Source organism: Sebastes umbrosus, chromosome 13 (genome assembly GCF_015220745.1).
Source record: "Sebastes umbrosus isolate fSebUmb1 chromosome 13, fSebUmb1.pri, whole genome shotgun sequence".
NCBI classification, from domain to species: Eukaryota; Metazoa; Chordata; class Actinopteri; order Perciformes; family Sebastidae; genus Sebastes; species Sebastes umbrosus.
This window is the reverse complement of record NC_051281.1, coordinates 7,132,911-7,196,993: the sequence shown is the minus strand read 5'-3', so window position 1 is coordinate 7,196,993 and position 64,083 is coordinate 7,132,911. Positions and strand designations below refer to the sequence as shown.

Here is a 64,083-nt window from a genome sequence, read left to right as displayed (position 1 = left end):
GAAAGCACCAAAGAAATTAATTTGAGAAACTCAACAGTAATGTCTCTTTCCAGAAATTATAACCCGGTTACTCAAGATAATCCACAGACCTGGTAGTGAGCAGGTTCATGTGGGAACTATTTTCTTTTTACAGACCTAAACCTTTTTGTTGCTTAAACCTAACCAATTGTTTCACACCGTTAACTATGTGGCATTTCATTCCTGCAAGCGTGATGATATACATATATATGAAATGTATTTTGGGTTCAGAAACATCGCCATTCAAAGTATTCGTGGTTTGCAGAAAAGTCCAACGGCAACATTTTTTCTGGCGACTGGGTTGCCAGCAACCAGTCCACACTCCGTACTTGTACTACGGCCGATATCTCCAACGCACTGCGACTCACACCAAAACAATCTAGATTGATAAATATGTAAATGTAAAAATGTGAAATTTACTCTCTTTATTTAATCCATCCTAGTATTAGGAGCAGTGAGCAGCTACTGTATAGCACCCATGGAGTAGTTTGGGCGTCCGGTGCCTTGCTCAGTGGCACCCCGACAGTGCCCAGGAGGTGAACTGGCACCTCTCCAACTACCAGTCTACAGTCCGTACTTTGTCCATGTGTGGACTGGAACTGCCAAGTCAAGTTAGCTACTACTGCCCCCTAAAAAGCACTACAGGTAAGAGGAAGAATATGTATTTTTTATTTTGGGGTGAACTGTCCCTTTAAGACAGCATTCAAATCCAGATATTTTTGTATTTTTGACAATCAACTATTGTGCTGACCATGAAGGGCTACATCAATGCTGCTTAAAAGGTTTTGTGTCTGCTTTTTGCTTGCATGTTTGTCAGTGCATTAGATGTAGTGCTAGTCACAAAAATAGGGTCTTTATTGTACACGTTCCTCTCCTGCTCCTGCAGAAGCTTTAAAAAAAAATCTACAGATTGTTTTTAATCTTGTCTGTTTTTTGTGCTAAATGCATTTTTTCCTCTGTGATATTTTTTCCTGTCTTTCTCTCTTTCTTTATTTCCCTTCTTCCTCCATTTTTCCTCCCTCCCCGCTGTTAACTGATGATAAATGTTTAATGTTTTCAACAACTAACTGTTGAGCTGCTCTTTGATATTCCAGATGTCAATTAATTGGACAAATTGTTTTTTTTACGATTCACTTGAAAAAAACAATAACCACACACAGTATAACATTGTAGCGAGTATAATATTTGTTTCAAAGTGTCATAAAACTCAGTTTTCGTGGCCTTCAAAAATAGTATGTATGTGTGAAACACATTCTCATCCCAACTCATCACATACCGCCACTTTGTCACGTCCCTTGGCATCACGTCACGTCCCTTGGTATCACTTGAGGATTTAGCAACAAAACCACTATGGTGTTCAAGACTGGTGTTTTGTTTACTAAGTTACGTTAATGACGTTTGTCACGTGTTTTGTAGTGACGGTTGTCATGTCACACTGTTATGTTGTTTCTGTACGTGTTTGACTTAGTTTACGTACTTATTTTAAGCCCAACCATGACGTTTTCCCTGAACCTAACTAAGTGGTTTTCTTGCCTAATCCTAAATCCGTGGGTTTGTTGCCCCCCTGCTGGTACTGCACGTTAATACAGGCGTGTAATATGACACTGACACACTGTCCTCTGGTGGACAGGTGGGTCTATTACACGCTTTGGCGAGATATCGGGTTGCAGTGCTGTATAAAATCTCGACTTTCTTGGTATAAAATTACCCGGATCTTCCGCCTCCATGGCCCCATAGAGCAAGCGCACTACGGTTTCCTTTAACCCCGCCTCCCCACCGCTTGGTCTCGGCTCGCTCACATGAGCGACAGTTCGTTATAACTCTGGATTCGGCCATTAGTGAATTTTACAACTTTTAGGACGTAATGATGTGTTGAGTGGGTAGTTGAATTTATACCTAAAAAAAAAAATAATCACCTATTTACAGACGTCTCTTTATGAATGTATATGGGGGTAAAAAGTCTTTTTGGGCCCAATGGCATGCAGGACGGACCCGAAAGTTGTAATTACACTGTTTGGCCACTATGGCAAATTGGCTAGAGTTATCCATAGTGATGCGTCGGCAATGTCTTATTTTATATGCAACATTTGAGTGTGGCTTTAGAGTTGTGGGAAGGCACCTTTGATGGGCTGAGTAATGGAAAGTAATGATTACTCCTGTTGTCTGTTCAGACCTGTTATTATTCAGGTCAAACAACAGGATCTTATACAAAATTGTCCAGATATTAGTTGGAAAAAAACACTTTCACAACATTTCATAACACCCACCACTTTGCAAAGTAAGGTGCCCTAAACAACCCTTGTGTTTAAAGCCATTACAGATTCTCCATGATCTGACGATCGGTCATAATGTTATAACTGACCCTTTCATAGAGTCATGTGCTCCCAGCTTGAGTAGAGGACATAGGTTATGCTGTCCACCTGAATCGCTGTGAGCACATTTCTAAACTGTTCAGACCCTTTTAGTGACTTCTGGCAGCAGCAGAGTGTGTCTTTATCTCTCTCCTCTATAGCCATAGGCAGGAATGAGTTACTATGGTTACGGGCTTCGTTGTTGCCAGGTCATTTTATCGGGGCTTGACCGTGAACAGTTTGAGTGTCGACCCGAAAATAATTGTGCCGCCTATTATGTTTACATTGGGTACACTCACGGAAATCAAACGCCAGCCCACAGATTTATGTGTGCCGCCGGGCTCTGCGCTCTTCCAAACAAAGCCATCGGGGGATATGCATCATTTGACTAATTTGACTGTAATTATGTGTGCCTTCACTCCACGTCTAATTAGCATTGCTATTAGGGATGCTTAAACATAATGGGCAGCAGGTGAGGAGGTTTAGTGGCCTGGTTGTATGTTTGCTATGAATAATTGCCATGACTAACCGTATGCAGAGTTGTGTGTGAAACAGATCAATGCCACCTACAGGTTATGTTGTATGCAAATATGACTACCCCTTCTCATCCACTTTGTTGTCTACTTCATTTCAAAGTCACACTCCGCCTCCCTTGTGGTCTTCGTCTTGCTTAATTGCAGCCCAGCTGTGGAAAAGAAAAGCAGAGCCACCCCACTCACAAACCCACAGTCATGCAAATAAGAGCCTTGTTTAGGCGTTCACACAAAACAAATGGCGATCCCATTAGCCAGTACGCCTATACTGTCTGATGTGTGTCTTTTTTCTCGCTGTTGTTTATAGTTCCAAATTTTATTTCAGTTAAGCATTTTAAGCACGGAAAAAACATATACAACACATGTAGGACTAAGAGTTTAGATGATACCATTTACATGATAAATACAGCCTGATCTCACAGAAATATGTGAAATGACCACGGCCTCTTAACAGCGCATTACGTGGTGGTGGTAAAGTAATGTGTCGGCATCACGGAAATGCCAATGGAAAGTCAATTAGGATCCTTTGTTGTGGTGGACACACCAATTCCCAGGTTCAACAGAAATATGTTTTAATAAAACGTATTTCATAGGGATGGCATAGGGAGGAGGTTGGGGTGGACAGCTGGATGGATGGGTCCAACACGGGACTTTCAACCAGGAGACGAGTGTTTCATGACCTGTGTAAAAAAAAACCCACTAACTTAAATTCAGGCAAGAAAACCACTTAAGGTAAGGAAAAACTTCATGGTTGGGCTTAAAATAAGTAAATAAACTAAGTAAAACACGTATGGAAACAACTACGGAAAACACTTCACAAACAAAAAACATGAGACATTCGTCATGTGCCAAACATCACTAACTTAACTTACAAAACGTACAATAAAAACACCGGTCTCGACCGCCGGTCTCCTGGTTAAAAGTCCTGTGTTTGTTGGGCCTATCCAACCTCCCCTCCCGCCCGCCATAAGTGGTCTTTCTCGCTTTTTATACTACGTCACTAACTCTTACCGTAGCATTTATACAGGGATGCATTTACACTGCAGTCCATACTGGATACGTGGCGTAAAAAAGATACACGGAAATCAAGAAAGGCGTATTTATTGCACGCTAAACGCCTTGCGCATTATCGGGGCATTTATACGCCTTTCCATGCGAACGGGTTATTTTAAATTCCAACGCTACGTAAAAAAGTTGCATAACAAACGTAGTTCTTTTAACCCAAACCATGATCTTTTCTTTCCTAAATCTAATCAAGTAATTTGTTGCCTTAATCTAACAATAAATTGTTTCCACGGTGGCGGCATTTAATTTTACACATTACGTGCCATGAAAGATCTGATAATTAGTGGTTATATAAGTTGTAGAGAAGAGAGAACGAAGTAAGGCTTTGAGTAAGTGGTGTTAGCTCAGCTTCAACATTAACCTAAATAGTTATTCCTCTAGGGACTTGCAGTCCTAATTACACCCTCAATATGTGCTTCCATTTCCCTGAGCATTTTCTTTTCATTCAGTGTCTTACTGAAGAACATTGTACCAAGCTGAATAGAGCTGGTCGGTGCTTTAGCAGCATAATGCTCGAGGAACTTAGACAGTAAGCTAACACACTGAATTCATGTTTTTACCATTTTGGGCTTGAAAGACATGTTCAGAAATAATCAATCCAGCCTCAGGCTCCACGGAGGTCTAGATATCTTGAAGTTTTTAACACGGTATGTCTTCATGACTGCCTTCATTCTGGTATGGACCATTTCACAGTTGTAAGCATTACAAATGTGTCACAGTTACAATATCGGCCTAGTGTTTCAGAGATGGAGAGAAAACGTTGCTAATAGTTTAGCTTAGCCTTCTGTTACTCGTAATTAGCCGTACGACTGCTGCTCACCGCTCACGCAGAAGGCTAAAGAGAGAGAAAATGTTACTAATAGACTAGACTACATTTTTTTCCATCTTGGAAACGCTTCACCGATATTGTAAGACTCTTTTTTTTACTTACGTAACGCCACTTACAGAGTTTTTTTTAACCCAAACCGCTATCTATTCCTAAACCTAACTAAGTACTTTTGTTGCCTAAGCCTTACCAAGTCGACCTTTTCCTAAACCTAACTAAGTTGTTTATTTGCCTAAACCTAAGGAAGTCGTTTCCTGTGAAGACGGAAATTTATTTTGAAAAGACTGTATGCTTGTAACGAGCGGAAATTGAGACGTGTTGCTGGACATTCGTAGGAAAACAAACGAAAAAGGAGGAATAACTTATTTATAAGATATCATACAAACCGTTGTATGAGAACACGTTGCCTCAAGAGACTGATTGTTATATAGGACAATATGTCTTCATTAAAAGTGAGACGGTTACATTTTGAAGAAGTTCAATTTCGCAGAAAAAGCTCCTCTGTTTAAGGAAGCTTTCTATAAATGTGAGCAGCAGATAAACAAAAACATGAATATTGACTTAACATCATAAAGTAGCACATGAGGAGGTTGGGGTGATGGCGGGAGATCATCAGAGAAACAGTGATAAGTGTAAGGCTGTGCACCTGCATATGATTAGATGCTTGATTGAATCATTGTGAAGCAAATAGCTGTTGCCAATCTGCCAATACAAGTGCAACTTCTGTGCTCTGCCTGAACTAATATTACGCTTCATTTCTGTTTGTTTCATCTATTCACTTTAGGAAAGTTACTGTCTCATCGGTCCACACAGATCAGCAATTGACCTCAGTCAAGCGTTAAAACGTTTTTGCTTTATTTCAGCTTTCTGTGTTTCCACTCAGACACACTTTAAGGTATTTACATTTTGATTGTTGTCTAGCCTTGTTTCCAGACTAATGTATGTTATTTGAATGCTTTTTGGCACTAAAAGCCCAAAACAATAATACTATTTTTGTAATATGTTGTATAGCAGTGCAAACATAAAATATATTAGCAGCAGAAGAAGAGCCTTGTATAATAGTATAGATTACCCTGCTGGAACACAGTCCATTCAGTTATTGTGGCTCCGGCGTGGTGAGCCAGACAAAACTAAAGGAAGTAGCAGAGAGATAAACATCACACTTATCAAATTGTATGATTACATGTTACATGGACGACAGCCTAACAGGACAACACGGAGCCCACAATATCTATATGTAATGTCTTTGTAGGGATGGGACTATAAATGTGCAGCCCAGTCGCACAGCAGTTTGTGTAATAGTCTTGAAATTGAAGGTATTGATTTATGTACATATAGACACCACAAAAACATAAATCAATTCTTATGTAATCCACGTAATTTTAAACCGAGAAATATAAAGAAGGGTGGATGGGTATTTCAGAAAACACCAGGCTTTCACCCAGGAGACCGGTGTTCATGTCCCCTGTGAAACCATTGATTGATGACCGTTGATTTATTTGTCACCTAACTTCCGTACTTAAGTTACGGCACTTACAGTTATTTTAAGCCAAACCACAATCATTTCCTGAACCTAACTAAGTAGTTTATTGCCTAAACTTAACCAAGTCGATGTATTCCTAAACCTAAGTAGTTTTATTTCAAAAAGAGTGGATCGGAAATTGACACGTGAGTCACGTGTTGCTGGACATTCATTGGAAAAAGCACGAAAAATATGTTGTTTGAAGGACATTCAATCAGGAGACCTGTGTTTGTGTCCCAAAGTGACATTTGTGACGTGTTTTCTGTATGTTTCTGTATTTAGTTTACGTACTTATTTGAAGCCCAACCATGATGTTTTTCCTAACCCTAACTAAGTGGTTTTGTTGCCTCAACCTAACAGCAGTTACCATCATTTTTTTGCGTCGTGTAAAAATGACATGGGAAAAGAGGCGTACAAAATGACACGCGAAAAGGTTAAAATGCGTTCTTATGACACGTGGAATGTCCTTTTAATGTTTGCATGATTTTATGTCAAACTTTAGAATTCAACACATTTTTCTTTTGTCATAATCTACTTCTAGGTTATGTTTTTCCTTTGTTTCATTCTGTTTTATTCATCAGTCAGGTTTAGTGTTTCCTGTTTTATTTTGTTACTCATTCCTCCTCTTGTTTCATATCACTTCACATCCTGCCTTTGTGTGTTTTCCCGCCAGTTTTGATTGTCTGCCCCGCCTTGATTAGTTTCACCTGTACCTTATATGGATCAAAAAGCTCGGGACAGAATCATTCTTATACAAATGCTGTTTAAACAATTTGCTTATAGTAATCAAGTAGTTAATTTTGCTTAATTTTATACATGACAACATATGGAAAAACATTTTAAATCTACGTTAGACTAACTTCAGTTGAATTTTTGTTTTGTTTTTTACTTTACTCCCATTATACTTTGCCTCACGGACCGTCTGCTTTCTGGCTGGATACCTGTGGCGCTGCTGTCTCCAAGTTTAATAATCAGTATAACTCATCTGAGATTAGCTGTGTAGTTTGTGCGCCCTCACATCAACATGACAAATGTCTGAGACAAAAAACGTCTTGCGATGTAAACAGCAGCTCTGACATTAGTATTGTAGTTATTGTAATATTGCTACAATTGTGCGAAACTGATGTGTGCATGTTGAACACTTTTGTCATGTGTTTCATTTCCTCTAGTAGCCTGCAATGGAGGTGAATGGAGTTTCATTTCTGGAGCTCAAAATCATGAAGCAGGTTAATAAAGTCACTGTCAACAGCTTTCATTATTTTCTACAGTGGAAGCTTAGCACTATTATCTTTAATCCTATCACTGTAATCTTTATCATTCCTTACAGATTGACTCAAAGCGTGTTTGTTTTTTCTTAGTAGGCTTTCAAAGCCGTTAGAAACACTCATTACTTCTGCAGCGTTCCCATGCCAACTGCAACACGTTTTGCCAAGGTCAGGAAAAGATGTTAAAACAACTGTTCTGCACTAAAATAAAAGTCTCGCACATCTTATACTGCAGCTGGCAGGGATAAAAAGTACATTTAAGAAATTCTACTCAAGTACAAGTAAAATGACCCCTGTGAAGTGCATTTATATAACTGTAAAAAGCAGGTCAGTTAAAATGCACTCTGAGGAAATGTACATTTTTAAAACGGGAAAGGGTGGGCATAGGGAGGGTAAAAAAAACAAATGTATATGATGTTGATGATGTTATATATTGCTCAAATGGAAAATAAGGCTACATTGTTTATAGTGCATTTTAATTTTGACATGTGAATATTGTCCACTTTACAGCATATGAAGTCTTTGAAAATTAAATCTAATTGTTAGAAAATTGCATTTTCATTTTGACTTAAATATTGTTTGCATAAATGGAAAATTAGGTTACATTGTTTATTTTGCATTTAAATTTTCAGATTTTAATTTACTTTTGAATATTGTACTCTGTACGGCGGGGTACGACTTTGAAAATTAAATGTCACACATTTTCCGTTTTCATTTTAATATGGTCATAGAACGCCCATACAAGAATGTAAAAATGAGAATTTTTACTCAAATAACACATACATATGTTGACAATTATAATGCTATTGTGGAATTACATTTTGATTTACATGATCATTTTAATAAAGGCCCCTATGGGCTTCCATACAGCTTGGGTAATTTCTGGTATCAGTGCTCTGTAAAAACAACATTTTCCTCTTGAGATCAGCGAGCATAAGAATTATTAGAAATAAAAGGTCACAAGGTGATTGGAGGTTTGTTGCTCACATTTGTTGTGTTGTCACGACAGAGGCAGGAAGAATGTGAAAGCCCTTGAAAGACCTGGCTCAATTATCTATCAAGTGCCTTTAACAGCCTCAGCCCTTCCTCTCCCAGAACACATGACAAAGACAGAAATAGACACAATGCGCTAAGTCTCCGTAAACATGCAGATGTCTCCATTAATTAGTGGGCTCTGGTGCGTCAGCCACAGTAATTGTTAACAAGTGCATAAAATCAAGGATGGTACCTCCGCCCTGCTAGATTTTCTCCAGTCAGCTGTCAGTGCTGATATTGTGAAGCGGAAACGCCTAGGGCCCCGTTCTCATTCCCAGGGCGTCAAACACCGAGGCTTTATCACGGCAGTCTGTGTTCGATACCGACGCACAAGCCACCCTTTAGTGCCAGTATGAGACACACCGGGCTTTCCAATAACCACAATGTAAACCCATCCACGTCAATATTAAACACTCAGGGAAAGTAAGCCGGAAGTGTGGGGACATAGTTCAGACTGGTCTCATACACTGTTCATAGCTATACCTACGAAAACCAATGCTAATTCATATATATCCCACAAAATGTATTTGTTATTAAAAGTCAAACCTTTCCTAAACCTAACTTATTAGTTTTCTTGCCTAATCCTAACGAAGTCAATCATTTTTATTGCATAAACCTAAGGAAGTTGTTTCCCGTGAAGACAGAAGTTTATTTTGAAAATACTGTATGCATGTAACGAGCGGAAATTGACACGTGTTGCTGGACATTTGTTGGAAAACAAACAAAAAAAGGAGGAATAACCTTTTCATAAGATATCATACGAACCGTTGTATGAGAATACGTTGCGTAGTTTAAAGAAGGAAAAGACACGCAGGGCGGGCGGGATGCGAGGTGGATGGGTACAACAAACATAGGGATTTCATCCAGGAGACCGCTGTTCGTGTCTCGTTCATTAAGTTTCATTATCATATTACAACCAGCCGTTCGGTTTCGTCCCGTGTTCACAACAACTACAAAAACAGATTAATTTTCACTTTACAAACAAAGTAGTTTTAAGCCCAACCACGATGTTTTGTCCTCAACCCAACTAAGTGGTTTTGATGCCAAAACCTAAAGGGGCGTTTGATGCCAAGGGTAGCAAAGCGGCAGTATGTGACGAGTTGGGATGAGAACATGTAATTAGCCTGAGAGGCCACACAAACACACAGAAAAGAACTGCAGAGTGCTGAAGCACAAAATGCATAAACAGAAGTTAAATAGCCATGGAAAGCACAGTCAACACTGTTCAAGAACTGGCCTTAGGGAGCTGTGGAAACATTTTGTCTGGAGTGATTAACCTCGTTTCGCTCTCGAGCGATCTGATGTTCTGGGACTGGGTTCGGAGAACGCTGCCTGCCTGAATGCACATGCTTTGTGGAGGAGGAATAATGGGGTTGTTTTGTATGGAACAGAGCCCTGACCTCCACACAATCCAACACAACATCCAAATGTAAACAGACATGTTTTAATATCTTATGGAAAGCCTTTCCAGAAGAGTGGAGGCTGTTGTATAGCAGCATATTATTAAGACTCATGACATATTCAACAGTCAGATATGGGTGCAATGTTGTGGTGTCCGCGTACTTCTGGATTTGTAGTGTATAGGACACATCACAATGGCTTTCTTTTCCTTTTTACGTGACTCTAAATCGCCCGTATAGGTGTGAATGTGAGCTTGAATGGTCGTCTGTCTCTATGTGTCAATCCTGTGATAGACTGGTGACCAGTCCAGGGTGTACCCTGCCTTCACCCAATGTCAGCTGGAATCAGCTCCAGCCCCCCTGCGACCCTGAATAGGATAAGCGGGTTACAGATAATGGCTGGATGGATGGATGTTCAGGTCAGGATGCCATGTTAAGTGGCCAAAGAGGTACTATATGTATACACTGGATTACACATAGTACCCATTAAGAACATGCACCTGTTGCTGGTGAAGACTATAATGTGGCTCAAGCACTTCCCAGTAGATGTTCTCCACAACAGTAAAGTGAGATTAGAGCCTGGTGCTTTACTGGTACGGTCGTCCCATGCTGACCCATCACATCCCCAGCCCCTGCAACATGCTTTGATGAGATACTGTGAAGAAAATCTATAAGGGGTATTGGTGAACATTGAAGTACTGTCACCTGTGAGTCGGATGCTGACAGCAGCACAATGTTTGCGAGCCGTTAATTAGGTGGCAGCCTGAGCAGTAATCTCACACATTAAGTTTACATATTGATCCACAGTCACAGATTTGAGGCGCGTTACTGCAAAGGCCGTGAGGGTTTAGGGCTGTCCCCCTGTTACAGCTGTTGCTGTCTGTTGGGCTTCAGTTTGCCATGTTAAGATTTGTGCATATTTTTTATGTTAAATGCAGTACATGTGAGGGTTTCTGGACAATATTTGTCATTGTTTTGTGTTGTTAATTGATTTCCAATAACAATTATATACATACATTTGCATAAAATAAGCATATTTGCCCACTCCCATGTTGGTAAGAGTATCAAATACTTGACAAATCTCCCTTTAAGGTACATTTTGAACAGATAACAAATGTGCCATTAATCGCGATTAACTATGGACAATCATGCGATTAATAGAGATTATATATTTTAATTGATTGACCGCCCTAGACGAGCATACAACCTGAAAACATAACGCCTCCGGTCACAGCTGTTAGAGGCATGAAAAAAAAATTGCTGTAAAAAACACAAGGAGCCTTGATTATGACCCGACTAAGAGCTGTTATATGGAAGAAATCACAGAGAAGATTAATGCTATTATATTCTCACAACAACATCAACATTGTCATCAACACATTATTGTTAATGTGATCAGATATTTCTTTTTCCTTAATAATTGAAGAGGTGTACAGTCAAAGGGGGAAATCTAATGTCCTGTTTCATTCATCAGGGTGAGAGATTAGAGGAAACAAAAGGTGCTCTGAGTCAGCTGTAAACACAGTGGCTTCATCAGCGATTCAGCCTCAAACCAATCTCTATACTGTTAATGATCCTCATGTTGGATTGATTCTCGCCAGTCTCTGTAGCAAACAGTGGTATGTCCAGGGATAATTGGTCTGAAACAAAAAAGCATCTCCAATCCAAAAGGGTGAGAGAGTTCATGTGAGCAGACTAATGAGCCCTGTCTGCACATTATGAGGTCAAGTCTGAGTTTGTGAAGCCCCTCAGTGAATATAAAAACCCTAGAAAGCCTGTCGTATTAAATATCTGAAATACAATATGGATAACAAAGAAGCAGGCAATTAATGAGGCTGGATGCACGTTTTGTAGTAGTCATGTTAGTGTGTATACCTGCGGAGACATGTAATAGAGGATGAAAAGCAGGTGTATGATCTCAGCAGCCATAACGAAGCTGTGAAGACCACCAGTTGATTGGTATAAAGATGAACACTCTGCAGCTCAATGTTGAACTGAAATGCTCCTATAAAATCAACAGGAACAATTTGGTTTAAACACAAGCAGGCTAGCATGATCTCGTTCATAGTGCAGTGGTTCTCAACCTATTTTCCTTGAAGCCCCCCCCCCACACATTTGTATCTAAGAAAAGCTGAACGTACGCTAAATTTCGGTGAAGAAAAACTGTCATGGTCATTTTTAAAGGGGTCCTTTGACCTCTGACCTCAAGATATGTGAATGAAAATGGGATCTATGGGTACCCATGAGTCTCCCCTTTACCAAACCGATAGAGCCAGAGCAACACGACCTCCTCTCTACGCCAAATAGATAGAGTGAGAGCAACACAACCTCCTCTCCACACCAGAATGGGCAGGTTAATTGCATGTAAGCCTCTGTCATCGGTGTATGAATGTTTGTGTGAATGTGTGTGTGAATGTGTGAATGCCGGCATTTAGTTTAAAGCACTTTGCGTGATCGGAGGACTAGAAAGGTGCTATATAAATGTAAGTCCATTTACCATTTACCATGTGTTCCTGAACAGATACTCAAGGGGGCTATAGATGAAGTACACAACAATATTTTTACTGAGGCCTCCTTCTGTTAACTCAATTTATGTGTTGCACTTTTACATCTCTATATTGAGTGATACATCTGAGGGTCACTGAACCTACTTAGCCTGAGGATATTTTGAACTGGCACTCCAGTAAAAAAAAGAGAATATTATCCTTGGTTCTCGTATTGATGCAGTCCATTTTGCTAATGTGCGTATACCTGCTGGCATTTATGTGAATCTGGACAGAGCTCTGCTACTAAGCCACCTCCCCTGTAGAGCACCATTTTGCCCCAGACAGGTTAAACCCTGAGCTGAGTCTGTGTCTGGTACATCCATGCGCTGGAGGTGCTTGTAGAGATATTATCCCTCACAGAGTGGTTCTAACCGGGTTCATAGGAGGTAACGTCCTCCATCTCCCATGAATATGGAGCGTGACAGTCTGGTACATTTTTTTAATTTGATTTTATTTTATTACTGTGTCATGCATAAATAATATGCCCAGCCCAAACGGGCTTACGAGACACCATTATTTAGAAAAAGACAAAGGCAGAAACCAGAGTAAAAATTACATATAATACTAAACAAATAAACCATCCTGACGTTTTTTCCAAGATTGAGAAACAAAAGTAGCCAACTTATAAGCATTAAAATTAAATAGCCATCCTATGTGTTAAGTTTCATTTACATGTTATAATCAGCTGTTTGTTCGTGTCCTGTGTTCACAATGCTCGGTGTTACAATCGTAGTAGTTTTAAGCCCAACCGTGTAGTTCTTTCCTAAACCTAACTATAATGGTTTTGTTGCATTGTTACGTTACGTTGTTATGTTGTTACATTATTTGAACGCAAACCATGATCATCCTTTTTCTAACCTTAACCAAGTAGTTGTGTTGCCTAAACCTAACTAATCGTTTCACAACGTTAACCACTTGGCATTGCGTTTCTGCAAACATGATACGAGAATGATATGAAACCTATTTTTGGATCAGAAACGTCCAATGCATTCAATCATTTCAGGGGTTTTTCACCCAGATAATTCTCCTGAACTAGGCTCTGTTTGCATTTTTTGCATTTGTTCATAACTCACTATTTGTCAGTTGTGCTTTTAACTTAATAATATGTATGATTACCATTCAGAACACACAAGAAGTCAGTGGGAGTCAATATAGCGTTTGTGAAATATCGGGCTGAGGATTGACCAATGTTCTGATCAGTGTTAGTGTTTTTGTATTGCTGTTGGGTTATTTATTTTACGGAGGGTTTCATGCTGTAAAAGTTTCTTGGTGGACAGCAGCCGGGTGCTGTGACTTGTCACCATGAGCTTGCCGATCATAGTTACAGCATGTAAACCAGAATTGTTACATATCTGTGTTATTGGTCTTCTCGTCTAACTCTTGGCAAGAAAGTAAATAAGCCTATTTCCCAAAATGTTAAACTATTATTTAAAATTACTGCCAGCCGTTTCCCAAACCTACTGCCAAATCTGCAGCTGGATTCCATTCATTTCAACACACAAAGAAAAAGCAATTTGCAGTGACTTGAAAAAATGTGATACAAGCCACCGTGACAAAGTCAGAATGTCCTTGAAAGCACATTCAAAAACAGTTTCCATATAGCAACTGCATTATCCTGTGTGAGTAATAATAACACAAAAAATTATATAAAGGCAATTAACACTTCACTTTAAAGGTTGTCAAGTTACTTTCAAGCCTTTGGCTTATCGTGAAGATATCAGACTAACACCTGCAAATCCACCAGTGTGGTCTTTTTAATGAGTTCATCTGGGTTGACACAGCTGAATGTGAGCAGCTGATCTTCAACAGTGGTGTAATGTAACAAAGTCAGAATACTTTATTACAGTATTTAAGTATTTTTTGAGAGTATTTGTGCTTTTTAGTTTGTTTTTTTTCTGTCAACTTTCACTTCTACTCCACTACATTTCCAAAATAAAATGTGTACTTTTACTCCGATACATTTCCCCTAAGCATCTTCGTTACTGGTTGCTATTGTAACCAAACAGTGGTCCTCGCAAGCAGTGCAAGTTACATCATTCACGTGATGCGCAGGTGCTCTCAAAGTGCTCTCAAAGCCGTAGTTAAGTTTTGATTTCCACTTAAATCCAGGCAGGCTGCATGTCGGATCATCATGCTACAAGCTAAACTTTGACAGCACTACTTTAAGTCTTTCAAGTTGTGAAGACCTCCTTTTTCTTCAAGTGTAATGTAGCCTCCACTTGCTTGCTTTTTTATTAACAGCATTTACTTGTACTTTTACTCTCAATACTCAAGTACATTTATCAGAAAATTACAATTCTTAAGTACAGTAAATATCAGTCAGTAATATTCTAATAGGTGACTTGAACTTCTACTGTCATATCCTGGTTAGATATGTATTTTACTCAAGTGTGGCATTCAGGTATTTCATCCACCACGTGGATTCATGTGAGAGTATGTCTAAAAGTTGACAGGCGAAAAAGTCAGCCTTGAGAAAGTACACAAAATGAAGAAATTGTTTGCTGAACATGCCTCAAATACGGCAAAATATGTGACTCTATGGGAGCACTAATGACTGAACTGACTCGTATTTGATGGCCGTGTTCTCTCGAAAAGAAGAGCAAGTAATCATCTGCAACGCCAGGATAATTGTGAGTCAGGACATATATTGTACTCACATTATGTTCCATGTTCACGGTGTTCTAGGCCATAATAACTAAATTAGAAGAAATGCCAAGGCTTATGTTATATTATAAAAGCTTCTTAGGAGGTAGAAACTCCAAGCATTTTGAGGAAGTTCAGGAGACTGTATGTGATGTACAGACAAATAATTATTATGCCCCTCAATCCGCCGATCAGTGTAATTGTTAAAATGTCAAAATGATTCAATTTTGTGATAATTTCACGAAGTGCAGTGAGACCGTGTTGGAATAGGTGGATAGATTCAGTAAAGGAAAACACTATGACAAAAAAATTCATAAAAACATGCTCGATTTTGATAATATTGTTGGATATTGGTGGTTTTAGAAGAGGTTTTAATAATTAAAAAAGATCAAATCAGTATTATAGTGCCACAGATGAGAACTCAGATAGGAACTACAGTATGAGGGGGAAAAGCTGCCTTTTATATACAGTATAAAATGTTGTTTGAATGTACTTTGGAGTTGTAGGTATTTATTGGTTGGTTAACGTTATTATTAACTAACCATAATTTGTATTCCTACATGGTGAAAGTTAACCAAACTAAACAGCAAACACTGCTCACACATTTGAAGCAAAATGGCACACTTCAAGTATATATAAAGCATATCATAAATCATGCTTTCTAAACACATTTTCTAATAATTCATAGTTTAAAGATCATGCAGATAAAGAGCTCAAGCAATGACACACAGTACGATCAATATGATTATTATTATATATGATCTTTATTATACATGTTATTTATTTAAACACCGTCTATACGAAGCCAGCATGACCCCTTCAACATGTATTTTCTCCTGGTCCGATGTTGCACAAACACCAGAGATCTTGAAAATATTGTTAGAAAATTTACACTGAGTCATAGTTAATCGAATAACACTTATTTATTATATTACACTTACTGTAAGGTGATGTAAATCTTAAACTCACAAACAACACCATATTCCACATATTTGTTTTGGAAAAATACACACCATGTAATGTACATTACTGTATTTACAATTAATCAGATAGTTCACAGTCATTTACAACGAATATAAGAAAATCAGAAAATATCACATTTCAACTGATAGCTGGCACTCATATCAAGCACGTTCATTTCCAGCAGTTGATCAAAGAAATGTGACGTATGATTTATTTATTATTTAAAAAGGATCCCCATTAGCTGATACCAATGGCACCAGTTAGTCTTCCTGGGGTCCGAAATCAAGTACATTATGATTATCATGTACATACTATATACAAAAGTCTCATCTTACACAGTAAAATCAGACGCCCTGAGATGTAGCTGTCTTTTGTCAGACCGCTGTAGTGAGGATTTCTAATGAACAATCTCCCTCCAGGGACTGAGGTCAAAGGCCGGGATTTTGCTACATTTAGTGTAACCGGACCGTCTGGGCCGGTACTGGAAGGGCTTGGCTGGTACCTCAGTGATACCGGTGTTGTCACAGATGATGCGGGCGAGTGAGGTCTGTTTCAGGGAGTACCTCTGGGCCTTAGTGAAGACTCCCTTGTTCTCCCACCAAAATCTGAAATTGACAGTTTGTTCATGTTTGAAAGTGCGACTAACACAGCCATCTCCACATCTTCAGTACATGTTTAGTTCAGTGCTTACCGGTCTCCTTGGCGGACCTTCTGGAACTGGGTGGCGATCAAGCAGGCAAACAGGGGTCCCACTCTTCCTCCAGGGACAAACGGCTCAGCCACTCCTCCCAGCCACACATCGATGTTGTCAGGTTTGCGGTAGAGAGAAATCAGTTCCTTGGCCAGCTTTCTGTTCTTCAGCACTTTTGACAGCTCTCGACGATTTCGTGGCTGTGACAGCCCACAGAACTTCCGCCATTCGTTGTAGCCTGAGAAGGGACACAAAGGGAGAAAATATAGCCATGTTTAAGATAACGTATGATCGATAATGCCTGGAAAGGCTCAGATGCAGACAAAATCAATAGAAAGACTAAATGAGAGTAGTACCAGGGAGTCCATGGTCTCTGCCTCTCTGCAGGTTGAGGGAGGCCAGGTCCAGTGCCAACTGGCTGGAGAATTGAAACAGTCTCTCCCTCAGCTCATCAGACAACATGTTATCCTGCGTGTTCAGCTTGGCCTTACTACCCACCAGGCCCCTGATGATTGGGTCCACACCACCTGAAGAATACAAGGGAAGACATTTTAAGTGTTAACTACTGCAGGCTGTTCTCATACACCGTTCATGTATAAGACCGGGGAACGTCGTGTATGGAAGCCGTCAGGGTGGATTGGTGGGTCCAAAAATACACCGCACTTTTGCCCAGGAGACCAGTACAGTTTTTACAGTTTGTTACCAATAGTCCATTGTAAGTAGACAATTGTCTGCTTGCACAGCACACTATAGCAGCCAATGCTCCTACATCAGTATTATTGCAATAAAGCCTCCAGCCATCAGTGGCAGCACTGACTGCTGAGCAGCGCTCCTGTCAGGAAGCAAGTAAGAAATGATTCACCCTACTGAAATCACCTGCATTCAGTTGGACTAAGTCATGCATTCTCTCCTGTCTGATGTTCATCTTTCCTTTAGTGATTTAATATTTTCAATTAAGATGAATACTAACAAGTTAAAGATCTTGGCCATACCTTCAAAGGTGATCCTCCACGGTGTGAAGAAGGCTTTGTGCAGCAGTGGGCTGGGGTAATCCCGGTGCTCCTGGTACTGCTCATTGAGACGAAACATGAAAGGCTGAACCATCAGGTGGGCGAATCTGTAGGCAGCCGTGGCGAACACATTGGCGATCCTGGGGTCCACGTTTTCATCATAGCCAGGGTAGGTAGACAGATGACTGGTAATGAAGTCCGGACCAACAATGTGAAGTAAGTAGTCTCTGTAAGTCAGAACCTATAAGAGACAAAAAAGTTTAGTTACCTAAACCATTCAAAGACATACCATCCATCCCTTAAATCATGAATGCAAAATTTTCCCCTCTCTAACCTGTGAATATCCTCCCATGATCTTGCGTGATTCCTGGTAGAGTGTCTCTCCGTCCCAGTGAGGGTTGAGTTTGGCCAGAGCACGTGCCAGACGGTTGTGCTCACGCATGAACAGTGTGTGAACAGCGGTCAGACCAATGTGCTCGTTGGTGCGCTCGTCACCTGGGGGACAAAGCAGACGGCTGCTTTTAATAACTGCAATTATGGATTGACTTACCTCAGCTGTGTTAACCATGACAACCACAATGTGTCATACTTGAGATCGAGTTATTGGTATTGTATTCTACATACTGTTGTACATATTATGTAAAAAACATCGTACATAAGCGTTTTTGCTGCCACTCACCAGCCACAAAGCAGGGCACCTCCACTGCATTAACGTCTTTAGTAATGCGGGCTCGGTTGGCACATATGCTGGAAGCCATGGAGGCGAAGGGCAGGAGCTCGCGGCCGTTGTCTTCGTACTGAGAGTTGACCCTCAGCAGGCCGTTATCTGAGGTGAGGTTGCGTAGGAAACGAGCTTTGACATCGTCTGCACCGTACACCTGACCTGCGTCGATGAAAGCTGTGAGAGAGTTCATCTGCTGACGGACGGTGCTTGCACCAAAGACGTGGCCTGTGTTGCCGGAACCACAAGCTGCTGATGAGCGGAAGAAAGGGATGCACTCTTCTGAGTTCTTGCCAAAGCGGGGGTCGTTCCTGGGAATCTGTTCAGATGACAAGATGCAGTTAGCATGTGTGTGTTTTAGACGTATTTATGTCTTTTTCTTGTGTAATGCAACGACACTGACCTGAATGGGGAAGCAGGGCTCTGTACGTTCACAGCTCTTCTCACAGTCAATACCCGTATTGAATGAACGGATGACAGGAGAGTGAGGAGTGAAGGTCATGTCATGGTCAGTCCACTGGCCGAATATTGTCACCATGTGAGTGAAGAGTGGATCGCTCTCCACATCAGAGTTTTCTGTTCGCATAATTCTGTTGGACACTTCCCGTACCTGAGGACAGGATGCAGACAATGAGCATATATTATCAGTTCAAAAGGTACCTTAAAGGGAAATTTGAGATGTGTCTAAAATCATAACATGGCAAACTCAAGCCCAACAGACAACAACAGCTGTCAGTGTGTCAGTGTGCTGACTTGACTATGACTTGCCCCAAATGGCATGTGATTATCATTAAGTGGGCATGTCTGTAGACGGGCGACACGTGGGTACCCATAGAACCCATTTACATTCACATATCTTGAGGTAAGAGGTCAAGGGACCCCTTTGAAAATGGCCATGACAGTTTTTCATTGCCAAAATAATACTGTATATATACTGTATATCTATATAGTACCAAAGGAAGAAGACGTCTGTTGACTCTTCGCTTAGGGTCCCAGCCTTTGGGCAGAGAGATTCTATCCTGGTACTCAGCAGGGAGCCAGCGGGTGAAAGGTGTGTTGGAGGATCCCCAGAGATTGTTGTTTCTAGACAAAGAAATAAGAATTTAATAATTGATTCAATTAATTAATCATTACTTTCTATTTGTCTCGCACACTGGCAATTACTGTCTACTCCCATTTGTAACAAAAAGACAGAGAAGTGGGAGCAAAGTCTTTGGCAAGATTAACTTTTGCCTCAGGGTAAACAAATCAAGCAGCCAGTTAGCTGTGAACATATTTGTCACTTGTTCTTTTCCTTCACCTGTCAATCTCAAAGTTGCTACTTAGCAGCTGCCTCACCTGTTGTTGCAGACGCTGCTTGCAGTGCGAAACTTGTTTAAATTCGGAGTGGTCTTGCAGGAAGGGAGACGATGTCGGGGAGTGCAGCCTGTCAGATCAGCAATGACCTGCAGATCCTCCTCAGAGATCAGATCTAATCAACAGAGACAGGAAATAGAAAAATTAACAAAGCTGTGACTTGCAGCCACCTGTATGGAAAATTAAAAGAACCTATTTCGGATACACACCTGTGGCATTGATGGAGCGTTTTTGACGTCCATGTGAAGACCTCTTGATTAGTTTAATGGCATTATCCATATAGTCAGCAGCACGCACGGCAGTACGGGTTAGCCCAACAGGCTGCTTCAACAACCGCAGGATGTCTGAAGGACTCACTGCATTCCTCCTCACACGATCAACGCTCCTGTGTTGCGTGGAGAGATCAGATTTGCATGCATGATTTTAATGCAGGCCTATTTTATACCGTCACATTTATTTTTCTATCACTGCAGAACTTGTGCAGCAGTTCAGCAGGTTTGGTCACTCACTCTCTTCTGGAGTACTCATAAGCTGAGTCGACTGTGGCCTTGGCTTCAATCACGGCTCTTTCGATGATACTTCTGCTCAATCTTGGTTCTGAAGGCACATAACATCTTTCAGTTAGTCTGCTTTCTGCTGTCGTAAACACAATCCAGTCACCTTTCGCCGTGGTTTCTTTATTTTCTCATTCTCTGTTAATATTGATGTTTTTTTAAGTAGATTACTGAAGCTACAAAGCAGGTTTCTTTCAGGTGCACAATATCAATTCAGTAATTACAGAAAAATACTATCGTATAAACTCCTGTTCATCTGTGACCTTCAGTATTTAGTTTTGATCTAAAATGACAAAACAAGCTCTATACACTTGCTTTATACACATTTATAATGACTGTATTTATTTAACTCAGTGTGATCGAGGTATTACTCACCAGCATTCACGTGGTTTTGTAAACACAGGTAAAGACCCGCAGCTATCAGGCACAAGAAGCTCTTCATCTCTGAAAAAGACAGACATATTCCTGTTAAATACACGCCAATCAACTGATGAAATACTGAATTTAAAAGAAGTCATGGTTGACTGAAGTACATCTGCTATTCGTAAGCGTGAAGAAAAGCTATACAAAAGTTAAAAAGTTAGGCAAGAAGAAGCTTGACCGCTGTACCTGGGATGTTTTGGAAGTCCCACTCTGATCTTCCAGCTGCAGTCAGGAGTCGGTGATTTAAACAGCATTGTCTTGCTGTGTATATATACAGGTTAGAGTGGCAGGAAACACCCATTTGCTACACCTGAGGCATCATTGTTTGACCAGGTTCCAAAAAATGGCATGTGGTTGAACAGGAAACTAAATATAGACATACTGGGCTGTCAGCCAAAATGGTTCCTTGATTCACATTTGAGAAGCCATCCTTACCCCCTTTACGTTAAAACGTTCTCCTCCTAGACATGCAATCACACACGTACAGCTCTTGTATTGAATTATTTCAATATTTAAATTTATTACGTGTAAAATCAGATAATGGTCAGTTGTTTTTTGTTCAGCCAGAAACATTTACAAATGTCTTCAACTATTCAATCTTAAATCTATTTTAAATGTGATATTTGGAAAGCAGGTCTTATACAAATAACCTCACCTTGCCATGAATAATAATAATAATAAGAAGAAATGCATGAATAAATATATGAATTAATACATTAATGAATAAATAAATAAAAATGTATGCTAAAAGACAGCACTCACAATATTTATCTACTTGTTGTAGATGTTTTACGAACCACATATGACAGATGGCACAATATAAATAGTGCTCACTATATCTGGTCCACCCATAAAAGTTACAGTTCATCCAAAGCTCAGAGTGCAAAGAACACACATCATTAAAGCTGCATATCAGATTTTACATTAATTTTTAATAAGTAAATTAAGACATTTTTAAAGCACTAAATGTCTTGCACAATGTTATTAAACCACATGTTTTAATGTATGACCGAAGGCCACTCAAGTTCTCTGCAGTTAGCTCTGCAGTTAGCTCTTGAGTGGTTCTGCAGGCCAGACCTAAACTCTTACTTAAAGCAGGTTTTAGCTCTTTTAGCTCCGAGCAGTTTGACCAGCCTGCTCAAGGATGTAAAGGTGAAAATGTTGACATCTTAGAGAGTAAACCTAAAACAGACTTCAGCTTTAAATGTCTTTTATTGAGGTTTTTTTTCTCTTTTCATAATGTCTTCGTGACAGGTGTGGATGTTATTTACCAATCCACTTCCTTGAACAAGAAGTAGAGCAGATTCTTCACCACTTTATTACATAATTATTGTTTCATTGGTCTGTTGAATTTGCCAGCTATAATTAGCCTAGATGCATACCAGGCAGTCTCGGTGAATCACTAAGTGGCTTTTCAAGTTTGGCATCTTTTATTTACTCATGCGTCTAGTATCTGCCAGTCCATTCCCGTCAGTCTAATAATCTATTTACCGAAAAAGACCCTGACACGCAATCTATTCCCGGCTGTTAGGCCTGCTATACTTCCTTTAGATAGTTAGAGGTTGGATACTTTTAAAGAAACTAAATCAACTTCCTTGCTATTTTCAATGGGAGTTTGTCTGTCACAGAACACGGCTAGTTTCATACACTGTTCGTAGCTATATACGACAAAAATAATATACTGTAATTCGTATATATCCCACAATATCAATTAGTTTGTAATTAGCATAATCATGAACCAGGAAATATAAAGAGCGGTAAACGCTGTGTAGGGAGGAGGTTGGGGTGGATAGGTGGCTCAAAAAGTACCGGACTTATTCCCATAACACCCGCGTTCGTGTCCTGTGTGCAGGCCTTTGATACACCGTGTGGTTTATGAGCTGTCAATCATCCTTCACTGCTGGAATGGAAAATACTTTTTCTGGCACGGCATATGACGCTTGAGCACTGCTGGGAAGTTTTTTTTTCCTTCTCGTAAACTCCATGTGTTTAGGTATGTGCAGTGATGCATTTATTAATGCTTTTGTTATCTGAAGAAAAGGAAGTTTGTTTTTATTTATTTGTTTTTGTATAGCCAGACTGAATTTCATCTTTACACACCATGTGTTTATAATTAATTACATAATCTACAAACTGATGATCTGTTGAGCAAAATGCAAAACAAATGCTTTATGTTTCTGAAAGATTATTGTTTCTCATATTAAATTTGAATCATGTTGATTAAAGGAATAGTTTAACATTCAGGGAAATATTTGTTTTCTTGCAGACAGAGAAGATCGATAACACTAAGAGGTATTAACTCCCACAGTTGTCCTTAGCTTAGCTTAGCATAAAGACTGGAAACAGGTGGAAGCAGCTAGCCTGGCTCTGTTCAAAGGTAACACAATCCACCTACCAGCGTTTCTGAAGCTAGCTGTTTCAACCGCATGCTAATTGTTCTCTATATATTCTCACATCTCACATCAGCCAAAATGGTTCCATGATTCACATTTGAGAAGCCATCCTTACCCCCTTTACGTTAAATATTTCTCCTCCTGGACATTCAATCACGCATGTACAGCTCTTGTATTGAATTATTTCATAGTTGGTGAAGGACACTGGGAACCTATCAAGCAAACTACGTGTAAAATCAGATAATGGTCTGCTGCTTTTTGCAGTTCAGTCTGAAACATTTACAAATTTCTTCAACTATTCAATCTTTAATCTATTTTAAATGTGTTACTTGGAAAGCAGGTCTTATACAAATAACCTCACCTTGCTATGAATAATGATAATAAGAAGAAGAAATACATGAATAAATACATTAATTAATACATGAATGAATAAATAGATAAATAAATCAAAATGTATGCTAAAAGACAGCACTCACAATATTTATCTACTTATTGTAGATGTTTTACGAACCACATATGACCCATGGCACAATATAAATAGTGCTCCCTATATCTGGTCCATCCATAAAAGTTACAGTTCATCCAAAGCTCAGAGTGCAAAGAACACACATCATTAAAGCTGCATATTAGATTTTGCATTGATTTTTATTAAGTAATTTAAGACATTTTTAAAGCACTAAATGTCTTGCACAATGTTATTAAACCACATGTTTTAATGTATGACCGAAGGCCACTCAAGTTCTCTGCAGTTAGCTCTTGAGAACTCTTACTTAAAGCAGGTTTTAGCTCTTATAGCTCCGAGCAGTTTGACCAGCCTGCTCAAAGATGTTGACATCTTAGAGAGTAAACCTAAAACAGACTTCAGCTTTAAATGTCTTTTATTGAGTTTTTTTCCTCCAAATGTTTGTTTTAACTAATTGTATTTTTATATTTTTTGTAATTTTAAATATTACTAGTGCAGTGCCTGTTTGGTGCGCTGAACAATTACTAATTACATGTCTATGATACACCGTGTGGTTTATGAGCTGTCAATCATCCTTCACTGCTGAAATGGAAAATATCTTTTCTGGCACGGCATATGACGCTTGAGCACTGCTTGGAAGTTTTTTTTTCCTTCTCAAAAACTCCATGTGTTTAGGTATGTGCAGTGATGCATTTATTAATGCTTTTGTTATCTGAAGAAAAGGAAGTTTGTTTTTATTTATTTGTTTTTGTATAGCCAGACTGAATTTCATCTTTACACACCATGTGTTTATAATTAATTACATAATCTACAAACTGATGATCTGTTGAGCAAAATGCAAAACAAATGCTTTATGTTTCTGAAAGATTATTGTTTCTCATATTAAATTTGAATCATGTTGATTAAAGGAATAGTTTAACATTCAGGGAAATATTTGTTTTCTTGCAGACAGAGAAGATCGATAACACTAAGAGGTATTAACTCCCACAGTTGTCCTTAGCTTAGCTTAGCATAAAGACTGGAAACAGGTGGAAGCAGCTAGCCTGGCTCTGTTCAAAGGTAACACAATCCACCTACCAGCGTTTCTGAAGCTAGCTGTTTCAACCGCATGCTAATTGTTCTCTATATATTCTCACATCTCACATCAGCCAAAATGGTTCCATGATTCACATTTGAGAAGCCATCCTTACCCCCTTTACGTTAAATATTTCTCCTCCTGGACATTCAATCACGCATGTACAGCTCTTGTATTGAATTATTTCATAGTTGGTGAAGGACACTGGGAACCTATCAAGCAAACTACGTGTAAAATCAGATAATGGTCTGCTGCTTTTTGCAGTTCAGTCTGAAACATTTACAAATTTCTTCAACTATTCAATCTTTAATCTATTTTAAATGTGTTACTTGGAAAGCAGGTCTTATACAAATAACCTCACCTTGCTATGAATAATGATAATAAGAAGAAGAAATACATGAATAAATACATTAATTAATACATGAATGAATAAATAGATAAATAAATCAAAATGTATGCTAAAAGACAGCACTCACAATATTTATCTACTTATTGTAGATGTTTTACGAACCACATATGACCCATGGCACAATATAAATAGTGCTCCCTATATCTGGTCCATCCATAAAAGTTACAGTTCATCCAAAGCTCAGAGTGCAAAGAACACACATCATTAAAGCTGCATATTAGATTTTGCATTGATTTTTATTAAGTAATTTAAGACATTTTTAAAGCACTAAATGTCTTGCACAATGTTATTAAACCACATGTTTTAATGTATGACCGAAGGCCACTCAAGTTCTCTGCAGTTAGCTCTTGAGAACTCTTACTTAAAGCAGGTTTTAGCTCTTATAGCTCCGAGCAGTTTGACCAGCCTGCTCAAAGATGTTGACATCTTAGAGAGTAAACCTAAAACAGACTTCAGCTTTAAATGTCTTTTATTGAGTTTTTTTCCTCCAAATGTTTGTTTTAACTAATTGTATTTTTATATTTTTTGTAATTTTAAATATTACTAGTGCAGTGCCTGTTTGGTGCGCTGAACAATTACTAATTACATGTCTATGATACACCGTGTGGTTTATGAGCTGTCAATCATCCTTCACTGCTGAAATGGAAAATATCTTTTCTGGCACGGCATATGACGCTTGAGCACTGCTTGGAAGTTTTTTTTTCCTTCTCAAAAACTCCATGTGTTTAGGTATGTGCAGTGATGCATTTATTAACTTTTGTTACCTGAAGAAAAGGAAGTTTGTTTTTATTTATTTATTTTTATTCCAACCTGGCAGTCACCATTAATAGCCAGACTGGATTTCATCTTACACACCATGTGTTTATAATTAATTACATAATCTACAAACTGATGATCCGTTGAGCAAAATGCAAAACAAATGCTTTATGTTTCTGAAAGATTATTGTTTCTCATATTAAATTTGAATCATGTTGATTAAAGGAATAGTTTAACATTCAGGGAAATATTTGTTTTCTTGCAGACAGAGAAGATCGATAACACTAAGAGGTATTAACTCCCACAGTTGTCCTTAGCTTAGCTTAGCATAAAGACTGGAAACAGGTGGAAGCAGCTAGCCTGGCTCTGTTCAAAGGTAACACAATCCACCTACCAGCGTTTCTGAAGCTAGCTGTTTCAACCGCATGCTAATTGTTCTCTATATATTCTCACATCTCACATCAGCCAAAATGGTTCCATGATTCACATTTGAGAAGCCATCCTTACCCCCTTTACGTTAAATATTTCTCCTCCTGGACATTCAATCACGCATGTACAGCTCTTGTATTGAATTATTTCATAGTTGGTGAAGGACACTGGGAACCTATCAAGCAAACTACGTGTAAAATCAGATAATGGTCTGCTGCTTTTTGCAGTTCAGTCTGAAACATTTACAAATTTCTTCAACTATTCAATCTTTAATCTATTTTAAATGTGTTACTTGGAAAGCAGGTCTTATACAAATAACCTCACCTTGCTATGAATAATGATAATAAGAAGAAGAAATACATGAATAAATACATTAATTAATACATGAATGAATAAATAGATAAATAAATCAAAATGTATGCTAAAAGACAGCACTCACAATATTTATCTACTTATTGTAGATGTTTTACGAACCACATATGACCCATGGCACAATATAAATAGTGCTCCCTATATCTGGTCCATCCATAAAAGTTACAGTTCATCCAAAGCTCAGAGTGCAAAGAACACACATCATTAAAGCTGCATATTAGATTTTGCATTGATTTTTATTAAGTAATTTAAGACATTTTTAAAGCACTACATGTTTTGCACAATGTTATTAAACCACATGTTTTAATGTATGACCGAAGGCCACTCAAGTTCTCTGCAGTTAGCTCTTGAGAACTCTTACTTGTAGCAGGTTTTAGCTCTTTTAGCTCCGAGCAGTTTGACCAGCCTGCTCAAGGATGTAAAGGTGAAAATGTTGACATCTTAGAGAGTAAACCTAAAACAGACTTCAGCTTTAAATGTCTTTTATTGAGTTTTTTTTCCTCCAAATGTTTGTTTTAACTAATTGTATTTTTATATTTTTTGTAAATTTTAATATTACTAGTGCAGTGCCTGTTCGGTGTGCTGAACAATTACAAATTACAGGCCTATGATACACCGTGTGGTTTATGAGCTGTCAATCATCCTTCACTGCTGAAATGGAAAATACGTTTTCTGGCACGGCATATGACGCTTGAGCACTGCTGGGAAGCTTTTTTTTCCTTCTCGAGAACTCCATGTGTTTACGTATGTGCAGTGATGCATTTATTAATGCTTTTGTTATCTGAAGAAAAAGGAAGTTTGTTTTTATTTATTTATTTATTTTTGTTTCAACCTGGCAGTCACTATTAATAGCCAGACTGGATTTCATCTTACACACCATGTGTTTATAATTAATTACGTAATCTATAAACTGATGATCCGTTGAGCAAAATGCAAAACAAATGCTTTATGTTTCTGAAAGATTATTGTTTCTCATATTAAATGTGAATCATGTTGATTAAAGGAATAGTTCAACATTCAGGGAAATATTTGTTTTGTTGCGGACAGAGAAGATCGATAACACTAAGTGGTATCAACTCCCACAGTTGTCCTTAGCTGAGCTTAGGAACTTTTACTGTTCAGCCTGTTCTCGGTCAAATACCGAGGCTTTGTCTCGGCCATCAGCGTGAAACTGCTGCACAAAGTATCTGTATGAGACACACCGGACTTTCCATTAAGATCAATCCATCCTCTGCATCCCGTTTGAACAGCAATCACTCAGAGAAAATGCGCAGGGAGTGTGATGATGTAGTTTAGAGCAAAAAGACACACATAGGCTGGGTGTGAGGGATGGTGGATGGTGGATGGGTCCAACAAACACCAACACTTTCATCCACGAGACCCCTAGTCATTTTAAGTCCAACCATGTAGTTTCTTCCTAAACCTGACTAAGTGGTTTTGTTGCCTAAACTTAGAGTGACGCCCAGGGGCGTCAGTATGTGACGAGTTGGGATGAGAACGTGTTGCACTGTTTAGTAAACTAACTGTAAGTTGGACCATGTTGTGGCTTTGTCAGACAGCAGAGAGTCTTCATAAGCTGGTAACATAACTCCTGTCAACGTATTCTTATACCACGGTTCGTATGATATCCTGTGAAAAAGTTATTCCTCCTTTTTCGTTCGTTTTCCAACAAAAATGCTGCAACACGTGTCAATTTTTGCTCGTTACATGCATACAGTATTCTCAAAAATAAACGTTGACTTCGACTTGTTTAGGATCAGGAAAAGATCGTGGTTTGGGTTCAAATGACTCCAGAAGTGACGCTACTTAAGTATGTCAGTTACGCGACAAATAAATCAACGTGTACTTCTGGTTTCACACGGGACACGAACGCGGGTGTTCTGGGAAAAAGTCTGGTATTTTTTGAGTCACCCATCAACCCCAACCTCCTCCCTACACAGCGTTTACCGCTCATTATATTTCCTGGTCCACGATTATGTTAATTACACACAAATTGATTTTGTGGGATATATACGAAATACAGTACATTACTTTTCGTATACAGCTACGAACAATGTATGAAACCAGCCTGGTTCTGGGACAGACAAACTCCCATTTAAAATAACAAGGAAGTTGATTTTGTTTCTTAAAAAGTATCTAACATCTAACTATCTATCTAAAGGAAGCATAGCAGGCCTAACAGCCGGGAATAGTTTGCGTGTCAGGGTCTCTTTCGGTATTAGACTGACGGGAATGGAGTGGCAGATAGTAGAAGCATGAGGAAATAAAAGATGCCAAACTTGAAAAGCCACTTAGTGATTCACCGATACTGCCTGGTATGCATCTAGGCTAATTGGAGCTGGCAAATTCAACAGACCAATGAAATAAGAATTATGTAATAGAGTGGTGAAGAATTTGCTCTACTTCTTGTTTTGAGGAAGTGGATTGGTAATTAACACCCACAACTGTCACAAAGACATTACGGTAAGAGACCAGAAGGTTAACATGCCCAAAAACAACTTATATCATTGAATCTGACAGTGATACAACACAAAGCGACAATGTTCACAAGAGAGAAAAATAAATCAAGGTACACTGATTTAGTAAATACTGTAGGTATAAAAGTAAAAAAAAGCCTTTATTATTGTGGCTAAATGATTCAAAACCTGTTTCATGCCTACTTTCTCAATGAATAGGCCTAATTAGCAAATAAATATATAATAAGATTTGGAGATGGTTTTGGCATTATGTGTTGTACTATTTCAGCCATGAAGGCTGTTATATAATCTCATAATCTCTGAAGATGACTACTGTGTGCTGCTGGTGGTAATTTCCATTATTGTGTTTGCGTGCAAGTGTGTCGACCTTTATTCGGACTCTGTCAGTCTGCATGTTTGTCATACCTTCATCATTGTCTTGACCTCTTTCGTCAAACTGGAAATGTGTCTCTTTTTTAATGTTTGTTTCCTCATATTTGGTCCTATCTGTCTTCATCAGCAGTAAAGAAAAACAACACGGGCTTTTTTTTTTACCTTAACCAAGTAGTTTTGTTGCCTAAATCTAACCAATCGTTTCACAACGTTAAACACTTGGCATTGCGTTTCTGCAAGCCTGATACGAGACTGATACGAAACTTATTTTTGGTTCAGAAATGTCCAATGCATCCAATCATTTCAGGGGTGTTTCACCCAGATAATTCTTCTGAACTAGGCTCTGTTTGCATTTGTGCATTTTTTCATAACTCGCTATTTGTCAGTTGTGCTTTTAACTTAATAATGTGTATGATTAGCATTCAGAACACACAAGAAGTCAGTGGGAGTCAATATAGCGCTTGGTGAAATACTGGGCTGAGGTTTGACCAATGTTCTGACCAGAGTTAGTGTTTTTGTATTGCTGTTGGGTTAATTATTTTACAGAGGGTTTCATGCTGTAACAGTTTCCTGTTCAACCACACATCATTTTTAGGAACCTGGTCAAAAAAGTATGCCTCAGGTGTGGCAAATGGGTGTTTCCTGCCACTCTAACCTGTATATATACACAGCAAGACAATGCTATTTAAAGCACCGACTCCTGACTGCAGCTGGAGGATCAGAGTGGGACTTCCAAAACATCCCAGGTACAGCGGTCAAGCTTCTTCTTGCCTAACTTTTTAACTTTTGTATAGTTTTTCTTCACGCTTACGAATAGCAGATGTACTTCATTCAACCATGCCCTCCTGTATACTCAGTATTTTATCAGTTGATTGGCGTGTATTTAACAGGAATATGTCTGTCTTTTTCAGAGATGAAGAGCTTTTTGTGCCTGATAGCAGCGGGTCTTTACCTGTGTTTACAAAACCACGTGAATGCTGGTGAGTAATACCTCGATCACACTGAGTTAAATAAATACAGTCATTATAAATGTGTATAAAAAGCCTCTTTCTACAGCTTATTTTGGCATTTTAGATCAAAACTAAATACAGAAGGTCACAGATGAACAGGAGTTTATACAATAGTTTTTTGCTGTAATTACTGAATTGATATTGTGCACCTGAAAGAAACCTGCTTTGTAGCTTCAGTAACCTACTTCAAAAAACATCAATATTAACAGAGAATGAGAAAATAAAGAAACCACGGCGAAAGGTGACTGGATTGTGTTTACGACAGCAGAAAGCAGACTAACTGAAAGATGTTATTTGCTTTCAGAACCAAGATTGAGCAGAAGTATCATCGAAAGAGCCGTGATTAAAGCCAAGGCCACAGTGGACTCAGCTTATGAGTACTCCAGAAGAGAGTGAGTGACCAAACCTGCTGAACTGCTGCACAAGTTCTGCAGTGATAGAAAAATAAATGTGACGATATAATATAGGCCTGCATTAAAATCATGCATGCAAATCTTTCCACGCAACACAGGAGCGTTGATCGTGTGAGGAGGAATGCAGTGAGTCCTTCAGACATCCTGCAGTGGTTGAAGCAGCCTGTTGGGCTAACCCGTACTGCCGTGCGTGCTGCTGACTATATGGATAATGCCATTAAACTGATCAAGAGGTCTTCACATGGACGTCAAAAACGCTCCATCAATGCCACAGGTGTGTATCCGAAAATGTTTTTTTTTAATTTTCCATACAGGTGGCTGCAAGTCACAGCTTTGTTAATTTTTCTATTTCCTGTCTCTGTTGATTAGATCTGATCTCTGAGGAGGATCTGCAGGTCATTGCTGATCTGACAGGCTGCTCTCCCCGACATCGTCTCCCTTCCTGCAAGACCACTCCTAACTTAAACAAGTTTCGCACTGCAAGCAGCGTCTGCAACAACGGGTGAGGCAGCTGCTAAGTAGCAACTTTGAGATTGACAGCTGAAGGAAAAGAACAAGTGACAAATATGTTCACAGCTAACTGGCTGCTTGATTTGTTTACCCCGAGGCCAAAGTTAATCTTGCCAAAGACTTTCCTCCCACTTCTCTGTCTGTTTGTTACAAATGGGAATATACAGTAATTGCCAGTATGCGAGACAAAGAGAATGTAATAATTAATTAAATTAATTTATTATTTCTTTCCTAGAAACAACAATCTCTGGGGATCCTCCAACACACCTTTCACCCGCTGGCTCCCTGCTGAGTACCAGGATAGAATCTCTCTGCCCAAAGGCTGGGACCCTAAGCGAAGAGTCAACAGACGTCTTCTTCCTTTGGTACTATATAGATATACAGTATATATACAGTATTATTTTGGCGAGGAAAAATTGTCATGTCCATTTTCAAAGGGGTCCCTTGACCTCTGACCTCAAGATATGTGAATATAAATGGGTTCTATGGGTACCCATGAGTCTCCCCTTTAAAGACATGCCCACTTTATGATAACCACATGCAGTTTGGGGCAAGTCATAGTCAAGTCAACACACTGACACACTGACACATTGATTGTTGCCTGTTGGGCTCGAGTTTGCCATGTTATGATTGGAGACAAATCTCAAATTTCCCTTTAAGGTACCTTTTGTATAGATAATATATGCTCATTGTCTACATCCTGTCCTCAGGTACGGGAAGTGTCCAACAGAATTATGCGAACAGAAAACTCTGATGTGGAGAGCGACCCACTCTACACTCACATGGTGACAATATTCGGCCAGTGGACTGACCACGACATGACATTCACTCCTCACTCTCCTGTCATCCAATCATTCAATATGGGTGTGAGAAGAGCTGTGAACGTACAGAGCCCTGCTTCCCCATTCAGGTCAGTGTCGTTGCATTATACAAGAAAAAGACATGAATACGTCTAAAACACACACATGCTAACTGCATCTTGTCATCTGAACAGATTCCCAGGAACGACCCCCGCTTTGGCAGGAACTCAGAAGAGTGCATCCCTTTCTTCCGCTCATCAGCAGCTTGTGGTTCCGGCAACACAGGCCACATCTTTGGTGCAAGCACCGTCCGTCAGCAGATGAACTCTCTCACAGCTTTCATCGACGCAGGTCAGGTGTACGGTGCAGACGATGTCAAAGCTCGTTTCCTACGCGACCTCACCTCAGATAAGGGCCTGCTGAGGGTCAACTCTCAGTACGAAGACAACGGCCGCGAGCTCCTGCCCTTCGCCCCCATGGCTTCCAGCATATGTGCCAACCGAGCCCGCATTACTAAAGACGTTAATGCAGTGGAGGTGCCCTGCTTTGTGGCTGGTGAGTGGCAGCAAAAACACTGATGTAGGATGTTTTTTACATAATATGTACAACAGCATGTAGAATACAATACCAATAACTCGATCTCAAGTATGACACATTGTGGTTGTCATGGTTAACACAGCTGAGGTAAGTCAACCCATAATTGCGGTTATTAAAAGCAGCCGTCTGCTTTGTCCCCCAGGTGACGAGCGCACCAACGAGCACATTGGTCTGACCGCTGTTCACACACTGTTCATGCGTGAGCACAACCGTCTGGCACGTGCTCTGGCCAAACTCAACCCTCACTGGGACGGAGAGACACTGTACCAGGAATCACGCAAGATCATGGGAGGATATGCACAGGTTAGAGAGGGGAACTTTTGCATTCATGATTTAAGGGATGGAAGGTATGTCCTTGAATGGTTTAGGTAACTATTTTTTGTCTCTTATAGGTTCTGACTTACAGAGACTACTTACTTCACATTGTTGGTCCGGACTTCATTGCCAGTCATCTGTGCACCTACCCTGGTTACGATGAAAATGTGGATCCCAGGATCGCCAATGTGTTCGCCACGGCTGCCTACAGATTCGCCCACCTGATGGTTCAGCCTTTCATGTTTCGTCTCAATGAGCAGTACCAGGAGCACCGGGATTACCCCAGCCCACTGCTGCACAAAGCCTTCTTCACACCGTGGAGGATCACCTTTGAAGGTATGGCCAAGATCGTTAACTTGTTAGTATTCATCTTAATTGGAAATATTAAATCACTAGAGGAAAGATGAACATCAGACAGGAGAGAATGCATGACTTAGTCCAACTGAGTGCAGGTGATTTCAGTAGGGTGAATCATTTCTTACTTGCTTCCTGACAGGAGCGCTGCTCAGCAGTCAGTGCTGCCACTGATGGCTGGAGGCTTTATTGCAATAATACTGATGTAGGAGCATTGGCTGCTACAGTGTGCTATGCAAGCAGACAATTGTCTACTTACAATGGACTGTTGGTACCAAACTGTAAAAACTGTACTGGTCTCCTGGGCAAAAGTGCCACATTTTTGGTCCCACCAATCCACCCTGACGGCTTCCATACGCGACGTTCCACGGTCTTATACATGAACGGTGTATGAGAACAGCCTGCAGTAGTTAACACTTAAAATGTCTTCCCTTGTATTCTTCAGGTGGTGTGGACCCAATCATCAGGGGCCTGGTGGGTAGTAAGGCCAAGCTGAACACGCAGGATAACATGTTGTCTGATGAGCTGAGGGAGAGACTGTTTCAATTCTCCAGCCAGTTGGCACTGGACCTGGCCTCCCTCAACCTGCAGAGAGGCAGAGACCATGGACTCCCTGGTACTACTCTCATTTAGTCTTTCTATTGATTTTGTCTGCATCTGAGCCTTTCCAGGCATTACCGATCATACGTTATCTTAAACATGGCTATATTTTCTCCCTTTGTGTCCCTTCTCAGGCTACAACGAATGGCGGAAGTTCTGTGGGCTGTCACAGCCACGAAATCGTCGAGAGCTGTCAAAAGTGCTGAAAAACAGAAAGCTGGCCAGGGAACTGATTTCTCTCTACCGCAAACCTGACAACATCGATGTGTGGCTGGGAGGAGTGTCTGAGCCGTTTGTCCCTGGAGGAAGAGTGGGACCCCTGTTTGCCTGCTTGATCACCACCCAGTTCCAGAAGGTCCGCCAAGGAGACCGGTAAGCACTGAACTAAACATGTACTGAAGATGTGGAGATGGCTGTGTTAGTCGCACTTTCAAACATCAACAAACTGTCAATTTCAGATTTTGGTGGGAGAACAAGGGAGTCTTCACTAAGGCCCAGAGGTACTCCCTGAAACAGACCTCACTCGCCCGCATCATCTGTGACAACACCGGTATCACTGAGGTACCAGCCCAGCCCTTCCAGTACCGGCCCAGACGGTCCGGTTACACTAAATGTAGCAAAATCCCGGCCTTTGACCTCAGTCCCTGGAGGGAGATTGTTCATTAGAAATCCTTACTACAGCGGTCTGACAAAAGACAGCTACATCTCAGGGCGTCTGATTTTACTGTGTAAGATGAGACTTTTGTATATAGTATGTACATGATAATCATAATGTACTTGATTTCGGACCCCAGGAAGGCTAACTGGTGCCATTGATCTCAGCTAATAGGGATCCTTTTTAAATAAATAAATAAATCATACGTCACATTTCTTTGATCAACTGCTGGAATTGAACGTGCTTGATATGAGTGCCAGCTATCAGTTGAAATGTGATATTTTCTTATTTTCTTATTTTTGTTGTAAATGACTGTGAACTATCTGATTAATTGTAAATACAGTAATGGTTTTGTTTGTCTTAAGAGTTTAAGATTTACATCACCTTACAGTAAGTGTAATAAATAAGTTCTATTCGAATAACTATGACTCAGTGTAAATAATATGTATAATAAAGATCATATATAATAATAATCATATTGATCGTACTGTGTGTCATTGCTTGAGCTCTTACAATTTTTATCTGCATGATCTTTAAACTATGAATTAGGAGAAAATGTGTTTAGAAAGCATGATTTATGATATGTTTTATATATACTTGAAGTGTGCCATTTTGCTTATGTGAGCTCCAAATGTGTGAGCAGTGTTTGCTGTTTAGTTTGGTTAACATTCACCATGTAGGAATAAAAATTATGGTTAGTTGATAATAATTTTAACCAACCAATAAATACCTACAACTCCAAAGTATATTTAAACAACATTTTATATATAAAGATAGCTTTTCCCCCTCATACTGTAGTTCCTCTCTGAGCTCTCATCTTCCTCTGTGGCACTATAAAGTACTGATTTGATCTTTTTTAAGTATTAAAACCTCTTCTAAAACAACCAATATCCAACAATATTATCAAAATCGAGCATGTTTTTATTTATTTTGTCATAGTGTTTTTCTTTAACAAATCTATCCACATAATGCAACACAGTCTCACTGCACTTAGTGAATATTATGAAAATTTAATTGCAGTAATAATCAAAATTTGTTTAGGCTACTTCTTAACAAATCTCCCTGGAATAGCTGCAGGGCATCAGACTGTGGCACAACTATCCTGCCTGGTGGGCAAATACAGAAATGTCAGAGCCACTCTGAATATCCTTAAAATGCATGGAGTTTCTACCTCCTTAGAAGCTTTTATAATATAACATAAGCCTTGGCATTTCTTCTAATTTAGTTATTATGGCCTAGAACACCGTGAATATGGAACATAATGTGAGTACAGATGCAGATGATTACTTGCTCTTATTTTCGAGAGAACACGGCCATCAAATACGAGTCAGTTCAGTCATTAGTGCTCCCATAGAGTCACATATTTTGCTGTATTTGAGGCCTGTTCGGCAAACAATTTCTTCATTTTAGTGTACTTTCTCAAGGCTGACTTTTTCGCCTGTAAACTTTGAGACATACTCTCACGTGAATCCACGTGGTGGATGAAGTACCTGAATGCCACACTTGAGTAAAAGTACATATCTAACCAGGATATGACTTTAGTAGAAGTTCAAGTCACCTATTAGAATATTACTGACTGATATTTACTGTACTTAAGAGCATTTAATATCAGAACATTACAATACTTAAGTATTGAAAGTAAACGTACAAATAAATACTGCTGAGAGTTATGAAGTTTATTCCTCTAAACATGTAGACCACATTAAAATTGAAGCTACATTACACTTGAAGAAAAAAAAACTTAAAAAACTTAAAGTAGTGCTGTCAAAGTTAACACGATAATAAAGTCTTAACGCAAATTTGTTTTAACGCCACTAATTTCTTTAACGCATTAACGCAATTGATCTTTCTATGGACACAACTATGGACAATCATGCAATTAATAGAAAGATCAATTGCGTTAATGCGTTAAAGAAGTTAGTGGCATTGAAACAGTATTTACTTGTACTTTTACTTTCAATACTTAAGTATTGTAATTTTTTTATATTAAATGCACTGAAGTACAGTAAATATCAGTCAGTAATATTCTAATAGGTGACTTGAACTTCTACTAAAGTCATATTCTGGTTAGATATGTACTTTTACTCAAGTGTAGCATTCAGGTATTTCATCCACCACGTGGATTCATGTGAGAGTATGTCGAAAAGTTTACAGGTGAAAAAGTCAGCCTAGATAGATTCGTTAAAGAAAGTCACCCTGACAAAAAAAATCATAAAAACATGCTCAATTTTGATAATACTGTTGGATATTGGTTGTTTTAGAAGAGGTTTTAATACTTAAAAAAGATTAAATCAGTACTTTATAGTGCCACAGAGGAAGATGAGGGCTCAGATAGGAACTACAGTATGAGGGGGAAAAGCTGCCTTTTATATATAAAATGATGTTTAAATGTACTTTGGAGTTGTAGGTATTTATTGGTTGGTTAAAGTTATTATCAACTAACTATAATTTGTATTCCTACATGGTGAAAGTTAACCAAACTAAACAGCAAACACTGCTCACACATTTGGAGCTCACATAAGCAAAATGGCACACTTCAAGTATATATAAAGCATATCATAAATCATGCTTTCTAAACACATTTTCTACTAATTCATAGTTTAAAGATCATGCAGATAAAAATTGTAAGAGCTCCAGCAATGACACACAGTACGATCAATATGATTATTATTATATATGATCTTTATTATACATATTATTTATACTGAGTCATAGTTATTCGAATAACACTTATTTATTACACTTTCTGTAAGGTGATGTAAATCTTAAACTCTTAAGACAAACAAAACCATATTCCACATATTTGTTTTTGAAAAATACACACCATGTAATGTACATTACTGTATTTACAATTAATCAAATATGTCACAGTCATTTACAACGAAAATAAGAAAATAAGAAAATATCACATTTCAACTGATAGCTAGCACTCATATCAATCACGTTCATTTCCAGCAGTTGATCTATTTCGTATGATTTATTTATTTATTTAAAAAGGATCCCCGTTAGCTGATACCAATGGCACCAGTTAGCCTTCCTGGGGTCCGAAATCAAGTACATTATGATTATCATGTACATACTATATACAAAAGTCTCATCTTACACAGTAAAATCAGACGCCCTGAGATGTAGCTGTCTTTTGTCAGACCGCTGTAGTGAGGATTTCTAATGAACAATCTCCCTCCAGGGACTGAGGTCAAAGGCCGGGATTTTGCTACATTTAGTGTAACCGGACCGTCTGGGCCGGTACTGGAAGGGCTGGGCTGGTACCTCAGTGATACCGGTGTTGTCACAGATGATGCGGGCGAGTGAGGTCTGTTTCAGGGAGTACCTCTGGGCCTTTGTGAAGACTCCCTTGTTCTCCCACCAAAATCTGAAATTGACAGTTTGTTCATGTTTGAAAGTGCGACTAACACAGCCATCTCCACATCTTCAGTACATGTTTAGTTCAGTGCTTACCGGTCTCCTTGGCGGACCTTCTGGAACTGGGTGGCGATCAAGCAGGCAAACAGGGGTCCCACTCTTCCTCCAGGGACAAACGGCTCAGCCACTCCTCCCAGCCACACATCGATGTTGTCAGGTTTGCGGTAGAGCGAAATCAGTTCCCTGGCCAGCTTTCTGTTCTTCAGCACTTTTGACAACTCTTTACGATTTCGTGGCTGTGACAGCCCACAGAACTTCCGCCATTCGTTGTAGCCTGAGAAGGGACACAAAGGGAGAAAATATAGCCATGTTTAAGATAACGTATGATCGGTAATGCCTGGAAAGGCCCAGATGCAGACAAAATCAATAGAAAGACTAAATGAGAGTAGTACCAGGGAGTCCATGGTCTCTGCCTCTCTGCAGGTTGAGGGAGGCCAGGTCCAGTGCCAACTGGCTGGAGAATTGAAACAGTCTCTCCCTCAGCTCATCAGACAACATTTTATCCTGCGTGTTCAGCTTGGCCTTACTACCCACCAGGCCCCTGATGATTGGGTCCACACCACCTGAAGAATACAAGGGATATGAACATTTTAAGTGTTAACTACTGCAGGCTGTTCTCATACACCGTTCGTGTATAAGACCGGGGAACATCATGTATGGGGCGGTCAGGGTGGATCGATGAGTCCAAAAATATACCGCACTTTTGCCCAGGAGAGTAGCTTTCGTGTCCCGTGTGAAACTAGAAGTCAATGTTGATGTATTTGTAATGTAAATTCTGTACTTAAATTAAGCATTTTTGTCACATAACGTCCATACTTAAGTTACACCACTTCCAGTGTCGTACATCCACTTTCGGTGTAGCGTAACTTAAATAAGATTTTTAAACTGAGTAGTTTTCTTGGCTAAACATAACAAAGTTGTTTCCTGTGAAGACAGAAGTTTATTTTGAAAAGACTGGAGCGGAAATTGACGCTGGACATTCGTAGGTAAAATGCACAAAAATTATGAGAATACGTTGGCTACTGCTGCGGATCCCACTGAGAATCATGACCCTACTCTAAAGTTCATCCTAGTTTTTAGCTGCTGTGTGTTCATTGTTTTTGTACAGTTTGGTACCAACAGTCCATTGTAAGTAGACAATTGTCTGCTTGCATAGCACACTGTAGCAGCCAATGCTCCTACATCAGTATTATTGCAATAAACCCTCCAGCCATCAGTGGCGGCACTGACGTAAGAAATGATTCACCCTACTGAAATCACCTGCATTCAGTTGGACTAAGTCATGCATTCTCTACTGTCTGATGTTCATCTTTCCTTTAGTGATTTAATTTTTTCAATTAAGATGAATACTAACAAGTTAAAGATCTTGGCCATACCTTCAAAGGTGATCCTCCACGGTGTGAAGAAAGCTTTGTGCAGCAGTGGGCTGGGGTAATCCCGGTGCTCCTGGTACTGCTCATTGAGACGAAACATGAAAGGCTGAACCATCAGGTGGGCGAATCTGTAGGCAGCCGTGGCGAACACATTGGCGATCCTGGGGTCCACGTTTTCATCATAGCCAGGGTAGGTGGACAGATGACTGGTAATGAAGTCCAGACCAACAATGTGACGTAAGTAGTCTCTCATAGTAATAACCTATAAGAGACAAAAAAAATAGTTACCTAAACCATTCAAAGACATACCATCCATCCCTTAAATCATGGATGCAAATTTTCCCCTCTCTAACCTGTGCATATCCTCCCATGATCTTGCGCGATTCCTGGTAGAGTGTCTCTCCGTCCCAGTGAGGGTTGAGTTTGGCCAGAGCACGTGCCAGACGGTTGTGCTCACGCATGAACAGTGTGTGAACAGCGGTCAGACCAATGTGCTCGTTGCTGCGCTCGTCACCTGGGGGACAAAGCAGACGGCTGCTTTTAATAACTGCAATTATGGGTTGACTTACCTCAGCTGTGTTAACCATGACAACCACAATGTGTCATACTTGAGATCGAGTTATTGGTATTGTATTCTACATGCTGTTGTACATATTATGTAAAAAACATCCTACATCAGTGTTTTTGCTGCCACTTACCAGCTACAAAGCAGGGCACCTCCGCTGCATTAACGTCTTTAGTAATGCGGGCTCGGTTGGCACATATGCTGGAAGCCATGGGGGCGAAGGGCAGGAGCTCGCGGCCGTTGTCTTTGTACTGCGTGTTGACCCTCAGAAGGCCCTTATCTGAGGTGAGGTCGCGTAGGAAACGAGCTTTGACATCGTCTGCACCGTACACCTGACCTGCGTCGATGAAAGCTGTGAGAGAGTTCATCTGCTGACGGACCGTGCTTGCACCAAAGACGTGGCCTGTGTTGCCGGAACCACAAGCTGCTGATGAGCGGAAGAAGGGCATGCACTTTTCTGAGTTCTTGCCAAAGCGGGGGTCGTTCCTGGGAATCTGTTCAGATGACAAGATGCAGTTAGCATGTGTGTGTTTTAGACGTATTCATGTCTTTTCCTTGTGTAATGCAACGACACTGACCTGAATGGGGAAGCAGGGCTCTGTACGTTCACAGCTCTTCTCACAGTCAATACCCGTATTGAATGAACGGATGACAGGAGAGTGAGGAGTGAAAGTCATGTCATGGTCAGTCCACTGGCCGAATATTGTCACCATGTGAGTGTAGAGTGGGTCGCTCTCCACATCAGAGTTTTCTGTTCGCATAATTCTGTTGGACACTTCCCGTACCTGAAGACAGGATGTAGACAATGAGCATATATTATTAGTTCAAAAGGTACCTTCAAGGAAGATTTGAGATGTGTCTCATATCATAATATGGCAAACTGCAGCCCAACAGGCAACAACAGCTGTCAGTGTGTCAGTGTGCTGACTTGACTATGACTTGCCCCAAACTGCATGTGATTATCATAAAGTGGGCATGTCTGTAAAGGGGAGACTCATGGGTACCCATAGAACCCATTTACATTCACATATCTTGAGGTCAGAGGTCAAGGGACCCCTTTGAAAATGGCCATGACAGTTTTTCCTCGCCAAAATAATACTGTATATATACTGTATATCTATATAGTACCAAAGGAAGAAGACGTCTGTTGACTCTTCGCTTAGGGTCCCAGCCTTTGGGCAGAGAGATTCTATCCTGGTACTCAGCAGGGAGCCAGCGGGTGAAAGGTGTGTTGGAGGATCCCCAGAGATTGTTGTTTCTAGGAAAGAAATAACAAATTAATTATTTATTCAATTAATTATTACATTGTCTTTGTCTCGCATACTGGCAATTATTGTATATTCCTATTTGTAAAATCTTTAATACTAAAATGAAGGAAGAAAAAGACAGAGAACTGGGAGCAAAGTCTTTGGCAAGATTAAATTTGGCCCCGGGGTAAACAAATCAAGCAGCCAGTTAGCTGTGAACATATTTGTCACTTGTTCTTTTCCTTCACCTGTCAATCTCAAAGTTGCTACTTAGCAGCTGCCTCACCTGTTGTTGCAGACGCTGCTTGCAGTGCGAAACTTGTTTAAGTTAGGAGTGGTCTTGCAGGAAGGGAGACGATGTCGGGGAGAGCAGCCTGTCAGATTAGCAATGACCTGCAGATCCTCCTCAGAGATCAGATCTAATCAACAGAGACAGGAAATAGAAAAATTAACAAAGCTGTGACTTGCAGCCGCCTGTATGCAAAATTAAAAGAACCTATTTCGGATACACACCTGTGGCATTGATGGAGCGTTTTTGACGTCCATGTGAAGACCTCTTGATTAGTTTAATGGCATTATCCATATAGTCAGCAGCACGCACGGCAGTACGGGTTAGCCCAACAGGCTGCTTCAACAACCGCAGGATGTCTGAAGGACTCACTGCATTCCTCCTCACACGATCAACGCTCCTGTGTTGCGTGGAGAGATCAGATTTGCATGCATGATTTGAATGCAGGCCTATATTATATCATCACATTTATTTTTTCTATCACTGCAGAACTTGTGCAGCAGTTCAGCAGGTTTGGTCACTCACTCTCTTCTGGAGTACTCATAAGCTGAGTCCACTGTGGCCTTGGCTTCAATCACGGCTCTTTCGATGATACTTCTGCTCAATCTTGGTTCTGAAAGCACATAACATCTTTCAGTTAGTCTGCTTTCTGCTGTCGTAAACACAATCCAGTCACCTTTCGCTGTGGTTTCTTTATTTTCTCACTCTCTGTTAATATTGATGTTTTTTTAAGTAGATTACTGAAGCTACAAAGCAGGTTTATTTCAGGTGCACAGTATAAATTCAGTAACTACAGCAAAATACTATCGTATAAACTCCTGTTCATCTGTGACCTTCTGTATTTAGCTTTGATCTAAAATGCCAAAATAAGCTGTAGAAAGAGGCTTTTTATACACATTTATAATGACTGTATTTATTTAACTCAGGGTGATCGAGGTATTACTCACCAGCATTCACGTGGTTTTGTAAACACAGGTAAAGACCCGCTGCTATCAGGCACAAAAAGCTCTTCATCTCTGAAAAAGACAGACATATTCCTGTTAAATACACGCCAATCAACTGATAAAATACTGAATATACAGGAGGGCATGGTTGACTGAAGTACATCTGCTATTCGTAAGCGTGAAAAGAAACTATACAAAAGTTAAAAAGTTAGGCAAGAAGAAGCTTGACTGCTGTACCTGGGATGTTTTGGAAGTCCCACTCTGATCCTCCAGCTGCAGTCAGGAGTCGTTGCCTTAAATGACATTATGTCGTCGGTATATATACATACAGGTTAGCGTGGCAGGAAACACCCATTTGCCACACCTGAGGCATCATTGTTTGACCAGGTTCCAAAGAATGAAATGTGGTTGAGCAGGAAACTAAATATACACATGCTGTGCTGTCAGCCAAAATGGTTCCATGATTCACATTTGAGAAGCCATCCTTACCCCCTTTACGTTAAAACTTTATCCTCCTGGACATGCAATCACACACGTACAGCTCTTGTATTGAATTATTTCATAGTTGGTGAAGGACACTGGGAACCTATCTAGCAAACTACGTGTAAAATCAGATAATGGTCTGCTATTTTTTGCACAACAGTTCAGCCTGAAACATTTACAAATTACTTCAACTATTCAATCTTTAATCTATTTTAAATGTGATATTTGGAAAGCAGGTCTTATACAAATAACCTCACCTTGCCATGAATAATGATAAGAAGAAGAAGAAATACATGAATTAATACATGAATGAATAAATAGATAAATAAATAAAAATGTATGCTAAAAGACAGCACTATATTTATCTACTTGTTGTAGATGTTTTACGGACCACATATGACCCATGGCACAATATAAATAGTGCTCCCTGTATCTGGTCCACCCATAAAAGTTACAGTTCATCCAAAGCTCAGAGTGCAAAGAACACACATCATTAAAGCTGCATATTAGATTTTGCATTGATTTTTTATAAGTAATTTAAGAAATTTTTAAAGCACTAAATGTCTTGCACAATGTTATTAAACCACATGTTTTAATGTATGACCGAAGGCCACTCAAGTTCTCTGCAGTTAGCTCTTGAGTAGTTCTGCAGGCCAGGACTAAACGCTTACTTATAGCAGGTTTTAGCTCTTTTAGCTCCGAGCAGTTTGACCAGCCTGCTCAAGGATGTAAAGGTGAAAATGTTGACATCTTAGAGAGTAAACCTAAAACAGACTTCAGCTTTAAATGTCTTTTATTGAGGTTTTTTTTCTTCAAATGTTTGTTTTAACTAATTGTATTTTTATATTTTTTGTAAATTTTAATATTACTAGTGCAGTGCCTGTTCGATGTGCTGAACAATTACAAATTACAGTCCTATGATACACCGTGTGGTTTATGAGCTGTCAATCATCCTTCACTGTTGAAATGGAAAATATCTTTTCTGGCACGGCATATGACGCTTGAGCACTGCTGGGAAGTTTTTTTTTTCTTCTCGAAAACTCCATGTGTTTAGGTATGTGCAGTGATGCATTTATTAATGCTTTTGTTACTTGAAGAAAAGGAAGTCTGTTTTTATTTTATTTATTTTTTTTTGCAACCTGGCAGTCACCATTAATAGCCAGACTGGATTTCATCTTCCACACCATCTGTTTATAATTAATTACATAATCTACAAACTGATGATCCGTTGAGCAAAATGCAAAACAAATGCTTTATGTGTCTGAAAGATTATTGTTTCTCATATTAAATGTAAATCATGTTGATTAAAGGAATAGTTTAACATTCAGGGAAATATTTGTTTTGTTGCGGACAGAGAAGATCGATAAAACTAAGTGGTATCAACTCCCACAGTTGTCCTTAGCTTAGCTTAGCTTAGCATAAAGACTGGAAACAGGTGGAAGCAGCTAGCCTGGCTCTGTTCAAAGGTAACACAATCCACCTACCAGCGTTTCTGAAGCTAGCTGTTTCAACCGCATGCTAATTGTTCTCTATATGTTCTCACATCTCAACTCATCTCAGCAGGTTACAACAAATGTTTTTGCACACTATTAAGTCTTATTAACACACTGCTTCAGCTGGTTTAGGCTCTCTCAGGCTGAGGTATTGTTTATAGTATTGGCTGAGTTCATCAGTTTCTCCTCAGAGTTCAGTCTGGTTATGCAATCGGTCTGGAACTTTTACTGTTCAGCCTGTTCTCAGTCAAATATCGAGGCTTTGTCTCGGCCATCAGCGTGAAACTGCTGCACAAAGTATCTGTATCTGTTTCTGTCCATTTGTGATGTCACAAATATACAATATTTAGACCATTACACAGTTTTAAATGTAAACATTCTAAATGTGTCCCAGTTTATTCCTGGTTGCAGTGTATGTTAATGACATCAGCTGACAGGAAGTAAACATGGACCCAAACTGTTGCCAGGCAACCCAATTCTGTTGCAATTCTGTTGAAATGCACTAAAACGGAGCATTTCAGACAGAGGGTAAATACAGGCATATTCAGGCAGACAGTATGTTGAAAATAAAGTTTTTTTTTAACATTACAGTATGTAAACATGTTCTAGTAGAAACACAAAATACAAGTATGAACCTGATAATGAGCAAGATATGGGAACTTTAATGCTGCTGCTGCTGCCTGCTCTTTCAGTCCCACCACCACCCCAGCATCCACCTGCAGGCTCCGACGGGGGGGAAATAAGTTTAATCATCACTCCCAATATCTCATGTAATGATAACTGCAGGGAGTGACGAACAATGCTCTGCTGTTGAAATAAACATTTCAAACGTGAGTTGTCTGACTGAACTTATATAATTGAATCTGACAGTGATAACACAAAGCTACAATGTTCACAAGGCTCGAAAAAGAAATCAAGGCACACTGATTTAGTATATAATTATATAATTATATAATAATAAATAATTAAATAATAATATATACTTATATATTATTATATAATTATATATAAGTATAAAAGTTAAAAAGCCTTCATTTTTGTAGCTACATGATTCAAAACCTGTTTCATGCCTACTTTCTCAATGAATAGGCCTAATTAGCAAATAAATATCTAATAAGATTTGGAGATGGTTTTGGCATTATGTGTTGTACTATTTCAGCCATGAAGCCCATAATCTCTGAACATGACTACTGTGTGCTGCTGGTGGTAATTTCCATTATTGCGTCTGTGTGCGTGTGTCTCGACCTATTTGGACTCTGCCAGTCAGCATGTTTGTCACACCTTCATCATTATCTTGACCTCTTTTGTTAAACTGGAAATTTGTTTCCTCATATTTGGTCCTATCTGTCTTCACCAGCAGTAGAGAAAAACAACACAATGCTTTCCCGGACACCGCTGTTTGTGTCCCGTGTGTTAAGTTTCAATTTGATGTTACAATCAGCTGTTTAACAGGGGCCGTACAAGATATACATTCTCCTTTCACATACAGATATTTTCACTGGCACATTCATTTATGTTCATTCCTACACACACACACATTTTACATTTTTTTATTTAAATATTTTCACTAACAAATTCATGCATTTTCGCTCACATATTTCTATATTTTCACTCCCACATTCATGCATTTTCATTCACATATTTATATATTTTCACTCACACATTCATGCATTCACTCTCTTATTCATATATTTAATGCGCACATTCATATATTCAAATACATTAACTATTACAAACGTAGTAATTTTAAGCCCATGAAGTTTTTTCCTAAATCTAACTACGTGTTTTTGTTTAATTCACAACATTAAAAACGTGTTTATTGCGACGGAAAAAGTGACTCTGTGGGGTCTGGCAAAGCGTCAGTATGTGGCGAGTTGGGATGAGAACGTGTTGGATGTTCTAATGCGAAATACATACATTTGAGTAGAAGTTAACAACTGTGGAATTCATTAATTTCAGTTTTGTCTGCACGTTTGGGACAGCACGGTGCAAACTGTCTGGATCAGTGCTAAACAGTCTCTCCAGTGCAGGTTGATTCTTTGTAAAATGATTCATGTTACAATCAGGAAATATGTTTCCTTGAGTGGCACATGGTAGACGCATGACGAAATAAAACATGCCAAACTAGAAAAAAGCCACGTAGTGGTTCACCGGGACTGCGTTGTATGGATCTAGGCCATTTGGAGCAGGCAAACTCAACAACCACAGACCAATTTGAGAATCATATGTAATAAAGTGGTGAAGAATTTACTCTACTCCTTGTTTGAGGAAGTGGATTGGTAAAAAAAAAACGTCCACACCTGTCACGAAAACAAAACAAACAATTATTAACAAACAGTTTATATAATTTAATCTGACAGTGATGACACAATGCAACAATGTTCACAAGAGAAAAAAATAAAGCGAGGCACACTGATTTAGTATATAAGTATAAAAGTTAAAAAAGCCTTTATTATTGTGGCTACATGATTCAAAACCTGTTTCATGCCTACTTTCTCAATGAATAGACCTAATTAGCAAATAAATATCTAATAAGATTTGGAGATGGTTTTGGCATTATGTGTTGTACTATTTCAGCCATGAAGGCTGTTATATAATCTCATAATCTCTGAACATGGCCACTGTGTGCTGCTGGTGGTAATTTCCATTATTGTGTTTGCATGCGTGTGTGTCAACCCATATGTGGACTCTGTCAGTCTGCATGTTTGTCACACCTTCATCATTATCTTGGCCTCTTTTGTTAAACTGGAAATTTGTCTCTTCTTTAAAGTTTGTTTCCTCATATTTGGTCCTATCTGTCTTCATCAGCAGTAAAGAAAAACAAAACAGTGCTTTCCCGGACACCGCTGTTTGTGTTCCGCGTGTTAAGTTTCAATTTGAGGTTACAATCAACATTAATTTATGTTCAGTCTTACACCCACATATTTTTATTTTCATATTTATATATTTTAACTCACACATTCATACATTTTACGCTAATTTTTATATATTTTCACTCACACATTCAAGTATTTTCACTCACATATTAATATATTTTCACTCACACATTCATATATTTTCACTCACATATTAATATATTTTCACTCACACATTCATATATTTTCACTCACATATTTATATATTTTCACTCACACATTCATGCATTTACTGTACTCTCTTATTCATATATTTAATGCGCACATTCATAAAATCAAATACATTTAATATTACGAATGTAGTCATTTTAAGCCCATGAAGTGTTTTTGTTTAATTCAAAACATTAAAAAAGTGTTTACTGCGACCGAAAAGTGACGCTGAGGGGTCTGACAAAAGCGTCAGTATGTGACGAGTTGGAATGAGAACGTGTTGGATGTTCTAATGCAAAATACGTACATTTGAGTAGAAGTTAACAACTGTGGAATTCATTAATTTCACTTTTCTATCAATTCATTATGAAAAATAAATAGAAAAGGAAAAGTTACATGAACTGCAGAAACACTGTGCCTGCCTCTCTAGGATATTAATAACAAGAGTTATTTTAGTAGCCAAGAGAACACATAAGTAATGAATAAACAGACAGTTTCAACAATCAGTTTTGTTTGCACGTTTGGGACAGCACGGTGCAAACTGTCTGGATCAGTGCTAAACAGTCTCTCCAGTGCAGGTTGATTCTTTGTTACAATAGGACTATGTTTGCTTATGTAATAGAGTTTTTTCAGCATCATTACGATTATTACTTTACATGACATGTAGACATATTGACTTTCAGCTCACACCTGACTGGTGCAACCATTATAGATTCAGGAAGACATATTTCCAGAAGGATGAGGAAAGGCTGGAGGCAAGGTAAAAGAAGCTGAATGAGAAGAGTCGTCTCACAGTGCAAACAGGGGAAGCTCTTACCTCTGGCTGTCAGAGAAGAAAACATATTATAATAATGGAAATTACATATTTCCATGCTAGTTCTGCATGATGTAAGCTTTGGATGGGATTTTGAAATAATTCTTCATCCTGTTTATTGATACAGCTTTGTTTGTTTCCTTTTAATGCCACATAACAAATACAACAAGAAAGACCGTTGTGGTTTGCTCTTGTCTTTAGGAACCTCAGGATGTTTCAGTAGTTCAAAATATTAAATATGTCTTACCTGAGAATATGCATTCTATCAATTCATTCTTTTTGCTAAATACATTATTAGATTTACAGGAATGGAGTGGCAGATGGTAGACGCATGATGAAATAAAAGATGCCAAACTAGAAAAGTCACTTAGTGGTTCACCGGGACTGCCTGGTATGCATCTAAGCTATTTGGAGCTGGCAAATTCAACAACCATAGACAAATGAGATAATTTGTAAGAATGTGCTGAAGAATTTACTCTACTTCATGTGTTTGAGGAAGTGGAACGTCCTCAACTGACATTATCGCAAGAGGCCAGAAGGTTCACATGCCAAAGATAGTGTATCTGATAGTGATACAACACAAAGCAACGATGTTCACAAGAGAGAAAAGGAAATCGAGTCACACTGATTTAGTATAAGTATAAAAGTTTAAAAGCCTTTATTATTGTGGCTACATGATTCAAAACCTCTTTCATGCCTAACAGTTTTCTAACAGTCATGTTTTTGTTTAATTCACAACATTAAAAATGTGTTTACTGCGACCAAAAAGTGACGCTGAGGGGTCAGACAAAGTGTCAGTGTGTGGCGAGTTGAAATCAGAACGTGTTGGATGTTCTCATGCAAAATACATACATTTGAGTAGAAGTTAACATCTGTGGAATTCATTAATTTCACTTTTCTATCAATTCATTATGAAAAATAAATTGAAAGGAAAAGTTACATTAACTGCAGAAACACTGTGCCTGCCTCTCTTGGATATTAATAACAAGAGTTATTTTAGTAGCCAAGCGAACACATAAGTAATGAATAAACAGACAGTTTAAACATTCCCTGTAGATGTCATGACAGATTATTTAAAAAACAACAACATGTCACTGCAGCTTATTACCAGTCCCTTTAGCTATGAAGATGTGTTGAACTGGGATACGCCTAGTGACACTGGGTGTCGGCCATCAGCAACACAAACAGACAGATGACAGGTGGTGATAATTGAAACAGATCATTTGAATATCAGTTTTGTTTTCTGTGAAAATAGGTACCGTTCTGCTTTCAGAGAGGTTGATTAAATGCATCGGTCTGAAATGACCTTTTCTATTCAACTGAATCCAGCTAATGTGGTGGCATATAAATGAAAGCCAAAATGGCAGTCCACAAACCAATGAGGGACGTCACGGTGACTACATCCACTTCTTATATACAGTCTATGATATCAACGCATGTGCATACAACATATAAACAGAGAGAGACTTAGTCAGTGATGGCGGCTACATATAACTCTCTCCAACATTAACTAATAGTTTAGATCAGTAAATTTTTCAGGTCACGTAGCCGGTTGGCCGCGTTTTTTTCTGCAACGGTTGCGTACCGATCCGGTCCTGACCCCTCAGCCACGTAAACCATTTGCCACACAGTTGCACCCAACGATCCAGTGCTCCCACTAAAATCCTCCCTCCTTTAAAACAGTTTGCTCCATCTGTAGGTCTTAGACTAAGTAGAAAACAGAAAAATTCGACAACAACATTTCGTCACTCTGGATTCTGCAGGTCACATTTGTACCTTGTGAAAGAAAAGAGAAAGAAACACATTTAAACATTTACATTAAAAAGGAAGCACCACAAACTGATTCATTCAGGCAGTGATATTATGGTCATGTTGGCACATACCTGCTTTTACCTCAATTTGAATTTGAAATGGCTCTCTGTAAAGGGCTTTACAATTGGTGGGATGGAAAGACAGTTTTCCAGCACAGCACCAGATCGCACCAAACACTGCAATGTGCGCTTGAATGGCAATTATGTTCTGTGCTGTAATGTGTATGTCCCTGCTGGAGCATTCAGCTACAACAACAAATGTGCTTGGATGGATATATTTGTGCACCTTGCTGCTCTCCAACCTGAGAAAAATCACACACATGAACAGTAAGCAGGATGTTCCTCTTGCCTGGAGAAAAACACCTAATTCAGGTCACATATAGGTCACACACAAACCAGTCAAATCTGTCATTTTCTTAACGTAAAATATGGAGATATATTCACATAAATAATTCAAGTCTTTGGTCTAATTTCATGGCAGTATGGGTTGATAATGTGGGCTAATTAAAGATAATGTGCTGTTTCTCGCTTACTGATATCATTTAATGGAATTTTATCTGTAAAATTTCAGTACAACAAATATTTATTTATAATGACAGAACTCTGAGGAGAAACACACGGTGCATACGATTTAAAGGTAGAGTGAAGATATCGGTATCATTTGAAACTAGAAAACCTAAGGAATCCATTGGTACCAACCATGTTATACTAGCCGCAAATAAGTCGCAAATATACTAGTCGCAAAGAAGGTTAAATAACGCTCCAAACTTTCGCAAAATTTTGGCAGGAAAAACTGCCATTTTCAAAGGGGTCCCTTGACCTCTGACCTCAAGATATGTGAATGAAAATGGGTTCTGTTGGGCTGCAGTTTGCCATGCTATGATTTGAGCAAGTTTTTTTAGGCACGGCAGCTTTATTTATATAGCACATTTCAACAACAGGGCAATTCAAAGTGCTTTACACAAACATGCAAGAACATTGCGACAAAGTGCAAAAGAACATTGTTAAAGATTAGAAAATAAAAACAAACTGATTTCGGTTGGAAGCTAAAACAGAGTATAGCACACAATAGTTAAATTATAGTGCAGTATAAGATAATTATTTGGTTTACAGGTTGCCACACACTGTGAAGCCACAGGTAATTGTTGTAGTTATAGTGTTCTACCTCTTTGTTGGTTCATTTATTGATTTCAGCTTTTGACCAGGGAGGCAACCGCTTCAAGAGTCAATATCGACTCTATAATGGATGGATAATTCCAACTGTCATGGGCATATAAAGATAAGAACCAATATATAGCAGGTAGTTGGGAGTCGCTGGAGGAGAGGGCTAAATCTGAATACAATAAATCAACTTCTATAATGTCATTATGGTATTACCCCAATTATAATGTTGTGGAATTGCAGAGGCTATACATGAATGTCTATTAATGGAGTGTCTCTACGATTTTGTCCAATATGGAATAATCCACTGTTAACAGGCAGAATAACATTGACAGAGAGTACTTGCCATCATCATAATATTACTCAGATTGGACAGATAATAAAGGACGGAGAATACGTGTGAATTGGAAAACCTGTAAACCAGACTGCTATAATAAATATAACTGGCTGAAGGACTTCTTGGACTTATTATCAATGCAGAGTGCAGCTTCAACCCTTAAAGACGATGATGCTAGGTGCACCATGGACTCTACATGAACAACATAATAGTAATCTGACTCTGAAATATGTATACATGTTCCAAAGGATTATGAGTAGGACCTGAACTGATGTCTTGAGTGGGGTGATGATGTAAGAGCAGCATGCTGACAGTGGAAGCTCAAAGGTGTCTGGGGAGCTGCCTTGACATCACCATCCCCAATGTTAATCTATGTAATGTATGTTTTCATGATGGCTTGTGAGTCTGATGTTGTCATTGTCTTTGTGCTTTGGAAAAAAATATAAATGATAATAAAAAAAATATGGATGGATAGCATTGATGTATCTTTTTCTTCCATAAATCCTGATAGGCAATCATTCTTCGCAAATAATGGTCTGTAGTGAGACAATATGTGCTTTGTGATATCTGGCAATCACTTCCTTCAAAAGTGGATTGAGTTTCAACAGAGTTTTCATCCATGCAGAACGTCTTCGTGAGGAATTCGAGTTTGTTTTTCAATTCATATTTTTCCTATTCAGCAGATATAATGAGAGGAACTGTTATGAAGCTAAGAGATCAGATCCTTTAACAGCTCTGGATTAGGTAATTGTATAATATAATGATATAGAAATCATGTTTTATTGCATACAAAGAAAACCTATTTGACCATGTTTTGCCTGTAAATGACTCTTACACATCCACCAAGCCGCTCTGATGTTCTGTGGATGTTGCTGGTGAGGAGAGCACGGATCGACAGTAATGAATGATCTTACGACCGTAGAAGCCGCCATCTATCATTAGGACTTGACCAGAACCACGCTGCAGAGTGGTGTTACAACCTGCACACACAGTGGATACAAAAAGCAATACAAAGTGGTAATTTATCAGAGTTATTCAGTATGCTGTTATTTTTTCAAAGCGTGATTCACAATATGAACAAAACTGGCAGATAAAGTGCAGTTTTTTGTTTGCAGTCTCTTCTGGCTACCCATTGAAAGCCCAAATCTCTCAGTATGTGTCCTCGAGCTGCTCGTGGCTGCTCACCCAGATTGAATAGGTGATATGTTAACCGTCCAGCCAAGAGAGCACCTGAGGATGGAACAAACCACTGCTGAACATACATAGTTTGAGCTGGAGTGCCTGCATGTACAATTAGGATACCTAAGGCTACCTGTGGAGATCAAGGTGTAATATTTTCTCCATTAGACTTCTGGTAGACTTCACAGATGTTACCGTAGTTTTCAAGGGCAGTAAACACTTTTGGGTTTCACAACTCTCACAACTTGTTAGATGAAGGAAAAAGAGGTAGAGAGAGAGCAAGAGTAGAAAATGCTGAGGACTTAGGCCTACAAAGGAAAGAAAACACAGAGGACAAGTACATTTACCTTGAGAGAGCTGAACAGGGCTCTGGACAAATGCAATAACTCAGGGAAGGATGACACATGTTATATAATGTCAAAGAATTTGAGTGAAGAGGGATTGCAGAAGCTATTGGCTTTGTATAATAAAGTGTGGAAAGAAGGGCGAATGGTGGAAGTATGTAATCGTTAAAGTCACAGAAATTGCAAGTAAATAGTAGTCCTGTATAGCCTTAACAGCACATATTTGAAAGTTAATCCAACGACCAGTACTGTAAAGGAAATACTAATGCACCCTTTGGAAGAAAAAGGTATGTTGGCCAATTACCAAAGTGCCTTTAGAGAAGGAGAAGGTACTAATGATCCAGCACTATGTCTGGAGGAAAGAGTCCGCGGTTGGCATATTCTTTGATGTGGAGTAGGCATACGACATGCTGTGGAAAGATGGTCTTCTAATTAAGTTGCATTTAATGGGAGTAAGAGGAAATAGATTTGGATAATGGATTTTCTGAATAGTGGAAGTGAACATAGGATCAGATAATTTCCAGTAAAGGTGTGGTGGAGAATGGAACTCCCCAAGGGAGTGCGATAAGCCTTATCCTATTCTCAATCGAGCATTCAGCTGATGCTTAGAGCTGTGCGGACGTAATCGGTCACTCAACAAAGCAGGTGGTGCAGGAGTGCTGGCAGAGAGCAGCCCATTCTCATTCCCAGGGTGTAAATACTGAAGCTTTGTCACAGCTGTTGGCGTTCGGTATCGCTGCACACGGCACCCTTTAACGCCGGTATCAAATGCACCAGGTGTTCCATTAACTGTTGTGGTACATCATGTCCACAGGGGCGTTTTTGAACTTGATGGGCTGCCACTAGACAAAAGGCACTCGGCCCCTTGATTGGATGAACGCTTTCCCTCGTGGGTTTCTGCTCCCAGCTTTCAAAACGAAAACAATATGGCGGCTCGTTTGGAAACTTTCTTCTTCTTTGGAGAGGCAGAGTCTGCTAGTCCAAAACACACGTGGTCAAAGAGTCTTTGAAGGAAATATTGACTTTCTTCATCTGGGATAAAAAGCAAGGTGTCCACTGTGCTGCTCACACCAAGCCTGCACGTTGAAAAACGTATGCTGGAGATTCACAAACTCAGGAGCAAAAACTCTCACTTTACTCTTTTCAACTTCTTAGTGCTGTTAGTGCAGTGGAAAAACACTGTTACATCCTTTCCTCTAATGTGCTTTTAAATGGGTCTGACATGAGCTTCTCTCACCCTCTGGGTTCTGGGTTCAGTAGAATATTGTAACAGCCATCTCTCTCAAAAACCAATGAATACATTACCTTTGTAAACAGACAGAGCTGAATCAACAAAGGAAACCCAGGAGAGTGGCTTCAACCAGATGGCAAGGTAGCTTGGGGTTAGGGTTTACCAATAATTTACACCATTCAACGGAAATAACTTCTTGATTTATATTGTAAAAACAGACCTAATAGGAGATCTAATTGAAACAATTTTTGTTGTGAAGTGCTGGTTTACACGTTAAGTCACAATTACACTTAATTTTGGAGATGCTAAATGATGTCAATAAAGAAAAAGGCATCTCAAACCAAGGCCACTCATCTGTGATATCAAATATTTAAAACTCACACTTTATTTTTTTATTAAAGTTGCATGCTGATTAACCACAGAAACAGTGTGCATTTCAAATACAGATAAAATACAATAAATCCACAAAAATATTCTCAATAAAATGAAAAATAAAAATGCCATTTTTGGTTTCAAATTGCACACTCAGTACTACACAAAATAATTCTGCTTCAGTTGTAAGGTTTTGCTCTTGAAAGCATCTCCTGTGGTTTCTCCAGTGTAAGACTAACTTGGACCAACTGCGCACTAAAAGCAGTGATGCACCAGTTTGATTGTACCATTGATTGCACAGCAGGTCTGAATTCAACCAAATGGCACAGAGTGGTGAGCTAGTGGCCTCAATCTTCAGCCATTTACAATGCTGTTGCTGCGTGTCGATCCAAATGATACAAGACAAGAAATAAACAAGAAATCTAGCTCTGAAGTTAGTTTTGAAAGGGTTTGAAAGAGTAACAAAGTGTATCATGTGCTATAAAATTAGGCCTACATTTTACAAAAAGAACAATAAAATTAAAATGTAAACCTAGTAAACCTAAACTGTGTAAAAATAATAAGGAATAAGGCTGATCTTGTTCTTTTTCTCATTGTCAACAATTACAATGACAAGTCCAAAGTATGTGGTAATTTTATTGTAAGGAAGTGTAAAACACAGTTAATAATGTTTTAAAGTGATCTTTATGGTTTTAAACAGTTTTAATAACATGAAATGCGCTTATTTAACAATCAAATCTTTAAATCTACTAATGAAGCGATACAGAGGAAGTCAAAATCTGTTAAAGTGCAGTTTTTAACTGTCTCAGGGTAGTTTATGTATGTAAAGTAGTGGTTAAGTTATGCACAATGACAACATATTTCTGTTTTACGGCATATGTTTTCTTGCAAATAAACATTTTAAATAAATTAATAACAATATTTTTTACATATTTGACAGTGATGTATTGGTTTAACAAACATTTTTTTTGTAAAATTAAAGAAAATCCTGAAATGGTTCCCAAAATGTGCTGTTGTAAGGGACCATTTTCATTAAATTTATACACATTTGGTGCTCTTGTGAGTTTACTAGCCCACCTTAGTTACTGTTGTTATGCCTTCTGTTCTCGCATGGCACACATGGAGCTTATAATGATGATGAAGGGCAGGATTTCCACTTAAAATTCACAGTAGTTGTTTAAACAAAGGTCACTCTAATGGCGTGCATATGCGTGCATATCAGTCTTGGATAGTTTTAATCGATAGTTGCTATTTCTTTCAATGTGACACGTACAGTTTGATGCACATGGACACGGTTTAAATTCTTGTTCGAGGATGCTTTCAGAGCTGGCTGCCTCCTTTCCTTCTTAAAGATAATTCTTATTTTAGTGATATTAAAACCAGGAAAACAACTTCGTAGATGTGAATTAATTATTTCTTAAACTCAACTAGACAGGCCCTCATTACAGGGTACTTAATGCAGGAAATGAGCCATCAGATGAAGCCACTATATCCTTGTCCAAAAGGCTTTTGATAAGTTACTATGGCCTTATTACTTTAAGGTCTTATTGATAACATATTTATGTAGACAAATCTTATGGGGAAAAAACTACATAATACATCCACAGAGGTTTTAGAGAGGTGCCGAACAAAAGTATGACTTTTCCTGAAAAAAACAAGTATTATTGTGAATTAATCATTTTTAATTTTTTTTGTGGGTCCAAAATTAACGTTTTGTTTATTTCTGAGGAAGATATCTGACATTTGATTCCGACTTCTAACAAGGCTTGTGAGCCAATAGTAAAACGACGTTGGTTGGTATCACGTGGTAACTCTGTGTCGGATAAATGGCTGAGACTGGCGGTAAGTGTCTGACAACGACTTGTTGTGAAATGAATGCAATGGAACGGGGGAGGGAGAATGCAACATCTAGTGGCTGAATGTTATCAGTGTTGTCAAAACCACCTTTAAAAAGATTTGCTTTAAAAAAAACCTTAACAAATAATGTGGTCTCAGGTCTTTCGGACTTTCTGTAGTCTTAGTTCACTCACTTGATTAAATATTGGAACTGTATTAGCATTAAAACTATTATACTGGTTGAATTCTGGCAAAAGAAAAAAGGTATGAAACAAAGGAGAGAGAACTTTTGTTGTGGCATCTTGTCCGTGGACTTCTACCCCTTCCCAGATTCTGGTGCATCCCGCAGTGGTGACAGAGGCTGCCCTCAGTGGGAGCAATCCTTGAAAATTGAAAAATTGAGATTTGTTATGGGTGAGGACGCTCTCTTGTGGTTGACTGGAAGTAACACAGAATGTGAAAGTTCCCAAATATAACAAAATCTGACTGGGACGCAACAGAATAAGCATCTTTCTGTACTGAAAAAGTATTCTGGTCCTCTCTAGCAACACAAAGAGAGCTAAATGTCTCCTATTAAAGCTGCCTCAGTATCACATCTCTTCTCAAATTGAAAACCAGCTGCTCATCAGACCAGATCACAGGACGGGATGACACTTGATATATACCCCTCAAGTAAATGCTGAACATGAGAAGACTTCCTTCCAGCACTTTGCATCAAATAAACAAATGACCTTCAAAGGACATTACAACTTGATGGATGAATTTAAATTTTGAACATTTTGAAAATTTTTAGAGATGTGTGTGATTGTTTCTGATGCTGCTTGTAGGTGCTTGTGTGTAACTGTTTCGTTAACTTTAAACGAATAAATAAATATAGACTTGTAGAAATGTAAGAATTTAAGATATATATTTATAACATTTATTTATTTATTTATTCATATATGCATGCATGTATTAAATGCATAGCCAATTAGTCAAAACAGTCAATTAATTAGCCAAATAGTCAGGATAACCATGGGAATCCTGACTACTACCAAAATAAAATAAATGAATGAATGAATAAATAAATGACTCGATAAATAAATGTCATTAAATGTAGGAAAAATAATATTAAAAATAAATATAGCCATTAATTAATTGATTAAATGTGACATAAATTGATATTTCTGTTTCAATTTATTTATTACATTGTTTATGTATTTTAAAATATGTATTTATTTACTTATGTAAACTTATGTTACCTACTTCAGCACTGATTGATTTATTTGTTGATCAATAGGTCATTTTGCATCCTCCATACTTCATAACATGTCAGCTCTTTCTCCACTGAAGAAGCAGCAGCACCCTCTGCTGATGGAACAAGAGAATGAAAAGCTTACAGTACCAGGTGTTCACAGGTATTCCCAAGTGGTCTCCCATCCAAGTGGAGATCAAGTGGAGGGGCTCTTCCTCTTTCTATTCTCTTTAATTGATAATGCTGACTTTATACCTCAACAACTCAGATAATAAAAGAAAACAAATCAACATTAATTTGATCCTATGGTGCACTAACGTTAGTAATCATAAGGAATAAGGCTGATCTTGTTCTTTTTGTCATTGTCAACAAATCCACAGTTAATAACGTTTTAAAATTGAACTTAATGGTTTTAAACAGTTTTAAGAACATAAAAAATTGAAATTGTAAAAATATTGTAAAATTACAGAAAATCCTGCTACTTTAATCAATAAAAAATACTTATTTTTACAGTTAGTTTTGTTAAAATTTGCATGCAAAAGCTGTTAAAAAAACAGATATTTAATGTATTCCATTTATAAAAAAAAATTTAAATGAAAAAAAAATGTAGTTTTTTTTACAGTTCACCCGTCCCTGAAGATATATATCATTGCAAATGTGTCAAAATGTATAATTAGATTTTTCAAAAGAGGCTTTTTTTTTAGCAAATGGTACCCTAAATGGTTGTAAGGGACTATTTTCATTAAAATTAAACACATTTGGGGCTGCACTACACTTCCCACAATCCAACTTGACTTCTGCATGAAAACACACCTGTGCAGCTTTAGGAGTTAATTAGGCCGAGACAGATTTTATTGCACAGGTGTGCAGCAGTTCAGGTTCACTGTCTGTCTGCATCTTTGGCCTTGTCTGGTGGAGAGAAAGAAGCCGATAGAGGACCCGGAGTGCAACCATGGCTTCTGCACTGATGGCTTGGGTTTGGATCTGTTTAACACTAGCCCAGCTCAACTACGCAAAAAGCCACCGGTACGCACACGGACGTTTGGCCGGCCAGGAGGAGCTTTCTGACGGCAACGAGCAGCAGCTTGAAGCTCCAGAAGACTTGACCAAGAGAAATTTCACAGCACCAGTTTGGAGTTTCCTCCAAGGTGAAAACATGCTGCTGACTATAGACTACTCCTTTTTATCATTTAGCATTAAAGAAATACACAACATAGCCTAAATGAACTGATAAACTGTCAAACTATTACTTTTTATATAGAAATGTTTTGTCTAAAAAAAACGTTTTCAAAAGTTTGTTTTTGTTTCATAATAGCATTGTTCCATTATGAAGTCATTATTTTTATATTTCATAATGTCTGTTTAGTCTAGACTGCTGCGAGAACTTGGTTGCATAAACTCCTGCAAATATCATTATTAACTGTCCATAACTGAAGACGATTTTTAAGGGCATGATCAATTTTAATAATTAGTTTGGAATTTCCTCCAAGGTGAAAACATGCTGCTGACTATAGACTACTCATTTTTATCATTTAGCATTAAAAACATTTTTTTACTCCATAAAGTAATTAACTAATCGAGATTTAATCATCAGATTAAACAATAATGAAAATATTTATAAAATTAGCAGAATTAATTAATTCATCAGTGATGTGAATACTACAAGCACATTTTTCCCTGAGAAACTGGTAAAACAGAGAGAGAGAGAAAAAAAACAACTTTCCAACCATTTTCTCCTTATTCCTTTTTAAATTAAAACAATTTATAAATAAATTATGGCACTCTTCTTTTTTTGCATGAAACTCTTTGTAACATTGGTTTTGAAAAGTGCTACAGAAATTGAATAAATCTATCTGCGCTTATGCGCTTATCCATATAAGACAGGGATCAGCAACCTTTACTATCTAAAGAGCCATTTTAGGCAAAAAAATAAATAAATATCTGTCTGGAGCCACAAAACATTTGAACATTGTGATGAAGGTAACACAGTTTATAGTCTAAGTATATAGTATATAAGTCTAATGCAGTGAGGGTCAAAGGGCAAATGTACGATGGAGTATTAGGGACACATTGAGGAAAAAAATAAATCTGAGATTTTGAGAATAAAGTCATAAGTTCACGACAAAAAAAGTAGCATTTTGAGAATGAAGTCATACTATTTAAAAAGTAATACTTTTACGTGTTATTTTCTTTTTTTCTCGTAAAGTTATGACTTTATTCTCGTAAATCTCAGATGTTTTTTCCCTCAATGTGACCCTAATACTTATAGTGTAAAGCTTCCTCATTTACATCATTACAACGGCTCCCAGGCTTTCTTGGTTTCCTCTGGCATCCTTTGCAGTGTTTTTTTCTGATCTAGTTTCAGGAGCATCAGACTTCAACCAGCCACAGTATCTCTGCAGTAATGGGACACTTTCCCTGCGCTTTTCACTCATCCGGTACTCAAATCTGCGTCTGGAAGGTTTGTTTGATTTGTCCACCTACAGTATGATTTTACCTTTTTAGAAAATGTCAGCGGTCCTCAGAAGTCTGTTGTTTCTTCAAATCTTTTTTCCACAGATGGGGCGTGGTTGTTGTCGCTGGCTGACAGGTGTCACAGTTCCATTCATATTAATAGGTGGTGGCTGCTGGTGAAGCTTCCATATACTGGCTGCTACACAGCAACACAGGTAAAATGTTTATTTCTTTGCCCAAACTTGCTTCACATTGGGTTCATTGGGATTGGGTTCATCCATGTCTCTGACTGACGTAGTAAATGCAGTTATGACTTTAATGTTTGTTTTTTGGTGCGTACAAAAAGTGTTTTTTTTAATCCTCAGACTGAAGATGGACTCGGATACCACCTGTTGGAACTGCATTATTTTGACCATCTGCTGCAGAAGAACATGACAGGCATGGCCGTCTGTGAGGATCCAGTAATGTCACCAAGAGCAAAGTCACCCCTGGTGACTTGTAGAGCAACTCATATCACTGTGAAGCTGCCTCGTGAAGCAAAACTGAAGAAGTTGAAAGAGCTTGGTAAGAAATAGGTAGTTGGGAGTATGCACAAACCACTTTTTCTCATGTCATTATCAAGAACAGAAACACAGTTCTGTTGTAGCTAGCTACTTCAGCTGTTATGTTAATGGTAACATTGCTATCATCATGGAATCCGGTGCAGCATGTGTTAAACATTGATGCTGGGCAGACATTTCCTTGATGCTCATTGCTCAGAGGCAGGCTTTTATAGCTTGAACCATAAGAACTTTACTTTCTAAGCCTCTGATTTGTGCACACACTTGCAAAGTAAATCTTTGTGACATTTGTCTGCAGATTTTTTCACTAACGAAGGATACTCAGTGAGACAATGGAAGAACCCCAATGGTTTGTTTGTGGAGATATCAAAGTCACCAGACAAGGTAAGTTGGGTGTAAAACATGTTAAAACATTGTTAAATTGTTATTTTAGTGTGAAAACTAACACTTTGAATGTTTACAGGATTCTGGCTTTGAACTAGTTTATTTTGACTCTACTGGGAAACCGTTCACATTGCTGGCGATTTGTTGCCAAAAAAAGGTGAGGCATCAAGTCAAGAGAGCTCTAGAGGAACCGGATGTATTCGAGCTATGGGACTTTGATGATGTTCCAGTTGAACCATATAATCCAGAAAAATCACCAACGATGACAACAGAAACATCGGCTTACTCAGCAACTGATACAGTTGAGGAAAGTAGTTATGATTCAGGATTTTATGACTTGTGGGGATTTGGAGAAATTCCTGAAGAGCCATACACTGGAATTGATTCAGAGATACCAATACCTACGGCCTCAATTACAACAGTTACTACTGTTTCACTGGTGACTACTACTGCTACAGGTCCCTTTACATTTACTCCCACAATAACGGCCATCACAGCTGCTCCCACTACAACAACAACAACAACCACTACTGCCCCTGCCATGACAATGACTATGGCCGCCACAGATTTTCCCGGCACAATTTTTCCGCAGCTTTTCCCGTCGACCACGACGACCAGCGCACCCCCGACCACCACGACGACCAGCGCCCCCCCGACCACCACGACGACCAGCGCCCCCCCGACCATGACAACCAGCGCCCCGTCCACCACAACGACCAGCGCCCCCTCGACAACCACGACCAGCGCCCCCTCGACAACCACGACCAGCGCCCCCTCGACAACCACCACCAGCTTCCCCTCGACAACGACCACCAGCGTTCCCTCGAGCGCGACCACCAGCGCCCCGTCCACAACCACGACCAGCTCGACAACCACGACCAGCGCCCCGTCCACAACGACGACCAGCGCCCCGTCCACCACGACGACAAGCGCCCCCTCGACAACGACCACCAGCGCCCCCTCGAGCACGACGAGCAGCGCCCCCTCGAGCACGACGACCAGCGCCCCCTCGACAACCACGACCAGCACCCCCTCGACAACCACGACCAGCGCCCCCTCGAGCACGACGAACAGCGCCCCCTCGAGTACGACGACCAGCGCCCCCTGGACAACCACGACCAGCGCCCCGTCCACAACCACGACCAGCGCCCCCTCGACAACCACGACCAGCGCCCCCTCGACAACCACAACCAGCACCCCGTCCACAACGATGACCAGCACCCCGTCCACCACGATGACAAACGTCCCCTCGAGCACGACGACCAGCGCCCCCTCGACAACGACCACCAGCGCCCCCTTGAGCACGACGAGCAGCGCCCCCTCGAGCACGACGAGCAGCGCCCCCTCGAGCACGACGACCAGCGCCCCCTCGAGCACGACGACCAGCGCCCCCTCGACAACCACGACCAGCGCCCCCTCGACAACCACGACCAGCGCCCCCTCGAGCACGACGACCAGCGCCCCCTCGACAACCACGACCAGCACCCCCTCGACAACCACGACCAGCGGCCCCTCGAGCACGACGACCAGCGGCCCCTCGAGCACGACGACCAGCGTCCCCTCCAGCACGACGACCAGCGCCCCGTCCACCACGACGACCAGCGCCCCCTCGACAACCACGACCAGCTCGACAACCACGACCAGCGCCCCCTCGACAACCACAACCAGCGCCCCTTCCACAACGACGACCAGTGCCCCGTCCACCGCGACGACAAGCGTCCCCTCGAGCACGACGACCAGCGCCCCCTCGACAACGACCACCAGCGCCCCCTCGAGCACGACCACCAGCGCCCCCTCGAGCACGACGAGCAGCGCCCCCTCGAGCACGACGACCAGCGCCCCCTCGACAACCACGACCAGTGCCCCCTCGACAACCACGACCAGCGCCCCCTCGACAACCACGACCAGCGCCCCCTCGACAACGACCACCAGCGCCCCCTCGACAACGACCACCAGCGTTCCCTCGAGCACGACCACCAGCGCCCCGTCCACAACCACGACCAGCGCCCCCTCGACAACCACGACCAGCGCCCCCTCGTCAACCACCACCAGCGCCCCCTCGACAACGACCACCAGCGTTCCCTCGAGCACGACCACCAGCGCCCCCTCGACAACCACGACCAGCGCCCCCTCGACAACCACGACCAACGCCCCCTCGACAACCACGACCAGCGCCCCCTCGACAACCACGACCAGCGCCCCCTCGACAACCACCACCAGCTCCCCCTCAACAACGAACACCAGCGTTCCCTCGAGCACGACCACCAGCGCCCCGTCCACAACCACGACCAGCTCGACAACCACGACCAGCGTCCCCTCGACAACCACGACCAGCTCGACAACCACGACCAGCGTCCCCTCGACAACCACGACCAGCTCGACAACCACGACCAGCGCCCCCTCGACAACCACAACCAGCGCCCCGTCCACAACGACTACCAGTGCCCCGTCCACCGCGACGACAAGCGTCCCCTCGAGCACGACGACCAGCGCCCCCTCGACAATGACCACCAGCGCCCCCTCGAGCACGACCACCAGCGCCCCCTTGAGCACGACGACCAG

General features: G+C 39.8%; 3 protein-coding genes and 1 pseudogene across 3 annotated transcripts in view; 1 reads left to right on the top strand and 3 right to left on the bottom strand.

The window, feature by feature from the left end:
* Positions 1-16,371: 16,371 nt before the first annotated feature.
* On the bottom strand, positions 16,372-21,144 carry LOC119500645 (eosinophil peroxidase-like). The gene is made up of 13 exons (XM_037790488.1): positions 21,109-21,144; positions 20,875-20,943; positions 20,455-20,542; positions 20,155-20,330; positions 19,928-20,060; positions 19,543-19,672; positions 18,993-19,199; positions 18,548-18,908; positions 18,203-18,363; positions 17,851-18,109; positions 17,215-17,385; positions 16,859-17,096; positions 16,372-16,772 (listed from the first exon to the last, which is right to left on the bottom strand). The coding sequence occupies exons 2-13, from the start codon at positions 20,939-20,941 to the stop codon at positions 16,565-16,567; spliced, it is 2,199 nt and encodes a 732-aa protein (XP_037646416.1). The 5' UTR covers positions 20,942-20,943; positions 21,109-21,144; the 3' UTR covers positions 16,372-16,564.
* Positions 21,145-30,359: 9,215 nt separating this feature from the next.
* Positions 30,360-35,400, top strand: LOC119500647 (annotated as a pseudogene).
* Positions 35,401-37,637: 2,237 nt separating this feature from the next.
* On the bottom strand, positions 37,638-43,123 carry LOC119500646 (eosinophil peroxidase-like). The gene is made up of 13 exons (XM_037790489.1): positions 43,001-43,123; positions 42,767-42,835; positions 42,345-42,432; positions 42,044-42,219; positions 41,817-41,949; positions 41,412-41,541; positions 40,862-41,068; positions 40,417-40,777; positions 40,072-40,232; positions 39,722-39,980; positions 38,738-38,908; positions 38,382-38,619; positions 37,638-38,295 (listed from the first exon to the last, which is right to left on the bottom strand). The coding sequence occupies exons 2-13, from the start codon at positions 42,831-42,833 to the stop codon at positions 38,088-38,090; spliced, it is 2,199 nt and encodes a 732-aa protein (XP_037646417.1). The 5' UTR covers positions 42,834-42,835; positions 43,001-43,123; the 3' UTR covers positions 37,638-38,087.
* Positions 43,124-61,702: 18,579 nt separating this feature from the next.
* The window catches only part of LOC119499691, a 15,142-nt gene continuing 12,761 nt past the window's right edge, over positions 61,703-64,083 (bottom strand). The window contains exons 7-8 of the mRNA XM_037788844.1: positions 63,316-63,822; positions 61,703-62,457 (exon numbers count right to left, since the gene is read on the bottom strand). Coding sequence (XP_037644772.1) covers positions 61,852-62,457; positions 63,316-63,822 — 1,113 coding nt within the window. The 3' untranslated portion in view covers positions 61,703-61,851. The remainder of the gene's footprint in view (positions 62,458-63,315; positions 63,823-64,083) is intronic.

What these genes read in the sequence shown, in the direction of transcription:
- LOC119500645 (XM_037790488.1), bottom strand. Translation starts at nt 20,941, where the DNA reads ATGAAGAGCTTCTTGTGCCTGATAGCTGCGGGTCTTTACCTGTGTTTA. An exon ending in ACAAAACCACGTGAATGCTG is followed by an intron (nt 20,543 to 20,874) that starts GTGAGTAATACC and finishes ATGTGCCTTCAG; the next exon opens with AACCAAGATTGAGCAGAAGT. An exon ending in AGCCCTGCTTCCCCATTCAG is followed by an intron (nt 18,909 to 18,992) that starts GTCAGTGTCGTT and finishes TCATCTGAACAG; the next exon opens with ATTCCCAGGAACGACCCCCG.
- LOC119500646 (XM_037790489.1), bottom strand. Translation starts at nt 42,833, where the DNA reads ATGAAGAGCTTTTTGTGCCTGATAGCAGCGGGTCTTTACCTGTGTTTA. An exon ending in GGTGCCCTGCTTTGTAGCTG is followed by an intron (nt 40,233 to 40,416) that starts GTAAGTGGCAGC and finishes TTTGTCCCCCAG; the next exon opens with GTGACGAGCGCAGCAACGAG. An exon ending in CAGAGACCATGGACTCCCTG is followed by an intron (nt 38,620 to 38,737) that starts GTACTACTCTCA and finishes GTCCCTTCTCAG; the next exon opens with GCTACAACGAATGGCGGAAG.